A 71,801-nucleotide genomic window follows, 5' to 3' on the forward strand; every position below is an offset into this window, starting at 1 on the left:
ATCAAAGTATTTCTTAAAAGAATTTTGAAGGTAAGTAAGAGATTTCCAAGGTTTCAAAGTAATTTTCAAAGCTTATTTTTTTAAAGCAATTTTGCAAAAACATTTTGAAGTAAAAAAATATTTTTAAAACATTTGCACAATAGTTTTCAAAGTGATTTTGAACATATTTTCAAAAATAGTTTACAAAGTATTTCCAAGTATTTTTCAAAAATATTTTTCAAGTATAAATTTTGGTAAATATTTTAAAAAGTAATTTTTGAAAAATTTGTAAAACATTTTTCAAGTAAAAAATATTTTTAAATGTGATCACGTTTTATAAAAAAGTGCTTTTCAAAAGCATTTTTCAAAAAATTTATAAGTATTTTGTAAAACAATTTTCAAAGAAATTAAGTAAATTAGTTTTGGAAACATTTTCAAAACAAAATTTGACAAAGTTAAAAATTATGAAAAAGCATTTTTCAAGGGGTTTTCAAAACAATTTTAAAGCATGCTTCCCATAAGTAACATTTATCTACGTTGTCCACCAATGACATCTCGACATCCTCTTCAATGAGCTCTAGTGGTCTCTTTAAAATTTGTCAAACCAACTTGTTTTCCGCAAGTAAACAAGGATCCAAATTGGTGTAGTGGAATGACTACAAAATTTGATGCACTTCTTCGTAATAGAACATAGAGCCTAGTTTTGCACACTTCCTCTATGAATATTGTGGGCTCTAAATGGGTATTTCGTCTTAAGCATCAAGCTAATGGTTCTCTTGAATGACATAAAGCTCGACTTGTAGCCAAGAATTTAGCCAACAACCAGGTTTTGACTTCAATGTCAGTTTTAGCCCAGACATCAAAATTACATCTGTCAGACTTTTATTATCGTTAAACACCTTGTTCTAATTGGTCTGTATGACAATTAGTTTCAAATAGATTTATTTATGGTCATCTTGAGGAAACTGTATTTAAGGAGCAACCACCTGGTTCATTCATCTACAATTTTCATCTAATGTTTGCCAACTCAAGAAATCCTTATATGGTATTTGACAAGCTCCTCGTGCATGGTTTCATCGATTATCTAATTGGTTACAAGCTCAAGAATTTTCTGGATTAAAGATCGACTCATCTCTATTCCACAAATATAATGATGGATTTATGATAATTTTTCTTATTTATGTGAATGATATCCTAATAACTGACAATGAGCACAAGGGTATTACAACTTTATTAAGTCTTTTCAATCAAGAATTTTCTACTCGAAATTTGGGTAATGCTCATTTTTTTGTATTGAACTTATTCTATGTGAGGAAGGCTATCTTCTCTCTCAGAGCAAATGCATTACTGGGCTTCTCCAAAGAGCCAAAATGGATGAAGCACGTCAAGTTTTTACACTAATTGATATAAATAACTCTACGACTGCATCCTCTCTTATTCTGTCTAATCCATAGATTTATTGAAGAATTGTCGAAGCCTTGCAATATGTCACTATCACACAACTTGAAATTACCTTTGCAGTAAATCGTGCTTGTCAAGTTATGCATGCTCCAATTGAGCAAACTTGGGATAATATAAAATGAATACTTCGCTATATCAAATGTATTATTTTATATGATCTTCTTTTATATAGTCAATTAATTATCTCGAGATTTACATGCATATAGTGATGCAGATTAAGCAAGCTCTCTTAAAGACAGACGATCTATAAATGGATATGCAAATTTTTTGGATGAAATCTCATCTCATGGAATTTGAAAAGCAACCTACGGTATCTTGTTTAAGTACTGATGTTGAATATAAAGCTATTGCTAATACAACATCTAAAATTATTTGGCTTCAATCATTTTTTTCTGAACTTCATCTTACATCAAATATTGTACCAAAAATTTGGTATGATAATATTGGAGCAACATATCTTACAACTAATCCAATCTTTTATGCTCGTACGAAACATGTGAAATTGATTTTTATTTTGTTCGTGAACGTGTGACAACTCAATAGTTATCCATCTCTTATATTTCTGCAGAAGATTAAATCGTTGATATCTTTAATAAGTCATTATCCAGATAACGTTTCAATAAACTAATAAGTAAACTCAACATCAAATATCTCCTATTAAATTTATGGGGTAAAAGAGAATCATTCAATATACCAAGATTGATCAAATTAAATCATCAAATCAAATTAGAATTGGGATTAGGATTATTAAAATAATTTTATTATAATTATTAGAATAATTCTATTATTTATTAATGGATGAATTGAGCAAGTACTTTTATACTATTAAACAAATATTAATAAATAATAAAATCTTACGTTATTATTAAGTGTCATGGAAGGAATATAATAAGAGAACAAATATGAGCAAGTACTTTTTATACTATTATACTGTTCTTAAACAAATATTAATAAATAATAAAATCTTACGTTATTATTAAGTGTCATGGAAGGAATATAATAAGAGAACAAATATGATTAGGATTAGCGCTAGCTAGATATAAAAATTTTCATTCTTATATCTGTATAATTAAATGTTTATTTATAGAGAATCATATATGCTCTAAAATTCTAACTAGTTAAATCTTAGAAATTGAGTGCTTCGAGTGATCTCTGCAGGTCATACACAATTATAACCCATAAATAAAATTGAACTGCTAGCTAGGTATGCTCGACATACTAAGCTGGAAATTAAAGGATCATTATCTCTCTCTATATATTTTTTGAATTATAAAAATCATAAAACTCCTGAAAAAAACCCAATATATTCAAAAAGTGATCAACATATAATATTATTTCTGTTGGTAAAAAATAAAATAAGAAAAAAACTTCGTGGAAGAAGGCAAATGAGATATAGGTGAGCTACTCAAATGTTTCTTTTCTTATTTTTATTTCTTGATCAACCTGTTAGAAACATTACATACTTATAGGCTTAAACGATAAACATTATCCTCAAATACATTGAATCTAGACCATTCAACATTCTTTTACTAATTCTTATCTTATCAACTTTCCACCTCATGCATCCATATCGCTACCATATCATTTCTATCCATAATTAAGATTACTTTTAAACACTCTCTCTCTTAAATTTAATTTTATGATTCCAAGTAGATTTCGTATTTTGATGAATTCTTCAAACTTTAGTGGTTTAGTAAAGATGTCAGCAACTTGATCTTTAGTTTTCACATAGACTAGTTCCACATCTTTGTTCTTCACATGTTCACGAATAGAATGAAAGCGAACATCAATATGCTTACTTCTTTGATGATATACAGGATTATTCCCCAATACAATTGCTGATTTGTTATCAATACAAACTTGAGTTGCTTCATTTTGTTCAAATTTTATCTCCTTTAGCAAACTTCTTAGCCATATAGCATCACTAACAATAGGTTATTTTTTTTACATCCAAGAAAATGTCTTATCTCCAACGAAGAATGCAAAGTCGGAAGTGCTTCTCCGGTCACTACAGTCTCCACCCCAATCACTATCCGAATATCCAATAAGTTGAGAATTGTTAGAGTGAGAATAAAATAATCCGTGATTCAGAATACCTCGGACATAACGAAGGATTCGCTTGGCCGTCTTCCAATGAATCTCTTTAGGCTCCTCCATGAACCTACTCACAAGACTAACTCCATATAATATATCCGATCGAATTCAAGTTAGGTACCGCAAGCTTCCCACCTAGCTTTTGAAACGTGTGAGATCAACCGTCTTTCCTTCGTCACTCTTGGATAGTTTTGTTCCGCAGTCCACCGGTGTGTTAATTGGATTACAATCATCCATTCTAAATCTCTTGAGGACCTCCTTTGCATATTGCTCTTGAGTCATAAATATGTCATCAACTCCTTGTTTCACTTCCAAGTTGAGAAAGTAGGACATAAGTCTCATATCGATCATATCAAATGCTTTTGCCATAACTTCCTTAAAATGTTTTATCATTTGAGGTGAACTTCCTGTCAAGATTAGATCATCTACATATAATGATACCAATAAGATGTTATCATTATCTGCTCTTACATAAAGAGCATGCTCATAAGGGCATTGCATAAAGTCATTTTCTTTGAAGTATGCATCAATTCTTGAATTTCATGCTCTCGGTGCTTGCTTCAAGCTATAGAGAGCTTTCTTCAACTTCAACACTTTTTTTTCTTGCCCCTATTGATGTAGCGAGCCGGTTGTTCAACATAGACTTCTTCTTCTAAGTATCCATTAAGAAATGTTGATTTGACATCAAGCTAAAATATTTGCCACTTTAGTTGAGCGGCTAAAGAGATTATCAACCTTATAGTCTCCATTTGGACATCAGGAGCAAACACTTCTTCGTAGTCAATGTCGGCCTTTTGTTTGTAGCCTTTTGCCACAAGTCATGCTTTGTACTTTTCTATTTCTCCTTGAGCATTTTTCTTTACTTTATAAACCCACTTCACACCAATGGGTTTATGGCCATCGAGCAAAGTAGTAAGATGCCAAGTTTCATTCTTCTCAATTGCCTTCATCTCTTCATCCATGGTTTTCTTCCATTTGCTATCTTTAATAGCTTCTTCAAAAGATACAATCTATTCATTAGCATAAAGACAAATGAGATTAAGTGGAGTTGTCACCTCATATAATTCTTGAAGACTCCTTGTCTTTTGTGGTGGAGGATTTTTCTTCATCCAAGGATGATGAAGAAGTAGGCGATGGTGGTGGAGTTGGTTCTTTCCCCTTCACTTGTTCTTCTTCTTGAATCATCACCATATTAGTGCTCCAATTCTAAGCACCGTCTTCTTGAAATTCAACATCTCTACTTATGATAACCATTTTGTTCACTGGATTATAGAGTCGGTAAGCCTTCGATCTTGCATCGTAGCCAATGAAAATGCAAGGTAAGCTTTTGTCATCAAGCTTTATTCTTCTTTGATCCGGAATGTGTGCATAGGCAATACACCCGAAAATCTTCAAATGAGATACACATGGCTTGTATCCGGTCCATGCTTCTTGAGGTGTAATTCCTTCTAGATTCCTTGTAGGAGATCTATTTAGCAAATACATTACACAGTTTACGGCTTTGACCCAAAATTCTTTAGGCACTTCTTTCATTTTTAGCATACTTCGAACTATGTCAAGAATAGTTCGGTTCTTCCTTTCAGCAACTCCATTTTGTTGAGGGGAGTAAGGTGTGATTAAAGGCCTTCAGATGCCATGATTTTTGCAGAATTTTTCAAATTCTTTTGAGGTGAATTCACCACCATGATCTGATCGGATTGCCTTGATAGTATAGCCGGATTGATTTTCTACCAATCCTTTGAATTCCTTGAACTTCTCAAAAGCATCGTCTTTATTCATCAAAAGATAGAGCCAAGTTTTTCTGCTGAAATGATCAATAAAGGTTAGAAAATATCGACGACCTCCAAAGGAGGTCGGAGTGATTGGCCCACATATGTTTGTATGAATGAGTTCAAGTGGCTTCTTAGACCATCCACATCAGCTTCCCTATCCAAAATGCATAATTTAGGGTAAAAAAGTTACTTTATTAAATTTGGATATCCACTTTTTAATACATCATATATCAGCTTCCCTATTTCTTCTCTCTCCTCTATATGTTTAGGGAATGGAATCCATTCCCTAAATTTAAAGAAGTACTATTCATAAATGCATAATTTAGAGAATCGATAGGGTAGCTGATGCAAAGAATTTTTAGTTATCTTATCCAAAATTTAAGGTAAAATATTTGAATAGGGTATCTGATGTGGATGCTCTTAGCTTGGTTGTGCGATTCATTAAGAAAACTTGCTCTAGGGTGTTTGCCAAGAATACACCCTTAACAAATATCATCTTGAGCATTAATATGAGGAAGATCATTTACCATTCCTTTGCTTGAGAGAAGCTTTAGAGCTCTGAAGTTCACAGGCCCGTACCTTACATGGCAACTATTCTTTATGTATGGACTTAAACATTTTGCAGTAATATGGTTAATATCAAGAGAAAACATCCTATTTTTAGACATAGGAATATGAGCAATAAGTTTGCTTTGCTTTCTCAAACGAAGACTACCATCTTTGAGTTGCATATTAAAACCTTTCTCAAGCAATTGTCCAAGACTAATAATATTTGTTTTTATGTTGGGCACATAATAAACATTGGTGATGTATGTGTGAGCTCCATCTTTAAGTTTGATGAGAATCTTACCAACTCCTCTTACTTGGATTTTGGCAGAATCTCCAAACGAGACTTGTCCATTCACCGTTTCATCCAACTCGGCAAACATATCTTTACGCCCGCACATATGATTGCTTGCCCCGGAGTCTAAATACCGCAAATTCTTGGTTGTGGAACTCCATCGTTTCTTGCTAGTAAAACTACATCATTGTCATTGCCTTTTTTTGATGCATAATTAGCATTCCCTTGCACATTGTTAGAGCGGCATTCCGTTGCATAATGTCCAAATCTGTTGCAAGTATAACATCTTACATTTCTTTTGTCATACCTTTGATCTCTACCTTGATTGTTGTCTTTATTTCTTCCTCGGCCTCGAGCAGAGCCCCTGCCACGACCTCTACCTCGGCCATGTCCACGGGAAGTCACCACTGCCACCGCCATTTTCTTGCGAACCTTCGGTCTTTGACTCTTCTTTCTGGTCAATAATTGTGAGCTTGGTTTGTAGAGCCTGCTCCATAGGCTCTCTCCATCTTCTTTTGCATTCTTGCTTCATGAGCTTGTAGAGAGCTTAATAGTTCTTGCACCTTCATAATTCTTTCACATCTTTTGATTCTTCTATGGCCGTAACTACATAGTCATACATTGGCTCGAACGAGTGTAGAATTTTCTCTACGACGCGACTATCTTCAATGTCCATTTTTTTCAATTGTTTGACAATAACCAATACCCTTGTAAATTAGTCTGATAATACACTTTCGGACTCTTTCATCTCCAACGATTCAAATTCCCCTCTCAGGATTTGAAGGCGAATACTTTTTGCTCTTTCATCACCTTTGTATGCTACTTATAGGATCTCCCATGCCTTTTTGGAAGTTATAGCTTCGGCTACTTTATCAAAAGTAGCTTCATCAAGAGCTTTATAGATTAAGAAAAGAGCTTTCTTATATTTTCTCTTTTGTTCCATCATTGTCGTCCTTTGTGCCTCTGTTTGGTCGACTCCTTCTTGAGACGCTTTATAACCTCTTTCAACAATATCTCACAAGCCTTCGCTCTCCAGTAAAGCACTCATTTGGATATTCTAATTATCATACTTCAAATCAACAAGACGAGAGATAGGAAGCATCGACATGACTCTAATACCACTTTATTGTAAAAAATAAAATAAGAATAAAACTTCTTGGCCAGAAGGCAAATGAGATAGAGAGCGGATCCTTTGGTCCGCAAATTGTGGACCAAGGATGGTCCCTTGTATGGGATTGGATGATTTAGATGGACTCTTCCTATTTACAGGTGGGATCCATCCAAATCACCCAATCCCATACAAGGGACCATCCTCTAATCCACAATTTATGGACTAGAGAATCCTGCCTGAATAAGATATAGATGAGCTACTCTAATGTTTCTTTTATTATTTTTATTTCTTGTTCAACCTCTTAGAAACATTACATATTTATAGGCTTAAACGGTAAGCATTATCCTCAAATAGATTGAATCTAGACCATTCAACATTCTTTCACTAATTCTTATCTTATCAACTCTCCACCTCATCCATATCCCTACCATATCATTTCTATCCATAATTAAATTTACTTTTCAACCATTTCAGCATCGAATTCCTTTCACTTTAATAAATTTTGATAATATTCCTCTGTGGAATCCCATGCAAATTGCGTGGTCGTATCTTCCCTTTAATTATTAACCTGCTTTACATTTTATTCCCTTCTCTTCTCTGGAAACCACAAATTTGTCCCTCACCACTTTTCTCAGATTCTACAAACTTTTAAACAATCAGCTTGTTCTTATCCGATTATAATTAGTAATTATTTTTTTTTAATTAATAAGGGAGAATGTATAGCAGCTCTTTTTGAAGGCTTATAAATCCAACGGCCATCGATAAGGTAACGATCAGAGCTCAAAGCAGCGTCAATGGCGATCAAGCACTACGCCACCGCGGCGAGGAATCGGTCGGTCGAGGGCGACATGACGGTGGAGGAGTTCAAGGAGTGGTTGAAGCGGTTCGACGTAGACAACGACGGCCGCATCAGCCGGGAGGAGCTTCGGCGGGCCATCAGCAGCATCAAGATCCGCTTCAGCGGCTGGAAGAGCGGCCGGGGCATCCGGTACGCCGACGCCGACGGCGATGGCTACATCGACGCCGACGAGGTCGACAAGCTGGTGGAGTTCGCTCGGGCGTCGTTGGGTATCAGAATCGTTTCCTAATACTAATTAATTAATTAACTAGTTATCAAATAAATAAATAAAATTAACGGATCATATAGTTTATATGATCATTAAGCAAGAATAAATATATGTGTGTGATAATTATGTGTTTATATTAAGTGGCCACTGCAGCTTATAATTAACTTATTTGGAATTAATATAAATATAATTAAGAAAAGGCCTTGCTAGTATATAATTTGTATTTTTTTTTACTTGTTTTAAAGGCAAAAGAAAACAGAGAAAGAGAGGATGGAAATATCGTAAATTATTATTTCATTCTTATTTTTATGTATCCAAACTCCAAAGAATAATTATAATTTGCTATCTTGATTGCAACATATGTAAAAAATTGTAAATTATAATCGAATAATTTGCTATTATAATAGATTGAAGTTTAGTTTAGTTAATTTGGAAATTTAATTTTTAAAAATAATCATTTCAATTTATTCGATTCATTTTTTATTTTTAAATTCAACTTTCGATTAAATTGATTATATCAAATCGGCTAGTAGCATCTAAATCGATTTAAAAAAATCTTTAAATTATTCCAATCTCAATTTACTACTCCCATTTCGTCCAAAAGCAATAAAAAAAAAAAGGTTCTATTTCACTCGATTGCTAAACCTATTGCCAACTACTTGACAGCTAGCCAAATTGAATATTATACGTTCTCAAGATTATTTAGTAAAATAACACAAAAGGTAAACTAAATTGAGCTTAAAATTAATCAAACTACCAAAATAATTTTAAAACTGGGTTGGCTTGAATTTGGTTCGGTTTAGACATTATCAAAATAAGATGATCAATTTTGATTCTAAAATTTTAATAAGTAAATAATAAAAACTTTTTTATTATGATTTTTTTTTCTTAATTCTGCTTTCCACTTCCCAAATAAACAAGCTTACAATCCCCTTGTTTTACTCTGACAAATTTATTTTATTTTTTCCTTTTAAAATTCTGTTTTAAAATGTCAATTTGCAATCTTTTGTCATTTCATTTTGATTACTATAATATTAATTTATAATGATGTGATAAATAAGTCACATAAATATCATCTTTGTTATGATATTAGATAATAAATAATATTATCACAAAAAAAGTAAATAACAAAATTAAGCTTTGAAACTTTAGATATTTTTGACCATTTAAAAAATTTAAAAGTCCATTCAAGGAAGCATAATTTTGGTGGGCATGATAAACTTCTTTTATTTTTACATTAAGAAAAAAAAATAAAAGATGGAATTGACAAAACCGATCTTTATTTTTAAACCAAGAAAAATACATATTTTGAATATTAACAAACGGAACAATTTTTTGGTGATTTTAAAAATAAGTTGTATTTTTTCATTAATAAAGATTGGAGGAAATATATATATATATATATATATATATATATATATATATATATATTTCTGATTAAATTGAAAACTTACTACCAAACTTTTTATCTAAATCTCTATGAAAATTTCAATAACTTTTTAAAGATCATTTTTACTGAAGTAATTTGTAGGATTTTAGGATCGAAAACAATGGAAAATAAGCATAATTCGAGGAATATAATTAGAACTTAATCATAAATTTCTTTTCAGGGACAAAATTAATTTCATTCAATTTCTTTTTCTATTTTTTAATTCCTGTTTGACTTCCACGCATCATCTTCCTCGTCGCCGCCGTCCTGCCACCTCATCAACATCCGCCACCACGTCACGTCTCGCCGGCTCTTTGCTTCACCGCGACGGCGATGGAGTTCTTGCAGTGAGCGATCACGGCCTGGATTGCGCTCTGCAGCTCCTCCATCGTACTACTGTCCGACGTGAAGGTCGACGAGATGGTCACGGCGATTACTAACGGATCATCCAGGTATAATACGACAGTTAAAGTTATGGTGGAGTGACGGTCTAAGATGAGATGGTGGTCAGGGGGCTACCCATAATAAGGCTTGGTTCTTCAACTAGCACTAAGGTCCTCAATACAGGACGCTCCGGTAACAAGTCGGTCGGACCTAAGGGACTTACTCGCCTATAGTAAGGCGCCTAATATATACTCAACCAGTTATGATCCGTCCAAGTTTAAGAGAGTGTCAACTGACCACAAGGCCGACCGAATATAATATTCAAGCAAGACCTGAGGACCTAACATCCCACGCTAGGTGCATAATATACAATGGGCTAATTTGGCAACCGGTTAAATATAAAAACCTTCACTATTCATTCTCCCATCCTCTTGTATATAGACGGCCACATAAACAACTGCTTATCTTCACCAAGAAAATATGCAAGGCAAATCTTAGAAGAAATCTAACTAGATTTCTAGAACTCAAATATCACTTTAGGGATAGACCTCCTAGTTCAAGGACGATCGACTGAAATTATTGGTCGGGCTTCTTGGGAGTTTAGTTCTCTATTTTTCAAAATAAGTATCCCTGCATATGGTTGGTTCATTTTAAAAACAATCCGAGCCTAGGGGACTTGGCTTCTCATTATTTAATAATCGGATTTCTAGCATTTCACAATCTATATCCAAGCGATCTTAAGGGTTGTTCGTCCTACCATACTCAGCTATATCCGAGCGGTCTTAAGGGTCATTTGTTCTACTATACTCAGTATTTTGCTCTTATATATGCATCCGGTCTGCTGAATATCCGATCGGGATATCTTAGGGGACCACATTATCAAAGAATTATAATAGTTTGTCAGAGAATAACAATCGCTTGTTAGAGAATATTCCTATTATTACATGGCCATTTAATATAACTTTCCTCGAAGGTGACTCTACATTTTTTATTAGCTGACACTTTATGACAGCATATTTCTTCAACTGCCTCATTAATGGAGCCAGTTATAAAAGGGGGGCACACGGGTAACGGAAGATTCCTCGGACGGTGACTATACACCTCCTAAAATACATATTCCCTTACTCGACAACTTTTGACATCTGACATTCTCTGTCACCTCATGATTACGGAGGTCATGTCACGTGGTATATAAAGGGGGGTTCTTTACGATGGCAAGGTATGCTTTAAGATGCTTTTTGAGACACTTACGCTTTGATATGCCTTGACACGCATTGCTACATAACTACTATTCAATTTCCCGCTTGGGCATCATACTAACTTGAGCGTTGGAGGTCCTTTTGTCAAGAACCCCTTCCCTTATTTTTGACATTGACGTTTGTCTGCTCTCTCGACTGTGCACGGGAAGAATTTTCATTCCCGTTCGTAGCCCCTGCTCTCATCTAAAGTCTTCACTTAGTCAACCTCACAACCATCTGCCTAGCGCATCATCTCTCCAGCTTTCAGGCAGGATCATATTTGGCGTCGTCTGTGAGAATCTTCACTTGAATTTAAAACTCAGAGATGGAAAAAGTTGGACGACTCACTACAATTACCTTGACACAAGAGAAACTAGAAATATAATCAACGCCCCAGCACAGAAACTGAAGCAGCAACAACAACAAGTAGTAATTGGTCGTACTTTTATGCATGACCCTACTACATCAACAACATGCCTCATAGTACTGAGCGAGGGGCTTGGATGGGAGGTCCAATAGAGCGCTAACCAATTGTTGGAACACTCCAGAGCTAGAAGGGGGGGAGGGGGGATAGCTCGTTTCGCTTTGTCGATTATGATTTGCAGCGGAAAACATGAAGCGAACTCTTCCAATGCTAACACAAAGGATTTACTTGGTATCCACCTCAATATGAGGTAATTATTCTAAGGATCCACATATGAGCACACTCTCTACTATAAAAAATACTCCTTCTTAGAACAATCCAAAGGTGGAGAATCCTTGTACAACTCAAGAACAAGAATACAACTCTAAACAAGAAGTAAATGTAAAAATACAAATGGAAAGCCTTCTCGTTTAATCTCTTGTTAAAATTATCAAACTTTAATTAAAACTTTTTAAAATTTATTAAAAATTATTTTAAACTTTTTAAAACTTATTAAAAATTATTTTAAAACTCATTAAAATTATTTTAAAACTTAATTTAAACTTAATTAAAATTATTTTCAACTTAATTAAAATTATTTTTAAACTTAATTAAAAGTTATTTTAAAATTATTTTAAACTTACTTAAAAACTTAATTGATTTTTTTTAAAAATCTTAATTAAAACTTAATTAAAATTATTTTAAAACTTAATTAAAATTATTTTTAAACTTAATTAAAATTATTTTAATTAAAACGTAATTAAAATTATTTTTAAATTAATTAAAATTATTTTAATTAAAACTTAATTAAAATTTAAAAACTTAATTAAAATAAAAACTTAATTATTTTTAAAAACTTAATTAAAATTATTTTAAAACTTAATTAAAATTATTTTTAAACTTAATTGAAATTATTTTAATTAAAACTTAATTAAAATTTAAAAACTTAATTAAAATAAAAACTTAATTATTTTTAAAAAACTTTATTAAAAACTTAATGAAATTATTTTAAAACTTAATTAAATTTCTTAAAAACTTAATTAAATTTCTTTTAAAACTTTATTAAAACTTGATTAATCTTTTTAAAAATAAAACTTTGTTAAAACTTAATTAAAACTAAAATTAAATTAACGCTGAATTAAACTCAAACTTAATTTTTGAAATTATAATTAAAACTTAAAATCGTAAAGGAAAACTAAATCAACTCTAAATTCATAACTAAATCAATTAATTAAACTTGAAATCATAAATTAATTAATTAATTTTCTTTAACAATTAATCTTGAAATTTCTAAACTAAAACATAAATTAATAAATAAATTTAATAATAATAATAATAATAATAAACTTAAAATAATTAAAACTTAACTTAATTTTAAATAACTTTAATTTATACAATAAATTATAAAAATAAATCAATAAATTTTTAATCTCAAACCTAATTTATTTTAATTTAATTAAAACAATAATTAATTTGAAGTTAATTAAATTAACTTTACAAATCTAATTAACACAAAATTCAAGATAATCGAAATTTAATTCTCAACTTAATCAATTAATTTATAAATTCTCTAATTTAATACGTAAATTAATTCACGATTAAATAATCTTAATCTAATCTAATTAAAAATCAACATTAATTAATTTTAATCAATTAATTATTAAGTTGCTTTAATTAATCTAAAATTGATTAACAACTTAAACTAATCACCGTATTTTATTAATTTAAATTTAATCCTAAATTAATTAATCTTAATCAATTCAAAACTAACCTTAATTAAGTTTAACTTAAATAATTAACTAAATTACTCCAAAACGTTGTCTAACATATATTTTTCATATCTTGCTTGGACTTTAGATTATTTAATTAAGGAGGAGCATCAACATCATTTCAAAACTAATCTTTTCTAGAATTTTTCAAAATTCATATTTTCAAAACTTATTTCTTTTAGACTTATGGATTTTAAAATATATTTCAAAATTCTCTTTCCAAAATATTTCAAAAATTATATACTTATTTTCCTAAAAAAAAGTATAAATGTTCTTGATTAAAAATATTGTTTGCTTCAAAGTTTCTTCTTCAAAATTTGACTTAGATTTAAAAAAAAAAATCTAAAGACTAATTTAAAAACTTAGTTCACTATTTTCTCTTAAAAAAATTTCTAACTTCCAAAGTTTTTCTTAGATAATTTTTCAAAAATACATTTTATAATTCAAAGCTTAGATATTTTATGGATTTTTTTACTATTATTTTCAATCGAATAACTTCTAACTTATACTTAGAGAACCTTGATTTCAAAAATTTTCAAATGAGTTTTCTAACTCAAACTTAGTTTTTCTCTTAAACTACTTCAAACATGTTGTTTGGTATTACCCCTATTTTTGATGTGTGTCAAAGGGGGAGAGATAGTAAATTTAGGGGGAGTTATTGAACTCAGGGGAGAGTTAAATGTTTGTTTATTTAACTCTGCATATTTTAAACTTAACTGTGAACCTTGGTTGCCAAATATCAAAAATGGGGAGATTGTTGGTGCAAGGTGCACCAGAATCAAACCTGAGTTTTGATGTTGTCAAAGGTTCAAGTTCAGTCTTGTTATGATCTGATGATTTGGCTAAGTGTGCAGGCTATTTACTCAATCAGGAAAGTCCTAGTCACGACCAGACAGTAAAGTCCAAGCAGGTTTGGAGGACCCGATGTTTGACAGGTAGGTTGAGGTAAGCAACTGGAATGGAGCGACAGTGAAGTTGTGCTTCTGAAAGGAACAACCTAAGGTCGCTGATCCAACTGAAGAAACCGGGAAGGTTTCCAAGTTGAGATCATGACAGTTCTAACTGTTATACTCGTGCATATTACTACTCATGTATTATAAGTGTGCTAACTTTGTTTTGCAGGAATATTATTGTTATATCGAACTAACTTTGTATTGTAGAATCATATGACCCATTGAATTTCAAATGGTCATAACTTTTGACTTAGAACTCAGAACTCAGAATCAGGCTCTGTCAGCGGCCACGCGACCAGCACTCAGAAAGCTTCATTTGACCAATTTTATCAATCGACCGAATAGGTAAAAATGACAAAACAGATCAAGCTCGCAAATATGGTATCACAGCATGATCGGTCGACAGAAAATGAGGTTCGGTCGACCGAACAGTAAAAGCATTAATGGAGCATTAAGTGCGAATCTCGGCGAGAAGGAAAGTCCATCGTTCGGTCGACCGAACAAGGTTATCGGTCGACCGAACCATTAAAGATCAGTTAATGCTCGAAGATCAGATCTCAGCGAATCTCAACACAGAAGGAATGGAGCGGGTTCGGTCGACCGAACCCAGGGATCGGTCGAACGAACGTCGAAGGTTCTTATAAAAGAGAGCTCGAGGTCCAGGGCTGAATAATACTGTTCGGGTTCGAAGTTAATCACTATGCTAGCTGCTATTGTTCGTGCTACTGCTCTATAACTCTTCTACACGCAAGCAAGTGCCGACCGAGCTTCAACTTTGACATACTGTCGGTATACTTTACTTTTGTATTGCACTTAAACTCATATAAGATAGTAGGCTTGTTACTATCTTATATGATTATATTTTGTACGCATTACTTCTTTCCGAGGTTTTCAGGAAGAAGAATCTTAGTGGATTGCTCATCGGTGCAGTCAAGGACTGCGAGCCTTCGAGTAGGAGTCAAGCTAGGCTCCAAACGAAGTAAACGAACTTGTCTTTTTATATTTTTCGTTGCTTACTCGAATTGTTTTGAAATACGAAAAGAAAAGTTTTTAAAAGAGCGCGATATTCACCCCCTCCCCCTCTATCGCACTTTATCGATCTATCAACTTCCACCACCTAGCTTCACTCAGTAGGGTCCGGCTTCACTCACCGAGACTTCCACCACCTAGCTTCACTCACTAGGGCCCGACTTCACTCATCGGGACTTCCACCACCTACCTTCACTCACTAGGGTCCGACTTCACTCACCGGAACTTCCACTACCTAGCTTCACTCACTAGGGTCTGACTTCACTCACCAAGACTTCTACTTTGTCTAACCTTTAGTTAGGACTTACCTTTTCTAGTCATCTAGCCCTGACTAGGCTTCTCTCTTCCAAACATCAAGTCCTGTTTGGGTCAACCCTTGGTCAAATTAACCAAACTTAGGTATATTGTAAAACATCGAAACCCTAGAGGTCGATTGCACCAACAATCTCCTATTTTTTGATATTTGACAATTTTCTTAATTTAGGCTTGGATTTTTAAGGATTAATTCTCAAGATTTGAGAAATTCAAAAAAATTTAGGAATGTTTTCACTTTTCTACCTTAAGAAAACTCTTTTCCCTTAACTTTTCTAACTTAAGATTTTTCTAACTTAAGATATTTCTCTACCCCTCTTACACACATCAAAAGGATATGAACTTAAGATTAGTTTCTATTTGGTTTGGCACCAACAATGTGAGAAAAAAAATATGATTAGGATTAGATATTAAAATTTTCATTTTAATTTATATCATTTTTAACTATGTTATTTATTGAGAATCCTCCAAAATTAATATTAGAATTAATTGAGTGTTTCCAGTCATCTTTCCAGGTCATACACAATTATAACCCACAAATAAAATTGAGCTCGGTATGCTCGACATCCTGAATAGGATCGTTATCTCAAGGGTATCAAGATATATATAATTTTCAGATCATTTTTTGAATTATATATAAAATGAATAAAGTTGCTTAATTAAAAAGATCCAATATATTCAACATAATATTTCAGCATCGAATTCCTTTCACTTTAATAAAATTTGATACTCTTGCTGTGGAATCCCATACAAATTGCGTGGTCATATATCTTCTATCTTCCCTTTAATTATTAAAGTGCTTTACATATTTTATTCCCTTCTTTCTCTGGAAACCACAAATTTGTCCCTCGCCACTTTTTCTCAGATTCTACAAACTGTTCAACAATCAGCTTGTTCTTATCCGATTATAATTAGTAATTATTTTTTTTTAATTAATAAGGGAGAATGTATAGCAGCTCTTTTTGAAGGCTTATAAATCCAACGGCCATCGATAACGATCACAGCTCAGAGCAGCGTCAATGGCGATCAAGTACTACGCCACCACGGCGAAGAATCGGTCGGTCGAGGGCGACATGACGGTGGAGGAGTTTAAGGAGTGGCTGAGGCTGTTCGACGTCGACAACGACGGCCGCATCAGCCGGGAGGAGCTCCGGCGGGCCATCAGCAGCATCAACGTCCGCTTCAGCGGCTGGAAGAGCGGCCGAGGCATCCGGTACGCCGATGGTGATGGTGACGGCTACATCGACGCCGACGAGGTCGACAAGCTGGCGGAGTTCGCTCGGACGTCGTTGGGTATCAGAATCGTTTCCTAATACTAATTAATTAACTAGTTATCAAATAAATAAATAAATAAAATTATCGGATCATATAGTTTATATGATCACTAAGCAAAAATAATTTTATGTGTGTGATAATTATGTGTCTATATTAAGTGGCCACTGCAGTTTATAATTAACTTATTTGAATTAATATAAATATAATTAACAAAAGCCCTTGCTAGTATATAATTTGTATTTTTTTAACTTGTTTTAAAGGCAAAAAAAAAAATGAATGGAGTTATCCATTTTGAGTATAATTATTATTTCATTTTCATTTTTATGCACCCAATGAAAAACTATTTGCCATGCATCTTGATTACAACATGTATAAACTTGATTAGAGCGTTCGGTTCAAATGATTTAAATAAAAATAAAATTTGAAAGATCAAACCACTTGCTAAGTATTGCTGATCAAAATTTTGATTAAACTTAAATAAGAGATCGAATTTGAATATTTAGTTTGGTTAATTCAGAAATTTAATTTTTTTTTAAAAAAAATATTCCAATTAATTCAATTCAATTTTGATTTTTTAAATTCAATTGTTGGATTAAATCGATTATACCAAATCTGTTGGTCGCAGTGGACTAATTGTATTATAATAATACGTAAATCGATTTTTAAAAACAACTCCTAAAACTTATCTATTCGAATCTCAATTTCCGACTCCAATTCCAAAATCAATAAAAAAAAAATTGATTGATTCGATAACTAATTAATCCATTTTTGATCCGCTTAATTTGTTCTATTTTTGCGTCAAAGTTTTTTCAATTTGGTTCGCCTACATAAAAATTACATATATTAGATTTAGATTTAATGGATTCGGTCAATTCAGTTTTACTCAATTGCTGAACCTATTGTCAACTACTTATAAAATAACGGGCAGTGCAATCGACCCCTGGTCTTAGTTTGCCTAATTGATCAAGTTCAAAGTTGACTTAAGTAGGGATTTTATTATTTCATCAATATATTGATTGCTCAGTTCACTTATGACTTTAGAAACTAAATGGAAGTAAGTCGATTCAATTGTTAGACTCAACTAATGATATTGTTGGTTCAATCTTCTTTAGGCCACAATTAACTAAGCTCGGGTTGGTTTGAGTTTTGATGTTTAGACAATATGTGTGAATTAAAAATCAAGTAAGTCAAGGTTGACTAAAGACTTGACTAACAAATTCCTAATTGGAATTTAGACAAATGAGAAGTCTTAACTAGATGTTAGGTAAATAGAAATTCTAGTGGGACTAAGCAATTCTAGTTGGGAACTAGGTTAACTCCAAGGTGAGTTAGCTGGGAGCTAAACACTTGGCACAAGAGAAGTCTTAGTGGAACTAGGCAAACATAGTTGGGAACTAGGTTAAGTCAAATTTGGGTTAGCTGGAAGTTAAACACTTGGCACAAGTGAAGTTCTAGTGGAACTAGGCAAACCTAGTTGGGAACTAGGATAAGTCTAAGCTGGGTTAGCTGGGAGTTAAACACTTGGCACAAGTGAAGTCCTAGTGGGACTAGGCAAACCTAGTTGGAACTAAGTTAAGTCCAAGGTGAGTTAGCTGGGAGTTAAACATAGTTTGTGTTTCTTATTTGTATTCTTGTGCTTGAGCTTGTACAAAGCTTCTCCGCCTCTAGGAAGGAGGTTTTCATAGTGCATCTATGAATGAGGAGAGAGGACCTTTGAATTAGTCACCCCAAAGAGGTGGATACTAAGTAAAACGAAAGTGTTAGCCTTGCTTTGAGTTTTCCGTTGCAACATCTACAAGAAGAAGCGAAAGAAGTTTTCACTCCCTCCCCTCTCTAGCTCTCAAGTATCCTAATAGACATCAATCAACTAACGAGTTACATCAATCATTTGATGGCAATCAAAACCAAACAAAAGCAAGTCGATTTGGTTGTTGGACTCAACAAATGACATCAATCCATTAATAAGTTTCATGGTCAAATAAGTTAAGAAAGAGTTATTCTGTAGGTTTCAACAATTAGATTTGGCATATCAATTGACTAATGGGTAAAATCAGTTGACTGATAAGTGGAAATCAATCTTGACTTGAAAGTTATAAAAGAATATTAATTCTTGACGAGATTTTGGGTGTTGGTTCTTAGGGATTTTGAAGGAAAGTGTTACTGTATTTTCGGACCAACAAGAAGAATTTCTAAACAACAAAAGGGTAAGCAAAGTAAGATTTTATTTGTAAAGTCATTTTCAATTTCGTTTGTATTTATTTTTTTGTTATATTATTGTAAAAATAACTTGTAAGAAGCTTCTTCGTCTTCGAAAAATATCCGAAAAGAAAAAATTCTAGTGGAGGGAGATCATTAGAAGTAGGTTTTAGATTAATCACCTATGAAATAGATAATAAATAAAATCTCAAAGTTGTACATGTGAAATCAAGTTTAAATTAAGATTTTTTATGTACATTCAAATGATGAGCACGATAAAATTGAGAAAAATAATTAGAGCTATTCACCCTTCTTCCATATCATACATGTCCTAACAATAACAACTAGCCAAATTATCTGATACGTTCTTGAAGATTATTTAGTAAAATAACCCAAAAGTAAACTAAATTGAGCTTAAAATTAATCAAACTACCAAATAATGATAAGGCTGGTTTGGGTTTGAACTTGATTCGGTGTAGACGTTATCAAACTGTTAATTTAAGTTTAATTAATTATTTAAAACTTTTATATATTTTTTTATCTATTGTCAAGTGTTTTCATTTGCTTATAACCGATGTTATACTAGTTTCTTTATTTATTTATGGTAGATATCTGCATTTAATAATAATAAATATTATATATGTGCCTTACTTATAATATATATTTATTTTAAAAAATAACTGAAATTCAAATATTTGTATCTTCTTTAAAAAAAATAGAATGCAAATATTTTCAATAAATGTATTATTTATTTTATTTTTAATTAATAGTATTATATGATTTATATAAAATTATTTTAAAATCTATAAAATGATTTAGACATTTTACTCACATGGACAAAATGGGCCCTTCAATTCATCTAAATTTTTTCTTTGTTTTTTCTAAAAAAAATATAATAAAAACAAACAAAAAACAAAGCAATCATTAATTAGTCCACACAAACACGTAAACAATTAATTCTCGCATAATTCCGAAGAAACACATCAAGTGCATTAATTGCTTTCGTGCATCCCAAATGACACTTACAAATACAATCCCCTTGTTTTATTCAGATATTTTTATGTTATTTTATTTCCCCTTTTAAATTATGTTTTAAAATGTCAATTTTCAAATTTTTGTCGTTTCATTTTGATTACTAAAATATTAGTTTATAATGATGCAATAAATAAGTCACATAAATGTCATTATTTTATAATATTAGATAATAAATAATATGTCCACCGTGGCAAATTTACTATAACGGCATCCAAAAGATATTTAAAAGAGATTTTTTTTTTAAATATCCCCTCAAATCAAATATCCTCATTGTGAGCATTATCGGGCATAATTCTTTACCCGATGATTGCGATTTTTTTTATCAAAAATAAATAAATAAAGAAGTTGTTGTAGTTTGTAGCTACTACAACAGTTGTTGTATTTTTTTTAATTAAGTAAATATATTAAGTAAAAATTATTCAGTAAATAAATATTAATTAAAAATATTTATGAAATTAGTATAATTAATATTAATTAAATATAAAATTATATATAAATTAATAAAATAATAGTGGGATCTATTGTGGAATTTAAGATATTTGAGAGTGAGATATTTAATAAGTGGATTAATATTTAGTTGAGGAGATATTTGATTGTAGAATTTGAGAGATTTAAGGAATGAGATATTTAATGAATGATATTAACATGAGAAAAATATTTAATCTATTGTGGATGCTATGATATGATAATCATAAAATTTCTACAAGTGCATTACTTTAGGGATGAACTAGGAAGACTGTGAATATAATCATGTTGCTACTATAATAGATAATAAATAATATTATCATTAAAAAAAGTAAAATAATAAAATTAAAGTTTGAAACTTATATTTTTGACCATTTTAAAAATTAAAAAGGACATTTAAAGAAGCGTATTTATTTGGCAAGATAAACTTCTTTTTAACATTAAGAAAAAAAATAAAAGATGGAATTGACAAAAACCAATCTTTATTTTAAAATCATGAAAGTAAACTATTTATGTTCTTTTAGTAAATAAAAAAAAAAAATCATATTTTGAGTATTGACAATAGGAGCAATTTTTTTTGGTGATTTTAAAAATAAGTGATATTTTTTCATAAATAAAAATTTGAGGAAAAAAACATATTTTTTCTGATTATATAGAAAATTTACCATCAAACTTTTTATCTAAATTTCGATGAAAATTTTGTTGGTCCCTTTGGAGGTCGGCAAAAGGGGAGGGGTGAATTGCCCTACAAAAATAAAACTGACCTTTCTCGGATATTCAACTAATTAACAAACACTTATAATAATAAAAGGAAGAGACTAAATTAAAAGATCAGACACAAGAGGGTTTACTTGGTTTGCAATCAGAGGATTGCTAATCCAAGACAAAGATGACGCACTATCTGATTCTCCTCTGGGCGGAGTAGCCTCTTACAGCGTTGACAGTACACAAGAATAGAAAGCACAGAAGGAAATGAATTATAAGTTCGTTAATTTAACTGTGCAGATCAGTGCTATATTTATAGCACTGGTTGGGGCGCCTCGAAGGGGTTCCGGGTGCCCTGGGGGGATAAAATTTTATCCCCCAACGATCAGATCGTGTTTGACGCGATCCTGGTCAAAATCCAGGTCCGGGCGCTCAGAAGGGTTCCGGGCGCCCCGGACTGCTCCGGGCGCCCCAGACTGCTCCGGGCGCCTCGGAGCCCAAAGTCAACAGATGTTGACTTTTTCATCTCCGGTTCAGCTTGTCTCGATCCGGGTCTCGTTCGCTCCGGCTCCGCTAGCTTGGGTGATCTCGGCCATCCTGAATAGGGCTCACCTGAACCCAAGTTCCGGCCTTCTCCTCGAGCAGCCTTCCTTCCCGGGTTCTTGTCCCTCGAACGCCGCGCACGTTCTTCTCGTCCATCGGTGTACTCTTCCGCGGTCACCTCGTCCCTCGGACGCACCGAGCCCGTCGGCTCTCTCCCTGTGCCGTACTTCTCACTAGCCGCATCTTCCGCTCGACTTCCTATGTTCCTAAGTTGCTGCACACTTAGACACAAGGGTTAGACAATGCAGGACCTAACTTAGCTTGTTTGATTATATCAAAACACCTTGGGGTTCCAACAATAGCGGCATGAAGGCCGAACACACTCTCGGCTCGCAGGCTGGAATATAAGCATAGTACGATACCTGAACCCTTGGACGACGACTGCTTGGAGGGTGACGATGCTGCCCGGAGATGTCGGCGGCTGCGGCAGTGGCTACCAGAGATGCCGGTGCGGGACGCTGGAGGCGTTGGCTACCGCTAAGGGCGCCTAAGGGCGGCGGGCGCCGCTAAGGGCGGCTGAGGACGGCGGTTGCCGCTAAGGGCGATTGAGGGCGGCAGTTGCCGCTAAGGGCGACGCCGAGGGTTGCTGGACGCGGCGGCGAGGGACGCTGGACGCGGCGGCGAGGGCCGCTTGATGCGACGTCAGCGTATGCGACGACGATGGAGGTCCAGGGCGAGAGGCCCCTGCCGTGCGAGAGAAGGAGAGAGGAGGGAGGCGGCTCGCCGGTGGCAAGGAAGAAGCGGCGGTGGTTGTGCCTCCTTTGCATCGTGGTGGCGGCGAAGAAGCAAAGATACGAAGCGGCCGCCCGGTAGCAGCGCCGCGATGAGGAGAAGAGAGGAGGAGCGTCGGCGACGAGGGAGAGGGAGGGAAGTTGGCCGGTGTCGGCGTCAGCTTCCTCCGCGAGAGGGCTGGCGGCACAAAAATCTTGAACTCCCCCCTCTTCTCTGCATTGTGGTGAACAGTGCTTATAAGCATTATTAACCCTAAAGCCCTCATCCTTCCAAATAACAAAAATGGCCCCCTCTTTCTTCTTAATTCCTCCCAAGCCCCTAAAGTTATATCCACATTAGATATTAATCTGAGAAAAATATTTAATGCATTGTGGATGCTCTGATATGGTAATGATGAAATTTCTACAAGTGCATTACTTTAGGGATGAACTAGGAAGACTGTAAATATAATCATGTTGTTACTATAATAAATAATAAATAATAAATAATATTATCATTAAGAAAAGTAAAATAATAAAAGTAAAGTTTGAAACTTATATTTTTGACCATTTTAAAAATTAAAAAGGACATTTAAAGAAGCATATTTATTTGGCAAGATAAACTTCTTTTTAACATTAAGAAAAAAAATAAAAGATGGAATTGACAAAAACCAATCTTTATTTTAAAATCATGAAAGTAAACTATTTATGTTCTTTTAGTAAATAAAAAAAAATCATATTTTTAGTATTGACATTAGGAGCAATTTTTTGGGGTGATTTTAAAAATAAGTGATATTTTTCAGAAATAAAAATTTGAGGAAAAAAACATATTTTTTCTGATTATATAGAAAATTTACCATCAAACTTTTTATCTAACTTTCGATGAAATTTTAATAACTTTTTAAAGATCATTCTCAGTGAAGTAATCTGTAGAATTTTAGGAAGAAAACAATGGAAAACAAGCAAAATTAATTGGTTGACTTCCACGCGTCATCTTCGTAGTTGCCGCCGTCCTGCCACCTCATCAACATCCGCCTCCACGTCACGTCTCGCCGGCTCTCTGCTTCGCCGCGACGGCGATGGAGTTCTTGCAGTGGGCGATCGCCGCCTGGATTGCGCTTTGCAGCTCCTCCATCGTGCTGCTGTCCGACGTGGAGGTCGACGAGACGGTCATCGAGGAGGCCGAGAGGAGGCCGCTGTTGGATGGCGACGTCCTCATCGACGCTGGGGCCGACATCTGTCCTTTCTTCCGCCGCCTCCACTCCCCCTGCGCCGCCGCCTCCGCCTTACTGTTCCGGTTGGAGTGCCCCGAGAAGGAGCACGGCCGCCGTCGCAGGTCGTCGTCCTCGTGGCGCCTCCGCTCCCTCTCCCTCTCCCCTGTTCTGGAGAAGAACAGGAGCTCCACCAGGTTCGCGTACTTCCGCAGAAGCCGAATCACGTCGATCCCCTTCCTCTTTCTGTTCGTCGTCGTCGTCGCAGCCGCCTCCGCGCCCTCCTTCTCGTTGCGCCTCCTCAACTTCCCGAGGCCGAAGAAGGCAGCCAAAGCCGACGACGGCTTCGTCGCTCTGCTCTCCTCCTTGGCGCCGGCCTTGCCGGGGTCGAAGTAGTTGAGATTGCGATCGCTGTCGGTATGCCCGAGGGGGAACCTAAAGTTTTCCAAGGAGATATCAGAATCCCGCGGGGGGCTGCCGGGGTGGGAGAGGAGGTGGAGGGGCAGGAGGTGGCCGTGGAGGAATATATCGTCGGCGGGGGCCAAGTCGAAGGCCCCGGAGGAGGCAGAGGGCGACTTGGCGGCGCTGCCTCTGAGCGTGGCCGGCGAGCTGAGAGTCTGGAAGGAGATGGTGAAGGAGAAATCGTGCGAGGGGGAAGTGATCGCCGACGGCGGCAGCGGATGTGGCGGTCGTGGTGGAGAAGTAACCTTATCCTCTATCTCCATGGCCCAGAATCAATCATACACACGATATACCAGATGAGGTCGGAGGAGATATATCAACCCAATTTGAGTTTGGCCATGTATTTTTCATTAATTATTTCACAAGAAAATTATATATATACCCTCAGAGAAGAAAAGAGAACGTATACAAGACAATAACATCAAAAAGTCTAGTCTAGTTCCTGATTTGACTCAAAGCATATATATATATATATATATATATAGAATTAATGTTGAAGATGTACTTTGTCCTCGTGCATGCACCTACGTGATCTCTTCGTCAGTATGCCCCTCTCTTTATGCATGCACGTGTGCTGCTTAGTGCTTAATTACTAACGGCGGGTGGAGGAAGCTAAATCGGCCGTCACTAGGTGATTACTCGATTAATTCGATTCATAAATTAATTAAAAATTAATTTAATATTGATTAACTGAATCAAATAAAAATTTTATTAAAATTGAATTAATCAAATAAATTATTTTAATTAACATCGAATTAACTAAATTTATTTAAAAAATAATAAAAATAATTTATATAAAATTAATATTAAATTAATCGAATTAATTGAATGTTGATCCTTAACTGCAGCAGCAGCAGCAGCAGCATGGAGACGTGCCCTGCATCCTGCTTTTTTTTAAAATTTGGTTCTCCCTACGGTAGCTAGCTAGTTAGCCAGCTGGTCCTGCGAGCAAAAGTATGAGTCGAGAAGCATCCAAACAGATCGGCCCCATGCGCATCCATTCCCATTCGATCTTTCTCACATGGAAAACAAAACAAGAGAGATGCCCAATCAAGTTGGAGTTGGGTTAGCTAGCTAGATGCATCCATCACACTATAAATAAATACCTTGGGGCCGGGAGTGCAAAAGCTACCATGGTGTGTCCCACATTTGTCTTCGTGATCAGGAGAGAAGAGAGAATGAATTGCAAAAGCTACCATGGCCGTGAAGCAATGAAAGAGAGAAGTAGAAGCTTTCCTTAGCTTGTAAATTTTTAACGTGCCATTGTAGGTATCAAGGTAAAAGAATGACTTGTGAATTCTTGTATTATGCCGAGTCTTAATAGTTCGACCTATCTATTCGAACGATAGTAAGTAGAACCGAGAGTTTCAAACTCAAGATCCTAACATCTCCTAATAACGACCTTACTGGCTAATTAAGCTAGCTCACACACTCCATTGAGAGTTTCTGGGTTGATAGGTGATCCTGTCTGGAAGCTGAGAAGACGAATTTGTCGGTGTGACGTGTCTGGAAGGTTGACCGCATCCCCATGACCCGGTCGATGAGCTGTCCGCTGTGTTGACCAGATCGTCAGAAGCCCTCCTCCGGTCAACTGTACCTGTATCCAGCGACCGGGTTCCCCCGGTCTCTGGTACCTCGGTACTCGAGGCGAACCCCACAGACATATAAGTAACCACATAATAACCCGATAATAATAAAATAAGTATGAAACGAGTGCAATGACGTACCCTGGCCCAGGGGGGCGCCCTCGGATGGATGGATGATCTGGTCGTGGTGCTGATCGAGCCATCGTGCGGCAGCATGTGCTATGATGCGGCAGGGGTCCAAGGAGACGGCTCATAGGCCGGCAATGGTAACAACACCTCAGCGGGAATATCACAACGGCTCATAGGGCGGCGTATAGCGCGCAAGCCAGATAGTGCAGATGACTCACAAACATGGTAATGGTGTGACGAATGAAATACCACGGCCCGATAGCCGGATCCACATCAGGCTGCCGGAGGTGACGGCGCTGGACGCCGGAGGCGCTGTCCGCCGGAGGCACTGTGGCGCTGCTGGAAGAAATGTTGCTGTCCACTGGGGGCCTCGGCAGTGGCATCCGTAGCCGCCGGAGGCGGCGTGAGGCAGCGGTGATGGCCGCCGGGGGCGGTAGCACCCGCCGGAGGTAGTAGCGCCTGCCGGAGGCAGCGGCAGTGGCTGGGAGAGAAGGTGACAGCGGCTAGGAAAGGAGGCGAAGGCCGCAGGAGGCGGCGTCGTGCCCGTCCGGTGGCGGCACCACGAGGAGGAGAAGAGGAGGTGCTTGCGGCCGGAGGGAGAGGAGAAGGAAGGCTACGCCCGGAGCGGCTGCGTGCGTGAAGCGGCGGCGCAGCTCGTGAGGAAGCTACCAGTGGCGGGCTATGCACGCGATGCTCGAGGATGGCGGCGAAAGATGGGAGATGAAGCCCCCTTCCTCCCTGGCGGCGCCCCTCCCCTTTTACGAACCGGCTCCCCCCTCCCTCTTAACCCTCAACATCCCCCCCTTTTACCCAAATGCCCTTTGACTTCCCCTTAATTCCTCCCATGCCACATTCATATCCGGATCACAAGCCTCCCCTTCAAGTCTAGTCGAAGGAGGCGTGAGTCCGACTGACTGGACAGTCTATTGCAAAGAATTGAACCGCTCTCGATGTCAAAGATAAATCGCTGAACCAATAATATAATGTCGCTCGAGCGGTCACTTTAATAGTGGTGTCGCAGGAGATGGTAACGGTACCGAGCGGACCAAGTCTGTAATCGAACCAATGCCGAGTGCGCAGCCGCGAAGATACCGACCGGACGATCGAAGTGCTATCGATCGGATGGATAGATGCTAGACGAACGCTGTCGTGCGATCGATCGAAATGATGCCGATCGGATGGATAGATGCTAGACACGCTGTCGTGCGAGCGACCGAAATGATGCCGATCGGATGGATAGATGCGGGGCGGACGATACCGCGTGTGCGACCGGAATGATGTCGATCGGTCGGATAAATGCCGGGCGGACGATACCGCGCGTGCGACCGAAATAATGTCGATCGGAAGAATAGATACCTGGCCGCGACGACTGCTCGACCCCGAACGGGGGAGATAGATGATCATGAATCTGGTCCATGACCAGCGAAAGCCGCTCAACCCCGAATGGGGGAGATAGAATATCTGATAACTAGTCCATGCAGCGGTCTTCAAGCCGGGGTTTTATAGTCGCCGGTTCGACTCTCGATATTTAACGTCGGAGCTCGACGGTCTTCAAGCCGGGGTTTTTATAGTTGCCGGTTCGACTCTCGATATTTAACGTCGGAGCTCGACGGTCCTGAGGGCTAATTCAAACCCGGCCGATCGGCTCGGGGTCTTCGCCATCGAGCCCGTGGCAGCCACGGGCTCGTATATAAACCTCCCGGCCGATCGGCTCGGGGGCCTTCGGCTTCGAGCCCCTGGCTCGGATATAAACCTCCCGGCCGATCGGCTCGGGGGCCTTCGGCTTCGAGCCCCTGGCTCGGATATAAACCTCCCGGCCGATCGGCTCGGGGGCCTTCGGCTTCGAGCCCCTGGCTCGGATATAAACCTCCCGGCCGATCGGCTCGGGGGCCGAGCCCCTGGCTCGGATATAAACCTCCCGGCCGATCGGCTCGGGGGCCTTCGGCTTCGAGCCCCTGGCTCGGATATAAACCTCCCGGCCGATCGGCTCGGGGGCCTTCGGCTTCGAGCCCCTGGCTCGGATATAAACCTCCCGGTCGATCGGCTCGGGGGCCTTGGGCTTCGAGCCCCTGGCTCGGATATAAACCTCCCGGCCGATCGGAGAACAGATAACGGAAAGACTGACCTAGGTCATGAGGATAGCAGAACTATCCGGCGTCGTCCATCTTCACGTTCCAGATCAGGCGCGTTCCCACAGACGGCGCCATTTTGATCCTGGAAGGTTGACCGCATCCCCATGACCCGGTCGATGAGCTGTCCGCTGTGTTGACCAGATCGTCAGAAGCCCTCCTCCGGTCAACTGTACCTGTATCCAGCGACCGGGTTCCCCCGGTCTCTGGTACCTCGGTGCTCGAGGCGAACCCCACAGACATATAAGTAACCACATAATAACCCGATAATAATAAAATAAGTATGAAACGAGTGCAATGACGTACCCTGGCCCAGGGGGCGCCCTCGGATGGATGGATGATCTGGTCGTGGTGCTGATCGAGCCATCGTGCGGCAGCATGTGCTATGATGCGGCAGGGGTCCAAGGAGACGGCTCATAGGCCGGCAATGGTAACAACACCTCAGCGGGAATATCACAACGGCTCATAGGGCGGCGTATAGCGCGCAAGCCAGATAGTGCAGATGACTCACAAACATGGTAATGGTGTGACGAATGAAATACCACGGCCCGATAGCCGGATCCACATCAGGCTGCCGGAGGTGACGGCGCTGGACGCCGGAGGCGCTGTCCGCCGGAGGCACTGTGGCGCTGCTGGAAGAAATGTTGCTGTCCACTGGGGGCCTCGGCAGTGGCATCCGTAGCCGCCGGAGGCGGCGTGAGGCAGCGGTGATGGCCGCCGGGGGCGGTAGCACCCGCCGGAGGTAGTAGCGCCTGCCGGAGGCAGCGGCAGTGGCTGGGAGAGAAGGTGACAGCGGCTAGGAAAGGAGGCGAAGGCCGCAGGAGGCGGCGCCGGCCGTTGGAGGCGGCGCCGGCCGCTGGAGGCGGCGATAGCCGCGAGAGGTGGCGTCGTGCCCGTCCGGTGGCGGCACCACGAGGAGGAGAAGAGGAGGTGCTTGCGGCCGGAGGGAGAGGAGAAGGAAGGCTACGCCCGGAGCGGCTGCGTGCGTGAAGCGGCGGCGCAGCTCGTGAGGAAGCTACCAGTGGCGGGCTATGCACGCGATGCTCGAGGATGGCGGCGAAAGATGGGAGATGAAGCCCCCTTCCTCCCTGGCGGCGCCCCTCCCCTTTTACGAACCGGCTCCCCCCTCCCTCTTAACCCTCAACATCCCCCCCTTTTACCCAAATGCCCTTTGACTTCCCCTTAATTCCTCCCATGTCACATTCATATCCGGATCAATAGGAATTAGGCTGATACCTTTTGGACAACAATAGAGACCTATTATATCTAATGGGCTCTATTGAGACGTGTTGTTATACGGCCCATTTAAGAATAAATAATCTCACATAAAGTCTGTTTACTTTCTTACAAAAAGGAAAGAAAAACATTGTTTACTTGAAAAAGAAGGAAGAAAGGAGCCAATAGATATATATGGAAGGAAAACCAAAGGCACATTCACATGGCTTTTGGGCCACATGGTACTAACGGGACCTTTTGATGGTGATCATTAGGGCTGTAAATAAACTGGGCCGAGCCGAGCTTTAAATGGCTCTGTAAAATATTTACTCTTAACTGTGTGTGTTATTTTGCTCATGTGAGAAGTTTTAGTGGATTTTTAACTTTTTATTTTCCTCTATATTTGTTCTATATAGTTTTGTGAAAAATGCATGTTATTTTAAGCTTTCTCATTTTCTAATTTTTACTGACCTGTTTTGCTCATGCCTAGTTCAAGGTCAATTCTCCAAACAGTGCACTACAAAAATAATCATCTTTAGCGACCGAATATTCGGTCGCTAAAGAGTCGCTAATACAATTTAACGACCGATCAACGACGGAAAACAAAAGTCGGCATTTTTTCCGTCGCAAGATGTTTTAGCGACTGAATTATTCATTCGGTAGTTAATATAGCTATCGAAATTTAATCAGTCGCTAATTTTAGCGACCGAAAATATATAGTCAGTCGTAAAATAAGCAACGGAATTTTTCCTCTAACAGGACTTTAACGACCGATATTTATATTTCGTCTACTTTATTTTTGAGCACGTTGACATGTTTATCATCAATGTTTGGATATCGTCTACTTTATTGCTTTTGTTTTGTATCAACTGGATTTGGTTTGTATTAACTGGATTTGATTTGCATGTATAATATGTAACTTTTTGTGGTTTGTATTAACTGGATTTTATTTGGTTGACACTTTATGTTTTGACATTTCATTGTGCATATATGTTTGTAATATTGGTTGATGTTAAAGTTTATGATAATGTTTGTGTTGTCATGGTTGATTGTGAAGTTGGATATTGGTTAGTATGATATTGTGTTGTCATGGTTGATTGTGAAGTTTATTTGATGTCCGTGTATGATATTGGTTGTATTGTTTGTATAGTATTTTGTTGTAAATAGGATACAACAAATAGGAGCAGCTGTATTTTTCCAGGATTAGCGACCGAAAATATAAATTCAGTCAAAATAAGCAATGAAATTTTTTTCCTAACAGGACTTTAACGACCGATATTTATATTTCGGTCGTTATTTAACGACCGATATTTATATTTCGGTCGGTAAGTAACGACCGATATTTATATATCGATCGTTATTTAATGATAAATAGCGACAGAATTTATATTGCGGTCGTTATTTAACGACCGATATTTATATTTCGGTCATTAAATAACGACCGAAATATAAATATCGGTCGTTAAAGTCCTGTTAGGAAAAAAATTTCATTGCTTATTTTGACTGAATTTATATTTTCGGTCGCTAATCCTGGAAAAATATAGCTGCTCCTATTTGTTGTATCCTATTTACAACAAAATACTATACAAACCATACAACCAATATCATACACGGACATCAAATAAACTTCACAATCAACCATGACAACACAATATCATACTAACCAATATCCAACTTCACAATCAACCATGACAACACAATATCATACTAACCAAACATTATCATAAACTTTAACATCAACCAATATTACAAACATATATGCACAATGAAATGTCAAAACATAAAGTGTCAACCAAATAAAATCCAGTTAATACAAACCACAAAAAGTTACATATTATACATGCAAATCAAATCCAGTTAATACAAACCAAATCCAGTTGATACAAAACAAAAGCAATAAAGTAGACGATATCCAAACATTGATGATAAACATGTCAACGTGCTCAAAAATAAAATAACAACTTTCTTTATCCAATCCTGCATCAAATAAAATAACAATATATTATGAATTAAAACAAAAATAGGAAGAGATGTTTAACAAAAATATGGATCATGGAATACATGTTGCATATATACAGAGCTTAACTCTTACTTGCAATATATATGCACTTGATACGAGTCAAGTTAACTCTAAATCTAAAACTCTTTAAGAATTTTTTTAATAACATGATCTAAAATTTGAATAGAAGCTTACCCGTAGTGAAGAGGAAAGAGAAGTTCAGATGGACGATACGTCGCTTTGCATCTCATTTTGGTGCTGGAGTGATGGTACATCTACAAAAAATCACAAATTAAAATTTATATTGGAATCAAGGTAAATGGCATGTTAAAAAAACACTAGTGCTACGATCCTTACTAGATCAGGCCCAGCACACCTCATAATTTCTATTTATCAGGATGATTTGGGTCTTGAGTTTCCTGTGAATCAAAACGATGCGGTGTTGGAAAAGCAGAAGGACTCATTACTGAATAGCGATCAAAGAATTCTCGCATTTGTCGCTCAACGGCTGCCTTAACCCTATCATCCATTGATCGCTCAGATTGCTTTACTGCCGCCTTGAATCGATCATTCATCAATCTCTCAGATTGCTCTACTGCAGACTTGACCCATTTTGGATGACGCTTAGTAAAGTTGACAAACTCGTCAACTCCAGCATAAAATTCATCGATAATAAACCCATTTTCTAACCTATTGTACATCCAACCTTTATTCATATGCATTGTAACCTAAAAAATTTGCAATATTTTTTAAACGTGTAAAGATAAAGATGTATAACAATTCTATCAATAAAACATAATGGAATTCTATTAATAGTAATCAATGTTAGTATTAAATGAAATATACCTAAAAATACAATATCACTGAAAAGAAAATAATAAAAAAAATTGTGCCATAAATTTAGACAATGCACATACCTGAAATAAGATCTCAGACAATGCAGTATACTTGAAATAATAAAAGAGAGGAAGTTGGTTAAGCAAAAAGCAATTTCTATTCTAAAATGATGTCACAGCAAGTACAGGACTCATCCTTTTATATAGACAATTACTTAGCATTTGCTCTATAGAATTGCAATCATGGTATTGTCAAGGGTGTCAAATACTTGTATTTTACTTGCCACGATATCTTCAAACTGTGGGAAGATTTGAGATTATAGAGAGCAATTTCATGAATAAACAAAGCAGATGTAAGGGTTTATTCTCCAATGCAAGAGAGATTCTCCTTAACCAAGAGCAAAGTATGTTAGTGGCCTACTGACCACAGTAAGTTAAAATTGTTAAGGGAAAAAATACACTAATGACTAGAAGTAATTAATAGTTAGATCATTATATACTAGACGTAGGGAAAAACTCCTCAATTAATTCATCTATGAATAATGAAGGCTCTCTTGAGTAATTGACAAACAAATATAGCGAAGGATATCAGTAAAAAAAATGTACCCAAGTCATACGAGAGTTGCAACGGGCAAAGCAATGCTCTTTACCAATGTTGGTAGTGTAGGGCCAACACCTTCTACTCAAATGAGTTTTACTACAGTTTTACACTATATATATTGTCTAAGTCAAAATGTGTTCTCATCATAGGATCACAAACAAGAGAAACTCAGAATTTGTGCATTCTGATTATTGTGTTTTCATAACTTTTCATAGTAGCATATAGAGGAGGGTGAGCAATGTACACCGTCTCTTATGTCGAAAACATGAAGGCAGACCTTAACTAATATTTAGGGCCAAGGAAAGACCGGCCAAGAAAAGGCCGAGGTCAGGCCAGTGAAGGAATGTACATGTCAAGAAAAGGCCGAACTTAGGCTAACCGAGTTCATGCCAGCCAAGGAAAGGCCGGCCAAGGAGAGGCCGGCCAAGAAAAAGCCGAACTCGCTGACCGAGTTCACGCCGGCCAAGGAAAGGCCGGCCAAGAAAAGGTCGAGCTCAGGCCAGGCAAGAAAATGCCGAGCTCAGGCCGGCCTGGCTTAGGCCGACCAAGGAAAGGTCGGGCGGCGTTTATGGTGAGGAGGCGACACCGAGGAGGAGTGAAGGAATAGATGTTTACCCGCGCCGGAGAAAAGCTAACGCCGGAGGAGATCGCCGGCTAGAGAGTGATGACGTGTGAGAGAATGGCAGAAGGAGATCGGGCGGAGACGGGAGAAGGGGATCACGTGGAGATGGGAAGAGGAGTTCGGGATTTAGGGCTTGTGTGCGATTTTTGGGGAGATAATAGCGACTAAATAATTTATTCGGTCTCTATTTAGCGACCGCATATTTTATTCAGTCTCAATTTTGTGACCAAATTTAAAGTTTAGTAGTTAAAAATGCACAAAATTAAAGTTATATCCACACTTAAATTACAAAATTTATTTATTAATTTATTTTATGAATAACATTATTAGCGAAAATCACTTAATAATTTAACAAGTAAAATAATTTATTTGCATCGTTAAATTAGAGATCAATATTAAATTTAATTTCAATTTATACAATTTATTAACCAATTAGCCATAAATAATCTTATTAAACAACAAATTAAGTTAAACTTTAAATGATAAATATAATGATAGCTAATTATTCAACGCATTTGAATACCGTTATTTGTAAATTAGCTACAGCAATTAATTTCGATCTCCTAATTTAACGAAACAATTGAAATTCATTCGTGAAAGGAGATCGAAAAAGGCGTAACAATTGAATACTAACTTTTTCGCTAAAGCGGTCGCTATTATAGCATTTTCTTGTAGTGGTGGAATTAACCTGGCGGCGGCGGCGGCGGCGGCGGCGCCGGCAGCCAAAGAAGACGAAAAAGGCCAAAGAAGAATGTGGTGAAGGATAGAGTTGAACAGGCAGGAATCTGCCAAACTTCATCCACTCAAATTCATTCTTCATGTTTACGATGATGAATATACTGGGGCAAAACCAAGTAGACTAATCACTTTGAAGTTCGAGTACTTGGTAAAATTAAATGTTGTTTGTGTGTCGGGTTTGAGGATACAGATGAAAAATCATACAGCAATATCTTCTGTAACTTATTTCCAGATGATGCTGACTTGGATCTTCCTCACTAGGTATATCATTTTCTTTTCCTACCATGTTTAATATCATATTCTAATAATTTTTATATGTGAGTATGTTCGTTTCATGTTTTAATATAGGCACTCTGGTATTCTACATTAACTTGCATGAAACTTATGTTGTGATATAATGCAGAGCTTGCATTATATCACCACCAGAATCGTGTTCAGACCATTTTGCAGAGAATTCATTCAAGGAAGAAGGCTCAGATGGCTCTTGTGTGAGTCAATGATCCATGAACTTTTGGAATTCCTGAATGTTTATCAAATTATGAATAATCTGAGACAGTAACTACTATGTATGACTTACTAGTTGATCCTATTTTAGTTGACAAGCATCTTTCCAATGAACTTTGTGCAGTGCAGAAAGCATTTATCATGAAAGTATTTCAAAATAATCGATTGCTTATGACTGCACATGGTATTCACTTAAGAGTTTTGTTTCTCCTGAATATTGATTGTTATCTGAAGCTGCATTGATTTGTTATTTCATCAACTAGAAGACACGTGGTTGTTAGCACATGTTTTTTTAGGTTTGGATTTAATTTGGTTTACAGGGAGCATCTCGATTCCTTGGCAAAGCTCAAGTGGCCTTTGCTAATTTATGATAATGTTCCATGGGCCTTGCATACTCCTGTGTGTACCTTGCAAAAATGGTTTCCGGCTGGGCTCATTCCTGACTCATCTTTCTTAGCTTCTATAGCAGGACAAGCTACAAACAATGTTGATCTTGACATGGACCGGAGATCAGTTACGTCATGGGAGGTAGAAAATTCAAGAGAAGATGGGAGATCAGTTACCCCTCGTAAGATTTGTTCAAGTAGAACTCAAGGTTTCTCTTGAATCTATCCATCCCTAATGTTAGTCAGGAGATGTTCAACAATACTTAATCCAATATTGATCCATTGGCAATGGTTGTTTGCTTTGATAATGCTATCAGCAGGTTCTCAATGCTTGTCGACTAGTTTCTTTTTCCAATCCAATGTCAATGAACTTAACTTTTGGTTCTTAGTTTAGTTGATTGAACCGATTGGTCTGGTCGACGGTTCTCCCTTCCATGTATCGTCTCATCTCTTCTTTCCCTCGACAAGTTTAAATTTGGAGTAACTTGAAATTTGAGAGTAAATTAGGAAAATAATTATACTCTAGAAGGTGATTTGGCAAGAACTAATAGTGAAGGAGTGTTTAGTAAGGAGATAAATATAAATAGGGATGATTTTATAAAAAAAATAAATGGATGGGCCTGATTGAATAAGGATTTAGCATTGTCCAATGCCGAACCAAACCTGGCGGACCCGAGTGGCTTTGCCAATCAACCGTCTAAACTTGGAAAATTCGATTCTTAACCAATCAGTGACGCCCACGTCTCTTCCCGGCATATGCTATTCTAATGGAAGAACGAGTATATTTGGGTAGGTTATGTATGAGTGCAATAAAATTGAAAGGTTATAGTCCTTTCTGAAATGAGTCAACAAAGACCGAAGCAGGAAGGAACAAGACTAGCAGGAGGAGACCCCAACCACTCCAGCCACGGGCGCCGGGCGCCGCCTCCTCCTCCTTCGAACGGCGTAGAAGTGCATGGATAAGGAGAGAGGATCTCCCTTGACGGGCGTGCCGCCCCGCGGCCAACATCGGAGGAGGTGGGCGAGCCTTATCCCTCTGCTGGTAGCCCTCGCAGTCATCGGCGAGATCGCCTTTTCGGGACGCATCGACGTTACTGAGAAGGCTTCCAGTATGATAGATCAGTGGTCGACCTCTTTGTCGTCGTCTTCGTCTTCGCCTTTGATCCCGGAAGGGTTAGTGGATCCGGAAGAGGTCAATAAGTGCGAGGAGTGGTTGGAGAGGCAGGACGCTGTGCCCTACTCCCGAGATTTCCAGAAAGATCCAGTTCTTGTCTCCGGGATGCAGAAGGTGAGAGTTTGCTGATCGTGTTCTCGTTTGGAGGAATTTTTTGGATAATTTTGACTAAGAGTTTGGGTAATTGCTGTTTCGATTATAACTAAATCTAGATGGATAAATCATAAGGCGAAATCAAAAGTAATATTTTGTTATCGGTTTCCCAACGCTACCAGTTGAGCGTTTGACTTCTCTTCCTCCTCATGTGCTAATCTTAACATTTATATCTAGCAATTGATCATGATATATAGCGTCAAATTGAGATGCTCCATTATATTAAATGTGTTAAATGTTCTATTTCTGATTCAGGATTGGAGATCTTGCTCAATTGATTGTCATTTTGGTTTTTCAAATGAGAAGGTACCTGATGCTTCATTCGGGTTACCACAAAATCCAGCTGTTGCTGCTGTTCTAAGATCCATGGAATCATCACACTATTATCCAGAAAATAGTGTTGACGCAGCACGACGGTGGGTAAGCACAGTTTGTTCGTTTCATCTTGAAAGATTTAGTTTTTGGATTTTATTTTCATTTTAGTATCATCTGTGTAATATGACTAGTTCACAACTTCACAGTAGTTTTCATTTTCTTTTCTGTTTGTATGGTCAGCATAATCTAGCAATTTCTTGTGATGATGGCATTCCCTTGTCTTTTGACACTACGACTTGTTAGTTACTTCCTTTGAGCTCACTGACTTTAGCTTTTTTCTAACTCTTAATGCTATGTAATAATGAAAAGTTTTTTCTTGTCATCATAAAACAATTATCAAAAATATAAGATTTACCTACCATTTTGTGGAATCTATGGGAATACAACCAATTATATCATCATGCTACTTCTATACATTTGTGGAATCTTTGGGTAAAAATGTTCAAAAACATGATGCATTCATGAACCAGTACCTCAATGGAGTTTGTTGCAATTAGTTGATCATACACATACATTTTGGTCAGGTTCACATCAATAAAACTGAATAACAACCAGTTGTCAAGACTTGCAACAAATTATATATAAGTGGTCACTTAACTAGACTTGATGTATGAGAGGAGGCTAACTGTTTCTATCTTGCTAGTGTTCGTAACTAAAATAATACCTCCAATTAAGTGAAGTCAGTCCCTATGTTGCTCTCAATGTCGGACCCGTGGCGGCCGGCAAGAGGGGGGTGAATAGCGTTGCAAAGAAACACGAACCTTCCTCGAATTTTATAGCTTTATTAAACTAACACTTGCATAAAATAAGTTAAGAAATAAACTAAGAGTAGAGGCACGAAGGGGTTTACTTGGTTACAACCGGGGAGGTTGTTAATCTAACGAAATTGAAGCTCACTATCAAAGTCTCCTTCAGGCGGAGAAGCCTCTTACAGTGTTGATGGCTCACAAACAAATAGTAGAACAAACTAAAAGCATTTACAAGTGTTGTCTGAACCATTTGGACCAAGGCTGTATTTATAGCCCTGGTTGGGGCGCCTGAGGGATAAACTTTTATCCCCGTCACAACGGAACGCACCACGTCGCGTTTCGGATAAAATTATGCTCCGGGCGAGCAGGACCGAAAAATCAGCCTTTTGTTGATTTTTCGGTCTCGGTCTTCCGCTTTATTTCCGCTTGCATTGGTCCAGATCTTCCGCTTTAGCTCCACTCGTTTGGGTGATCTCGGCCATCCGGAATAGGGCTCGCCCGAACCCAACTTCCGGTCTTCGAACAATCTTCCACTCCGACTTCTCGTCCCTCGGAAACGCCGCGTGCCTCCTTTCATCCGCCCGTGTACTCTTCCACAATACCTCGTCCCTCAGACGCACCGAGCCCATCGGCTCTCTTCCGTGTCGTCCTTCTCGCTAGCTGCGTCTTTCGCTCGACTTCCTCTCTTAAGTTCCTGCACACTTAGACACAGGGATTAAATATCAACAGGATTTAACTTAACTTGGTTGATCACATCAAAACTACCTTGGGGTACTTACACTCGGTCTAGCCATTTCAGCTTGCTTATCCACATGTGAAGGAGGGTTCTAACAATAAAAAACCATAGTTTTGGCCCTTCCATTTCCATAGATTTTGAGATTTTTTTTGGATAAATGGTCATCCTATCCAAGTTAGCATTGTAAACACTTGTTTTTCTTTGAATTTATAGTATGTATCTGAGCAATCTAGTCTTACATCATTTGAGAAATATTCAAATTTGAAGAATTCTGCTCATGTTTTTAGACTGTTATCTGATTAAGGAAACTAATATTACTGCGTGAGTTTAAATTAACATGTTGAAGTTTTTTTTTTTAATTTACAATTAGCATAATAGAAGCCACTCTTCTTTTAATGGTGAAAGAAACATATAAATTCAGGTTGTTGGTTTTTTTGTCTCAAACTGCTCATGGGTCTCCCGATTTGCTACTCTTACTTTAGCATACTGTTTTGTTATTTTTACTACCAAATTGATTATATCAATCTATCTTTTTTTTTAAAAGGAGATTCAAGAATACTTACTTTTTAACTTTTTGCTATCCTAAACTATGATATATGGGCATGCTTCATTCTTTACCATGCAATCCTTTTCCTTTCCTTTTATAATTGACCTTCTACTTTGGCATTAACCTTTCTGTCTTGGATAGGAGAGGGTATAAAGTTGTAATGACAACCAGCCTTTCTTCCGATGTACCTGTTGGTTATTTCTCATGGGCTGAATATGAAATAATGGCACCTGTGCGTCCAAAAACAGAAGAAGCACTTGCAGCCGCTTTCATTTCCAACTGTGGGGCTCGCAATTTCCGTTTGCAGGCTCTTGAAATGCTGGAAGAGTTGGGCATTAAGATTGATTCATATGGTAGTTGTCACCGGAACCGTGATGGTGATGGTGAATACAATGCTCTACATCTTGTTGTTTTTGTTATATACTTGTGTTTGGTCCTCGATGAACAAATGATTAGCTGGGTCATGAGTGCTTATTGTGGAAGCAAATAGCTGGATCATATACAGATCATCTTTCTCATTATGATCGGTTTATGTTACTACATTCTTCTTATGGGTCATTCAATGTTTTCTCCATAGTTTATAACTAGACTACTTTACTGTTTCGTGTGTTTTCTTATCTGGATGCAGTGAACAAAGTTGAGACTTTAAAGCGCTACAAATTTAGCTTGGCTTTTGAAAATTCTAACGAGGAAGATTATGTCACAGAAAAACTTTTTCAGTCACTTGTTGCAGGTGTGCTTTTCAAACTAATATTTGCAATACTGACAATTCAGTTGCTTTTCATTGCGGCAATGCATTATTTGTTTTATATTTCCTTACACCGCATCTTGAAGATCTAGTAGCTTGCTAATATTATCCAAAAAATATAAATAATGTAGATCTATAGATTCTACCAATCTCAATTTGTTATCTGTTCTTAATCCTCATTCGTGTCTTTGAGTTTCTCTATTGTTTGTGTAAAAGCATTTTGTTCCCTTCCTTTACTCTGCAGGGACTGTTCCTGTCGTCATTGGTGCTCCAAATATCCAAGAGTTTGCTCCTTGTCCTGATTGTATTTTGCATATTAAAGAGACCAAGGATGTTGCTTCAGTTGCAAAAACCATGAGATCCCTTGCATCAGACCGTGTTGCTTACAACCATACACTAAGGTAGATACTTGAATTTTGATCATGCTGCAAAAATTCTTCCTCGGTTTTGGACTTTTATGATCCAGATCACTACTATGCAACTTAAATTTTCTCATAGTTCATCTTTCGACAACTCACTGTAATAATGAATGAAATGATTGCTCTATCTCTTGATGTTACTTGAAAATTGTGAGAAAAAATGAACTACCTATCTTGTACCAGTACTCATCCATCATTAAACATTTAGCTATATGACAAAAGGAAATTAGCATCGTCTTTTGTGCTTCTTCCCTGAAACTCCTATGCTTGTTGCCTTTTCTAAGCATTCTTTTACTTACGAGTTTTGTATCTTTTATCCTCTTGAACATCAGAAGAAATAGATGATCGAATGGTTTGACAAGGCCATAAAGAGGAATCTAACTGAAGCACAATTATCAGACTTTGTCTTCTCAAATCGATATCTTCACAAGTTAGTTCCATTTTTTATGTAGGTGGAAATATGAGGGTCCATCTGATTCATTCAAAGCCCTTGTGGACATGGCCTCTGTACATTCCTCTTGTCGCCTTTGCATACATCTGGCAACAAAGATCCGCGAAAAAGAGGAAACAAGTTCCTCGTTTCAGAATCGTCCCTGCCATTGCACCAGCAAAGCAGCAACAGTCTACCACTTGTTTGTCAGAGAACGAGGTCGATTCAAAATGGAGAGCATCTACATGAGGCACATATCCATTGTCGAATCTAAAGCTTCATTCTTATCGCATTACACCTACTGCATGATTTTTTAACAGCTACATGATCCATGTCAGATCCGGAAGGCTAACGTTAGAAGCACTCGAATCTGCAGTTCTTGCCAAGTTCCGATTGCTGAATCATGTGCCCATTTGGAAGAACGAAAGGCCAGAAGTTTTACGAGGAGGAAACGACTTACGGATCTATCGAATATACCCGGTCGGCATCACCCAGCGAGAAGCATTGTATTCATTCCGATTCAACAACGATGCTGAGCTCGAGAAACACATCAAGAGCAAACCGTGTGCGAAACTCGAAGTTATTTTCGTGTAACCGAGGCCTGCTACTGCTTCCTATACAACAAGATGATGTGCTGATGAGCTAACAACAACGCATCTGATTAGTTTCAGAATCTGATGGAATGTTATTGCTAGCTGGTATATCTATGTTTCGGTATATTTCTAATTTTTATTTAGAAATTACGTTGTGATCTGAAGAAACAATAGTGTAATTTGTGATGAGAAGCAATCAAGCGACCGATGTTGAGTAAAATCATCTTTTCTTTTGGTGTAATTTTTTTTTTCAGATGAACAATATGTTTTTCTTTACTGAAACTAATTAATCAAATAATTTGATGTCATTTACTTCATCTTCGCATTGCCTCACATTGCTCAAGATCGCGTTCCTGCCATTCTCGGAAGCACTGCGCCGGTGCTGGGGCACGAGGAAGCACGGTTCTGGTGACGCCACTCGACGGCACGTGTCGGCTGACTGCATGTGTCGCAGCAAGACCCATGGCTTGAGCCCGTCGAGACCCTGCGCCACATACCCGAAGGTCAACCAGACCGACATCACAAGGACGTCGCTGAGGCGCCAGCGCCTTCACGTTGTGGCCCCGCTTCTCCATCGCCTGTGCCTCCTCGTGGCTCGGTTGGAACACTTGGACGACCTCCCCTATCGCTGTCGCCTGCTGGCGGTACACCTCCCTGATCCGCTTCGAGTATCCCGACCTTAAGTTCATCACCACCATGGCTTTCACCTTCGTGTCGACGGAACTTGCGACGTCACCAATGACTGCCGAAAGCACGTTGGTGCTGAGCGAACAGTTCATGACCTGGTTCAGCATCTGGTCGAAAGGAACAGGGAAGTTGTTGAAGACCCTGATTTGGATGCCCACTCTCTCGTCGGTGTTGGAGTGTATACTAAAAGCCTAGCTTTTGTAAACATTTAATTTTGAAATAAAAGAATCACATTGGTCAATATCTACATTTATTTGTTAAATGTAATTGTTCAATTAATTTATATAAGTAGATAACATGGTGTGTGGTGTCACACTCAGAAGATCATGTTGTCGATTTTTTATAAATTATAAACAGTTGCTCATGACTAAGATGGAAAGGAACAAACCATCGGAATAGTCGTAGTGTAATTAAGTATTAGTTTATCTTGATTAATAAATTACACTGGTACACTCTAAGTTTAATGAGTAGGACCATTTAGATAAGTTATTTTTGTACTGACTTAATAAAAGAACTAGATCTTAGTTATTATGGAAGTGTGTGCTCTTAATCCTAATATAATAACAAGCACATATATTTAATATTTATTTCTTTGACTTATCAAAGGGTGAGGTTTAGCTCGATAAATCAATATGTCCGATAAGTTGGGAAATAATATTACTTATAGTGTGTGTTGTTGATTATAGAAGGAATATGTGTCCTAGTTATTTAGGTTGAGAATGTCCCCAAGATGAGCTCATAAGGATTGTCATGTTAAACCCTGCAGGTGAACTTAGTCCGACATGACAATAAAGTTGAGTGGTACTACTCTTGGAGCGAGATATTAATTAAGTGAGTTGTCAGTAACTTACTTAATTAGTGGGCATTCGTAATCTTAAACACAGGGAGACTAACACACTCATGATAAGAAGGAGCCCATAATGTAATTTGGGATTGATGCGGTAGTGCGATAATAACTCTATAGTGGAATAAGTTATTATCGATGAACTTGAGTTGTGTGTTCGGGGCGAACACGGGATACTCAAGCTCATCGGAAGGCCAAAACCAATTTCTCCTCTAGGTCCCTGTCGTAGCCTCATTATAGCCTCAAGTCCATCCAAATGTAAGGCTCTTCTTGATGTCTAAGAAGTGGGCCGGTCCAATGCTTGATGACCAAGCAAGGGTCGGCCACATCCTCTTTATAGGGGCCGACCCTATTGTTTGGTGACCAAGCTTGTAGGGGCCGGCTAAGATTAATTCAAATATGAGGGTTGTTTTGAATTTTTAAAATCTTCTCTTTGTAGAAAACTATAAGTTTTAAAAGAGAGATTTTAATTTTAAAAACTTTCCTTATTTGAATTTTGCCACATGTTTTAATAGAGGTTTTAAAAGTTTTAAAACTTTCCTTTTTTAACCATCCTCATGGTTTAAGAAAAAAAAGGAAGATAAGTTTTAAAATTAAAATTTTCTATCATCATGTTAAAAAAGAAAATTTTATAAGAGAAGTTTTAAATTTTAAAACATGGTTTTAATTTTTAGAACTTTCCTTTTTAACTCCTACTTTAGGAAAGAGAGCTTGTAAAATTTTATAAGAATTTTTCTTGTAAAATTTTATAAAAAATATATTTCCTTTTTCCCTTGATGAGGTGGGCGGCCACCTTGCTTGGTGCCCAAGCAAGGGGCCGGCCATATTAAAAATAATAAAATCATCACAAAATCAAAATTGGTGATTGATTCAATCAAGAGGAAAGAAAAGGAAAAATAAAAAGGAAAGAGGAAAAACTAGGGGTGATTTTATTTTTTGTAAAAAGTTTTTCCTTATTTGCCTTGGGCAAGTAATATAAAAGAAGGGGTGAGGGGGGCTTCATGAGACACAACTCTTATTCGCTTGCTTGGAGATCTTGGTGTGTTCGACCCCTTCTCCTTCTCCTTTCCCTTTGCTCTTTTCTCCTTGGTGGTGGTGGTGGCCGGATTTTAGAAGAAGAGGAAGAAGCCTTTGGGTGGTGTTCATCTTGGAGGATCGTCGCTCACACGACGTCCAATGCGAGGTGAGGAATACGGCAGAAGATCTCGAGGTCATTAGCTTACAAAGAGAAGGTATAACTAGTAGTTTTCTTCCGCATCATACTAGTTATTTTCTTTGTAAGAATTCTAAATACAAGAGGCAATTAGATCTAGTTTATCGAATTTATTTTTCGATTTTATGTTTTCTTCTTTTTCGAATTTGTGATTCGATTGTTCTTTATGGTTAACCTAGAGTTATTTAAGGAAATTAAATATTAGCTTTCCTTAAAAGGCTTTGACTAGATGGTGGTGGTTACTCCCATATCCAAGAAGTCCATGTGCCTCGCTATGCAGTCCTGGAAGTCAATTTTGAAAATTAATATTTAATGGAATTAATAACATAGGTGGATTTGAATCAATAGTGTTAAGTTCCGCTTGCGATTCAAATCTAAATCATTAAGAACGGATAAGTTAAATTTGGAATCAATGATGTTAAGTTCCGTCTGCGATTCCTAATTTAACTTCTAAATAGCACAATAGGTTATTTAAGGAAAGGTTCGACACTTGTACAAAAAATTTTGTATAATGGAACCGGTACGTTTTCCTAGGACTAACCAACAGTCAGCTCGTGCCCACTCGAGATTTACGCAAAAGGAAATGCCCCAATGCTTACAGCTCTCCCGAGCAGATCAACACACCATTCTCCCAAGAGGTACTGGAGATAGATTGCCGAAATACTACCACCCCTTGGCAATAGGGGAATATGTTGGGGTAACTTATCCAGAGGATCACCTACTAAAGTTCGAAAACATCGCCCTCCTTCACCAATATACGGATGGCATGAAATGTCGAGTGTTTTTCACTATACTCTCTGGCTTGGCACAAAGGTGGTCCAAGCAACTTCTAGCTGAATCCATCTATAGTTTTAAGATTTCCACAAGGTCTTCCTCTATCATTTCGCCAGCAATCGTCGTTACCACAAGACCCCCTTGAACCTCTTTTCACTCAAATAGGGGTCCAAGGAAACGCCCCGGGCTTACATCAAGAAATTCAATTAGGTGACCATAGATATTCCCTCGGCCACCCTAGAAATTTTGGTGAGTGCATTTTCCCAAGAGCTCACCAACAATGATTTCTTTCAATCTCATCAGGAGGCCTCCAAGAGATTTTGATCATCTACTGAGCCAAACGACTAAATATATTAATGTGGAGGAAGCACGGTCTGTTGGGAAGAAAGAAGTCTCCACGCCCGCTCAAGCATCTGTTCCCAAGTGCCGAGCACCATCTCCACCTCTTCCTTATATGGGGCCCCGAGCGGGTCCTCCCCCACATCACCCAGAGCTCCGGCCTCAAGTTATACAACATGTGGAGGCCAAGCAGGTGGAATGCCCTGATGCCTTAGATGGACTCCACCCAGATTTTGTACCTACCACCACTTGGCGACCCACGACATTGTTGGCGCTCGGAATTCCGTTCTGTGTAAATCCCCTGTATAAAAATTTGTACAAGGACAGAACTATTCCTAGGAAACCATTTGCTTGATCAGACATGTGTTTGATCAATCAAGCAAGTTCTTGATTGATCAAAACACACTTTGATCGAAGCACAAGATCGTAGCCTCTTGTGTTGCTATTTCAGGATCCATGCAAAGAAAACAAAACTAGTTGCGTTGCGGAATAAATAACTAGTTGTACCTTTCTTCGTAAACAATGACATCTTGATCTTCTGTTGTATTCCTCTCCTCTTCTTGGACGTCGTGTGGGCGACGATCTACCAAGACAAACCACCCGAACCTTCTTTTGTTTCCAAGCCGCCTACCACCAAAAGATGCAAAGAAAAGGGGCACCTCCTTCTTCTTCTTTTCCTTCAAACCGCCGGCCACCTAGGGTGGTTCTTCTCTTCTTCTTCTTCTCCTCCAAGCTCCGGCCACCAAGGGAGATATGCGCCGGCCCTAGAGGGAGGAAAGGGAGGAAGAGATGAGAAGGTGGGGCGCCGGCCCTAGGAGGAAGAGAGGAGGTGAGCGCCGACCCTAGGGGAAAAGAAAAGAGAGAAAAGAAGAGATGAGGTGCCGGCCACAAGCAAAGAAAACAACTCAAGAGAGATTAGGTTATGGTGACATGACTTCTTCCCTTTTTATAACCTTTGACATCAGATAAAAGAGGAGAAATATTAATAGAATTTTTGTTTAGAAAAAAATCTCTAGGAAAGAATTAACATAATTCTTTTTAGAAAAATTTCTTAGGAAAGAATTAATATAATTCTTTTTAGAAAATTTCTAAGAAAAAAATCAACATAATTCTTTTTAGAAAAATCTCTAATTCTGTTAAGAAAAATTCTCCCTTTTTTTTCTTTTCTTTTATCTTACTTTTCTTTTCTTTTTCTTTTGTTTTGGTCCGCCCCTTGCTTGGGCACCAAGCAAGGCTTGGCCGCCCCCTTTCTTAGGTAGGAAACAAAATCAAATGAGTGAATACAAGACTATGTAGAGGCTACAACAGGGACCGAGAGAATAAATTGGTTTTGACCTCCTGATGGACTTGAGCTTCCTGTGTTCGACCCGAACACCCAACTCAAGTTCATCAATAATAACTCATACCACTAAAGAGTTATTATTGAACTACCGCACCAATCTCATATTACAATATGGGCTCCTTCTTATCATGAATGTGTTAATCTCCCTGTATTTAAGATATCGTATGTCCGTTAATTAAATGAGTTACTGACAACTCAATTAATTAACATCTAGCTCCAAGAGTAGTACCACTCAACCTTATTATCATGTCGGACTAAGTCCACTTGCACGGTTTACATGATAATCCTTATGAGCTCCTCAAGGGGACATCATCAACCTAAATAAATAGGACACAGTTTCCTTTTATAATCAACAACACGCCATATAAATGGTACTATCTCCCAACTCATCAGGCATATTAATTTAACGAATAAATCTCACCTATTGATAAGTCAAAGAAATAAATACTAAGTATACGTGCTTGTTATTATATTAGGATTAAGAGAACACACATCCATAATAACAGAGGTTCTGTTTTTTTATGCAGTCAGTATAAATCGAACAACCTCAAATGGTCCTGCTCAATACACACATAGTGTACTAGTATAATTTTATAGTCAAGATAGACTAATACCAAATTACACTACAACCGTTCCAATGATTTATCCCTATCTATCTCGGTCGTGAGCTACTATTTATAATTTATAAGGAACTGATAATATGATCTTCTGTGTGGCACCACACACCATGTTATCTACAATATAAATTAAATGGACAACTGCATTAACATATAAATATAAAATGTAACATTTGATCAAAGTGTTTCTCATTTCAAAATATAAATGTCTATACAAAAAGCTAGACTTTTAGTATACATTCTAACAAACATCCAAGATTATTATCATTATAATCGAGGGAATCACCAGGCTGCCAACCAAGGATACCGCTGGCGTTTCCTGTCTCCCAACCACTGACAATATTAACGGTTGAATAGTTCATCGAGGAGAGATTATCAAAACGTCGATTAGCGGTAAACGACGCCTCAGCAACAGGGAGACCGAGCTCAGGCCCCCGCTCGAGTCCAGCAGGCGCAACCCTCGATGCGACAAGAAGAAAATCGCAACAACCCCGCTTGGGGAGATATTGGCATGATTGTCGAAGGCCCAACCGATGGAAATTCTAACCGGGCGAGGAAGTTGCATGCCTGTCGACTGGAGATTCACGCAGTCAATTGTAGTAAGGAGCAGACGCAAGGGCCCGAGATTAGCTTCAAGCCCTAGGATTTAGATAGGGGTCGAAGTGTCCCATGATGACTCTTTAATAATTAAGGTTATTATAGCCAATTATATCATTCATCGCACCTTTGTTGGCACATGCAGCATGGTCAACATCATCTTCAAGCAAACATTCGAGCAACTACAGATAGAGTTGAACGAGCTCTAGCCCATGATGACACCACTCTATGGTTTCACGGGCAACAAAGTTCAGTCGCTCGACCAAAGAAAGCTGACTTTATCCTTATGGGAGGAGCCCCTAATGAGGATGCGCCTATCAACTTTTATAGTCGTAGACATGCCCTCGGCATACAATGTTATTCTGGCCCAATCGGCCTTAAATGAATTACGGGTAGTTGTTTTAACCTTATACCAAAAAATAAATTTCGTATAGATGACCAGGTGCTACGTTAATATCATCAAGACAGAGGCCAACACCTCCCCGGAAGATCTAGAGGATGGAGATTAACGTCATCCGGGAGACGCCACCCACACTAGTGTATGAAGAAAATGAGGAGGTCCAAATTCGACTAGGTCGGCCGGAGGCCACTACCCAGATAGTTGTCGACCTATCTCCAGAACTTAAAGAAGAGCTTGTGGCTTGTATAACACGTAATAATGATATTTTCGCTTGGGAGCCTAAAAAGATCATCAACATCTCACCCACAGTCATGGAGCATGTACTCCATATTTTTCTTGATGCCCAACTGGTCAAGAAGAGGAAGCAAGACTTCAGAGTCGACTAGAATAAAATCATTTGGGCGGAGATGGGCAAGCTACTGGAGGCCGGTTATATTCGAGAGGTGTAGTTCCCGACCTGGCTAGCAAACGTCATCCTTGTTGGTGCAACCTTAGGTCAAGGTTGACCTGGTTGACCAGACTCGAGTTGACTTGACTCGAGTTGTGTTTTGATGTTTGACGAGTTATGTTTGACAATGTTTGACGTGAGCAGAAAAGTTGTATCTTGATGATTGACAAAGATACAAGCTTGGGAGATTGTGGGTGCAACCCGTGGTCAAGGTTGACCTGGTTGACCCGAGGTAAGTTGACCTGACTCGGAAAAGTCCAAGCAGGGAGCTTGGCACGGGAAAAGTCCAAGCAGGGAGCTTGGCATGGGAGAAGTCCAAGTATGGAAGCTTGGCACATGGGAAGTCGGAGAGGGCTCGGTAGCTCGTTCTCCGGACTGTGGTCAGAGAGGGCTCGGGAGCTCGTTCTCTGGACCGGATGGAAGTCGGAAAGGGCTCGGTAGCTCGTTCTCCGGACTATGGTCAGAGAGGGCTCGGGAGCTCGTTCTCTGGACCGGATGGAAGTCGGAGAGGGCTCGGTAGCTCGTTCTCCGAACTGTGGTCAGAGAGGTCTCGGTAGCTCGTTCTCTGGACCGGATGTGGAAAGTCCTGGTGAGTGAAGCCAGGCAGTTGGAAAGTCCTGGTGAGTGAAGCCGGGCAGATTGGAAATCCTGGTGAATGAAGCCAGGTGAAAACCCTAGTGAGTGAAGCTAGGTGAAAGTCCTGGTGAGTGAAGCCGGGCAAGGGAAAATCCAGATGGATCAAGGGTGATCGGACATCTGGTGTTGAGAAGGTCAAGTAGGTCAAGGGAGTGACCGGATACTTGACACGAAGAGAAAAGTCCAAGTGGGTCAAAGGGATTGACCGGACACTTGGTGGGGAGTCTTAGCAGGTCAAGGGAGTGACCGATGCTAGCATGATGTACCAACAGGTCAAGGTTGACCGGATGTTGGTTTGAAGGTTTGGGAGACTTGGGAAAACCAAGCTCGGATCGATCCGGGACCGATCCATGATACTACCGATCGGTCTAGTGACCGATCAAGAATCGATCAGAAGCCGTACATGATCGAGGCGCAAGAGGCGATCGAAGAGAGAAGATGATCGGTCCAAGGACCAATCAGGACTCCCTGACCGATCGACATAGCCTGATCGGTCCAGCTTAGCTGATCGGTCCCCAAGACCAATCAGAGAGGACCGATCAGTTGGAGCCTGATCGGTCCAGGACTAGCCGTTGTAAGTGACAACGGCTAGATCTCGGTCTTCCGTGTCTTCTTCTGCCTTCACAGGTTTGCAGGTTCAGCTATATAAAGAGTCGAGCGACTCTACAGGATTTTTTTCTTGCTTCTGCAAGTTCTTACTGGTTTCTTCTCTAGAGCTTTGCTGAGCTCTCGTCTAAGCTTCGCGTGAGCTTCCTTTCGGCTGGGTTCCTGCTGTTGTAGGCGTCGCTTGAAGCTGCTGCTTCATCCAGTCGAAGAGAAGGCAAGTAAGCGAAGGTGTTTCATACATTTGTATTGTATTTTGCTTCTTGCTCTTCTTTGTATTTCCATATTGCTGTTGCAAGCTATTGTGGCGAGGTTTCTCCACTCACAAGGAGTATTTATTAGCCGGTTCTCCGGGGACTCATCCACCGACGGATTGATAGGGCTCGTCCACCTTACGGATACGCCGAGGAGTAGGAGTTTCATCTCCGAACCTCGTTACATCGTCGAGTTCGAGTTTGAGGTTTGATATTTCCTTTTTGCGTTTCTATTTAGTTATTTCCGCTGCGCTAACCCTAATCGTAGGAAGAAACGAGCAATTTGGGGCGGCTATTCACACCCCCCCTCTCTAGCCGCGATCATCGATCCTAACAAGTGGTATCAGAGCGAGGTCGCTCTTCGTCGGATCAACACCCGGGAGAGCACGAGCTAGAGATTGGATCGTTTTGGAGAAGACGTCACGATCCCGCCCTTCTACGATCGCGACGACTTCGCGTTTTGGAAGGTAAGAATGAAATATTTTCTTATGACTAATCTTGAGAATTGGAGTTGTGTCCAAGTAGGTTTCGCTCCTCCAATGGATGAAGAAGGAAAACCTATCGAGAAGAAAAAGTGGACGAAGGATCAAATCCACCGATCCGGAATCAATGACGAGGTAACGAAAATTCTGGAATTTTCATTACCTAATGAGGTCTTGTGTGAGATAGGTGGTTACAACGATGCCAAGGAGTTGTGGAACAACTTGGCGAAGTTCCATGAGGAGAGCTCCAATTCAAGCCATGAGGAGGAGTCAAGTGAGCCAAGTAGCTCACATCATGGAAGTGTCGAATTAGAAGTTGAGGGACACTCAACATCTAAGGATGAAGTGGAGGAGAGTTCTTCTTCAAGTTCAGAGCAAGAAGAAGAAGAAGCGTCTACCTCCGGAAGGGATGAAGAAGAGAGCTTTCATCCATCCTCAAACCTAGGTAACTCAAGCATTTTAATTTCTAGCAAATTACACATAATGTGCTTTGAGTGTAGGGAATTTGGACATTACAAGAGTAAATGTCCAAAGAGGGTTAGGAAGACTCCACCGGCGCCAAAGATCAAGGAAGTCGGAGTCCCGATACGCAAGAGCAAGGAGCACGTGGTGTGCTTCCAATGCAAGCGAAGGGGACATTATCGGAGCCAATGTCCGAGGGGGAGGCAATCTCACAAGGACAAGAGACCGAGCACATCGATAGGGGGAGCTAAGGCAAACCCTAAGGTAATCTCTAAGGCACATTATTGCAATACTAGTAAGATGCATGCTAATAGTTTGATTGCAATTGACAATAATGATAAGCATGATAATTATAAAAATCGATACACATGCTTAGGTGCCAAACATGTGAGCCTAGATAAGGATAACACTAGGAAAGCCAAGCCTAGGACTAACTCATCTAAGGCTAAGGAGAACCTAGGTAGAAATCTCAAATCATCTAGACATATGCCTAGGAATACCTCAAAGAAAAATGAAAAATTAAGAATTGAGGTATTAGAGAAGGAGAATCAAGTCTTGAGGTCAAGACTTGATACTTTGGAAAAGGCTCTTAAGAACTTGGAGAAGTCATCTCTAGGGTTTAAGGGTCAAAAACCAATGTCCAAGGACAAGAAAGGTTTGGGTCACAAACCTAAGTCCCAAGTGGTCAAGCCCACTTATCACAATGTTCCATTAGATTATGGAACAAAATCTAGGGTAAGGAAGACCATCACCAAGGTCACAAGGGGAGTCACCCCTAGAGTTGATATTGATGAGTCCCAAATGACCAAGGCTTCAAAGCCTAGGAGGGTCATTAGAAGGGTTGCTAGGGAAGTCATCCCTAGTGAATACTTAGTGAACCCAATGAGCTCCAATAGGTATTGGGTTCCTAGGAGCGTGATTCCATCACGCTAGATGAGTTAGGGTGTGACAACCTTACTTGACTAGGTAGTTAACCTAATCATGGCAAAAGGTGGCACTTTAGGAATTTTCAAGGTGTAATCAAGCCTTGAAAATGAAATGGAAAATTATTCCTAAGATAATTAGGATGTGCCAACCACATTTGAGGAATTTTCTAGAGTCAATCTAATTGACACATAGTTATCTAAAAATCTTTTGTATTTGATTTTAGGTCTATTACACTTAGGAATATAGAACCTATGGCAAAATGATCAAGATTATCAAAAATGGCAACTAAGGCTAGAATTAGGTATTTTCTATACCTTGACATGTTATTTGCCATATATTGTTTGCCATATGCCATGTCATGACATCATATTTAATCTATGATCATTTGAAATGTCATGATAATGCTTAGGTTAGTTAAATGTCATGCTTTATTTAAGTTTAATACTTTATGCCATGACATCATGACATTGGCACATGTTTTCATTTATGATACAATTATATGCCATGTCATCATCTTGTGCATTAATGATCAATTAACTTGATTTAAGGATAAGAAACACAATTTGATATGGAGATCAAATTGTTGTTTAGAAAAATACAAGAGAACTTAGAATAAGCTAACCTAAATCCATATCTCACATCAAAATTGACTTGGATGTGTTTTTGATACACCTTAGATGTGTGTGAGATATTAGGATGATGAGTTAGGATCAAGGTGCATAGTTCTTGTGCCTAGATGAGCCTAATTCGAAATTGAGGATCATAGGGAAAGCTTATGTACAAGTCATGTACATTTAGCCCAAAGATTGTGGTCCTAAATTAAATGGTTTAAAATCATTTCAAAATTGATTTGAAAAACCTTGATGAAGCTTTTCTAGTGATAGCATTCATCATTGAACAAAGTGATACAAAGATAAGTTAACTTTGAGCTATTTCAAAGACTTTTGAACTTTGTATCAAGATTGAAAAATGAAAGTTATTTTCATAGAAAACTATTTTTCCATGATAGTATATGTTATGAGGAATGTATCTTCAAAATTTCATAATTTTTAGAATTTTCTGTAATTTTCTAGAGGTTTCTGAATTTCGGGAGAAGAAAAATTCGATCCAGGAAAGAGTGGATCGGTCACTAGGACCGATCCAGGGGATGCTGGATCGGTCACTGGACCGATCCAGTGAAGGCTGATCGGTCTGGTGACCGATCAGGGCGTGCCAAGTTGCTGAATTTCGACTGTTTGTCTGAAATTGCAGCTATGGAAGTGGTGTTTTGGATTTCTAAAGGGTTGAAACTCTCCAAGACATTGTTGGTGCAATGGTTAAGGGGGAGTTGACCTTTAGGGGGAGTTTTACCTATTAGTCAAGGGGGAGTTGACTTTTAGGGGGAGTTTTTACTCCAAAAGACTTAAGTGATATGGGATTATCACTAAGTTAATTGTTGACTCTAGTGTCAAGGGGGAAATTAAGGGTTTCAATGAAAGGTATGGGACTTTCATTAGGAAGAAACTCTTGACCTTGATTCACTCTTTTTAATGTGTGTCAAAAAGGGGGAGAGTGTAGGTTTGAGGAGAATGGAGAATGTCTAGAGAATGTTCAGGGAAGAACATTGGAAAACCTAAGTTAGGTTATCGGGTTAACCTAACTTGATTATGGGTTTGATTATGGGTTTTGTCAAACATCAAAAAGGGGGAGATTGTTGGTGCAACCTTAGGTCAAGGTTGACCTGGTTGACCAGACTCGAGTTGACTTGACTCGAGTTGTGTTTTGATGTTTGACGAGTTATGTTTGACAATGTTTGACGTGAGCAGAAAAGTTGTATCTTGATGATTGACAAGGATACAAGCTTGGGAGATTGTGGGTGCAACCCGTGGTCAAGGTTGACCTGGTTGACCCGAGGTAAGTTGACCTGACTCGGAAAAGTCCAAGCAGGGAGCTTGGCACAGGAAAAGTCCAAGCAGGGAGCTTGGCATGGGAGAAGTCCAAGTATGGAAGCTTGGCACATGGGAAGTCGGAGAGGGCTCGGTAGCTCATTTTCCGGACTGTGGTCAGAGAGGGCTCGGGAGCTCGTTCTCTGGACCGGATGGAAGTCGGAAAGGGCTCGGTAGCTCGTTCTCCGGACTATGGTCAGAAAGGGCTCGGGAGCTCGTTCTCTGGACCGGATGGAAGTCAGAGAGGGCTCGGTAGCTCGTTCTCCGAACTGTGGTCAGAGAGGGCTCGGTAGCTCGTTCTCTGGACCGGATGTGGAAAGTCCTGGTGAGTGAAGCCAGGCAGACGGAAAAGTCCTGGTGAGTGAAGCCAGGCAGTTGGAAAGTCCTGGTGAGTGAAGCCGGGCAGATTGGAAATCCTGGTGAATGAAGCCAGGTGAAAACCCTAGTGAGTGAAGCTAGGTGAAAGTCCTGGTGAGTGAAGCCGGGCAAGGGAAAATCCAGATGGATCAAGGGTGATCGGACATCTGGTGTTGAGAAGGTCAAGTAGGTCAAGGGAGTGACCGGATACTTGACACGAAGAGAAAAGTCCAAGTGGGTCAAAGGGATTGACCGGACACTTGGTGGGGAGTCTTAGCAGGTCAAGGGAGTGACCGGATGCTAAGCATGATGTACCAACAGGTTAAGGTTGACCGGATGTTGGTTTGGAAGGTTTGGGAGACTTGGGAAAAACCAAGCTCTGGATCGATCTGGGGATCGATCTAGTGATACGGCTGATCGGTCTGGTGACTGATCAGTAATCAAACAGAATGCTTCTGTGGATTATCTGATCGGTCTGAAGACCGATCAGGAAGCAAATAGAAGAGAAGAAGGAGAAAGGCTGATCGATCTAAGGGACCGATCAGACTCCTCCTGGACCGATCAGGACATAGCCTGATCGGTCCCCAAGACCGATCAGGGACAGTGTGGACCGATCAGGTTGGAGCCTGATCGGTCCAGGACTAGCCGTTGTAAGTGACACCGGCTAGATCTCGGTCTTCTGTGTCTTCTTCTGCCTTCACAGGTTTGCAGGTTCAGCTATATAAAGAGTCGAGCGACTCTACAGGATTTTTTCTTGCTTCTGCAAGTTCTTACTGGTTTCTTCTCTAGAGCTTTGCTGAGCTCTCGTCTAAGCTTCGCGTGAGCTTCCTTTCGGCTGGGTTCCTGCTGTTGTAGGCGTCGCTTGAAGCTGCTGCTTCATCCAGTCGAAGAGAAGGCAAGTAAGCGAAGGTGTTTCATACATTTGTATTGTATTTTGCTTCTTGCTCTTCTTTATATTTCCATATTACTGTTGCAAGCTATTGTGGCGAGGTTTCCCCACCCACAAGGAGTATTTATTAGCCGGTTCTCCGGGGACTCATCCACCGATGAATTGATAGGGCTCGTCCACCTTACGGACACGCCGAGGAGTAGGAGTTTCATCTCCGAACCTCGTTACATCGTCGAGTTCGAGTTTGAGGTTTGATCTTTCCTTTTTGCGTTTCTATTTAGTTATTTCCGCTGCGCTAACCCTAATCGTAGGAAGAAACGAGCAATTTGGGGCGGCTATTCACACCCCCCCTCTCTAGCCGCGATCATCGATCCTAACAATCCTGATATCTAAGCCAGGAAATAAATGGAGGATTTGTATCGACTTTAGAGGCCTCAACAAGGTATGCCTTAAGGATTACTATACCTTGTCGCAGATTGATCAAGTGGTAGACTCAACTTCTGGTTGCGAGTTAATTTTCATACTGGATACATACCAGGGCTACCATCAAGTCTCGTTCACCAAGAATGACCAGAAAAATGTTAGCTTCATAACCGCTGAAGGAACTTATTGTTATAATATCATACCGTTCAGACTAAAGAATACAGGAGCAACTTACCAATGACTCATGAATAAAGTATTCCTAAAGTAGATCAGGTGGAATATGGAGGTTTATGTTGACGATATTCTTATTAAGTCCCTCCAAGAGGTGGATTTATGCACAGATGTTGAGGAAAGTTGCCAAAACCCTGAGGTATTATAGATTGAAGCTTAACCTTAGCAAATGTCTATTTAGAGCAAAGAGCGGGCATTTCCTCGGTTACATTACGACCGAGCGAGGAATTGAAACTAACCCGAGCGAAGTGCGGGCTCTCCAAGACATGACTCACTCATGCAATCTCAAAGAATCATAAAGACTAATCGGGCGAATCACAGCATTATCCCACTTCATCTCATGATCAGTCGATCGGAGCTTGCCTTTCTTCAAAATACTTTGTTAGACAATTAAATTCCAATGGGATGCTGACTACGACCGTACAATCTCATCATTTCTTTTTTTGTATTACTTGGACACAACTATATACTATATTAAAAAATTGCACTATGCAGTTACAATAAATGTTCTACATGCAGTAACTATCAACATCTCTTACTCATCCAAGTTAAGACACAAAGACTAAATAAGAACATCCAATTCATATTTCTAAAGAAAAATAGTTTGTATGACAGTAAGCATATTGAGAGATTAATATCAAAAAAGTTGTACATTTTATAAATCTGAGATATCCATATCTTGCATTTACTTAAATTAAATCATTTCTAATCTCTCATAATGACTATTATGTCAAGAGCATATTCAATATCTCCTATCATTATAGTTATTTATAATCACATTTTAAGTACTAAACAAAAAATATAATTGGTCAACTAGTGAATAAATATCAAAGATGTAAATTTGTTTTACTTTTACTTTTTAGCTAAAATCTATTCATTTTAATCAATCACTTTCTTAGTCATGTTCTATAAATCAATTCAACTATAGTTATCAGGATATATACTAAAATAGTAGTCGCTGATTAGAACTTCAAGTAGACAACTAACAAGTCACTGAGGGTAAAACTGAGATTTTTCTTATAATCTCAAGATCTATAGAGAAGCAGAGATCCATTCTCCTACTAATTTTTATCACTATTGCACATGTGATATAAATCACATGCTATGATGTTATTCTATTTACTAATAAAGAGCACATGTTTTCTATAAATCTAACATCGTACAAATTTTGATCTAGATGTAGTTTAATCCTGAATTCAACTCATGAATTCTTTCTAGCTTCCAGCAGGTTTAGTAAAGTGGGCACATTTATTCTAATCAATATGAATTTACAAATGATCTCATCTCAATACTACTATCAAGGCGACTCCTAGCTTATAGGTATGTTTCCATTCATATCTTCATTAGTTGTCTTATAAGTAATGGTCATATTGTTGGATCGAGATACACATAGGGCGCGCGCGCGCGCGGGGGGGGGGGGGTGATTTTTAAAAATCTTTTCGTTTTGGTTTTGAAATCAAAGTACGCATCGGAAAGAAAATATAAAAGAAAAAGTAAGTAAAATACACGATTCGATTTTTACTTGGTTCGGAGCCTTCGACGATTCTTGCTCCAAAACCCAGGTCTCACGACCTATCGATGGGTAAGTAACTAAAAATCTCTTCCAGAACAATCGGAAGAGGGGATCAAATATACAAGAATCGAAAGAGTGTAACAAGCTACACTTTTCGTTTATAGAAATTAAGTATATGAATTAAATTGTGTTACTGAACACTTTTGTAGATGGTGGACTCGAGCTCGGTGTTTGGACAGCTTCTCAGCAGCAGTCGGGGGTAATAGAGTCATAGCAGGGCAGCAACAGGAAGCTGAAACAGTCGGAAAGTCGATCGGACACGTAGAATCTCGTATGAAGTTTTTTTAAAAGGCTTGGTCGAGACACCCATTTAAAGGGTGTGGAGGGCACCACCCAAAGCCTTGAAGGTGCCTCCAATGTGTCAAATCTAATCCCAAACTCGTTACTCCTTATCTATGATGAAGTCTAAATTTTATCCCTTTGAAGATGTCTTCCATAGCATCAAAGGCGCTTTCCATGAACAATGCAAAGGCGGACTTCTAATACTTGAAGGCACCTTAGGTACTATTCACTCAAGGTCTTTTTGCTCCTTTTGCCTTGCAAGTTAGGTTAGTCTAACATAATAATAATCTATCTTGAAAAATAAAGTTAGTACAATAATAATATTAAAATTTATGACTTAGACCTTGTCTTCTAGGCCAAGATCTAGTCAGGATCTCAATTTAGGTTTTTGAAATAGACCTAAATTGGATTAACGTCTACTGTCCGCTCAATCAGGACGCATCCTCACTTAGTCACTCTCCTCAAGTTACTTACCTTTACTTACCGTATGTCAAGTTACCTCCTTGACGTCAATCTGACCCACCAGGTCTTTCTATTGAAATCACACATCCATACTTCGCTACTCGGGAATTGCACATCCTGATCTCCTATCGGAATCATACATTCGGACTTTACCACTCTAGAATCGAACATCCCGACTAGACTTCCTACTTGATGTCAGGTCCTCTTGACCCGTCAAGTTAGTCAACCATGTACACTCAATAACAAAGTTAGATTATGATAACACCTAACTTAACTCACTTATTATTCATTAAAATCTGAGCTAGACTGTTAGTACAAATTGCACCGATAATCTCTCTCTTTTGATGCAATGACAATATGGGTTAGAGTTAAGAAAAGATATGAAAAAAATAGTAATAATAACTGATTCAAGCGAAACACTTAAGAAAGATCAATTGCTATTTTATTCTCTTGATCATTTTAGGATTAAGGTTTTCAAGTTGAATTTATTTTCTTACTTGGCCCTTATCATCCCCCTTTGATATTCATCAAAAAATAATGTAGATAAGTAGACCAAATTGTAAATAGACAATCAAGTAATAATTAGTGCAGAGTGATAAAAAACTTATAGGTGTATCAGAGGAAGGAGTTAGTAAAATTTTTAAAAATATTTTAATAGAAAATTTTGACTTCAAAAGATTTTTAGCATTTTGAAAATTAATTTTACAATATAAATCATTTGTAAACCTAAATTTGCAAACTAGTTTTCAAGATAGATTTAAAAAATAATTGAAATTACTTTTTAAATTATTATTTCAAAATAAATTTGAAAAATAGTTTCAAAGAATTTCTCCAAAAATAATTTTGAAAATATTTACAATCTAATAAACAAAAATATTTAAAGGTTTTTTAAAGAAATTTTTCAAAGTGAAAAATAACCTTTGAATAAAACTTTTCAAATATTTTTCAAAGTATTTTTCGGAAATATCTTTCAAAATATTTTTTAAATATTACAAGAAATTTAGAATTCAACCACACCCAATAGACAATGATTTTTTGAAAAATTGTTATTTTTTTTATTTAACAATGATTTTATTAAAAATCGTTGTTGTTGGTCTATTTTTTTTTTTAAAAAAAGATAACAGTTTAAAAAAAACTGTTGTCTTATGTACGTTAGAAATAATTATTTTTAAAAGTTATTGTTGAGCTTATTTTTTTGGGTCTACAACAATAATTAATAGTTGTCCATTGTTTATATGATAATAGATAACGATTTTATTAAACTATTGGGCATGTTTTATAATTAAAATAATAGGTTTGTCAACTGTTGTCATTGAGCATGTTTTTTTAATTGGAAGGCAAAATTATTGATTTTTTTGGAGGGTTAAAGACAACCGTTTGGAACAACCATTGTCTTTGTGCAATGGTTTTTTAAGGCTACGATACACGTTTAAAATACAACTAAGTTTGTTATGTTTCTCACAACTCCCAAGTATCTTACAAAAAAAAAAAACAATTTTATTAACAGTTATCTATGTTCATATTTTTTTTATTTAAAATAACAGTATTTTAAACCACTATCCTTTTAGATTGTTTTAACTTTTATAGGTCGTTGTGTTTTTTAATTTTTTTTTTATATTGTAAAAACAATCATTTTAATAAACCGTTGTTTTTAATGAAAATATGGAAGAAGACCAACATTCTTCATCCTGTCTCCCATTGGAAATCATATTCTATTAAATATGATAAACATTCAAGAATTTTGAACCAAGTTTTAAAAAAAAATAAAAAAATCAAAGGGCAAATGTTTAATTAAAGAAAAATGATATACTTAATAAAAAATCTCAATGAATTATTTAAAAATAAATACATAAAATGATGAAACTCAAAAAATAAATAAATAAATAAATAAATGAAATGATGAATTATGAATTTATATGTTCCTTGAATATTTCATTGAGATTTTTATTTAAACATATAACTCCTAATTAAATACATACACAGGGGAGTATCATGTTATATTTCGTGAAATCTTTTCATTCCTCGCCCTCTTCGCATTGTAGCGTTGGTCTTTTTTTGCCCTATTATATCTGCTTGCCGAGGGAATTGAGCAAAATGCTTCCCCCTCTCCCCTCCTCTTCCCCTGACATTTCTATCGTCGTTTTTTCCTTATTTTTTTTTTTTTCAATTTTATTTAATTTATTTTTTTTATTTTTTTATCAATACTTATATATTTTTTAATTTTATTTAATTTTTATTTAGTTTTACTTTTTAATTAATTTTATTTATTATTTTTAAATTTTATTTAAATTTTATTTAGTTTTATTTTTTAAATTAACTTTATTTATTATTTTTATTAATATTTATATATTTTTTAATTTTATTTAATTTTTATTTAGTTTTATTTTTAATTAATTTTATTTATTATTTTTTATCAATTTTTTTATTTTTTTATTTTATATAATTTTTAACATAATCTCTTCCTTCCTTTAAATTTAAAAAAAATTAATTCGATACTTAAATTACCCCATCTAACTCAGAACATTTTTCTCTCTTTAAATCATCTTTCCCTCCAACTCTTTAAATTATTTTCCTAATTCAACACTCAAATTATTCCCATCCAACTCTTGACACATGTTAAAACCTTCTCTCCCTTTAAATCATCCTTTCCTTCAACCCTTCACACATGACACATGACACATGTCAGAATCTCTCACTCTCCTTAAATTACTCATCCTCCAACTATTGACACTTGTCAAAACATCTCTTTTCTTTAAATTACCCCTCTTCAACCCTTGATATATATCAGAGCTCCTCTCCTTTTATATTACCCCCTTCCAACCCTTAATATATATCAAAATTTATCATCTCTTTAAATTACCCTCCTCCCAACTCCTAACACACATTAAAATTTCAAATCTTTTTAAATGATCTTCCTTCCAATACATATGAAGTATTTTTAAATTATCTCACTTTCTAACTGTTGGTAGGACCGGTACAGGAGGCTGTCAGGGGTGCGAATAGCACCTCTAGTTTTGAAAAATAAGTATTTCTGTATCTCCTTGACACGTCAGTCGGATCGATCCATCTCCATTTCCGGACTCTAGGGTTTTCTTCTCCACGGCAATTATGGCAGCAGGTCCATCCGACTCCGATTGGGCGCCCGTCGGGGGAGAACGTAACGAACCGGCTACTCTGGACGAGCTCTACAACATCAACGTGGTTCCGTCCGAGCTCTTTTTCAAGTTCCGTAAGCAAATTGAGAGCTTCCGCGTCGGTCTCAACCTCGAGGTGTTCTTCTTTCTTTGTTTTTTCCTTTTGTTCGGTGAGTTTATGATAAGATTACACCTTTATTATGCTTCATGATTCACTTGTCGCACTGATTGAATTTTTTTTTAGAAAAAAAAAAAAGAAAACTTCTTTCTTCTGTTTTTGAGCCCTTGTTCTGTTGAAGTAAAACCTGCAATTCTATCTTTTGAATGCTAAAATTGATAGCTTCTCTGAAAACTGTTTCAGAAACTGAATATTAGGTTCTCCAGGTTTGAATCCTGAACTCGTGAAATAGTTCCTTTGTTTATTTTCTTATACACTCTCTTTAGCTTTCAAATTGTCATATAACCAACTCAAATTCTATAACATGGAACTTTCATTTTCTACTCTGGCTAGTGAACTTTCAACTTTGTAATTATTAGGCTTGAGAGTTCAACATACACATATTCAACATTCTCGTGAGAAGTTATCCTTGCTTAACAGTTAGTATTGTTTCTATTTTATGCGGTTGCAGCAACTAAGTTTGTGACTGCTATTTTGGAGAGTTCATTCTGCAGCACTTTGCCTGAACTAAGTTTTCTTGCAGCTAGCTGATAGATTGTCTTTTCTTGTCTCAGTTTTTCAACTTTCCTACCAATGAATATCAGGCAAAGCTAGTTTTAAAACCTACAACATCAGATAGGAGGTGGAAGTTCATTTATGAGCCCCTGCATGGAGATATTCGTCTTCTCTCAAAGAAGATACCTCTTACTAAATTTTTGACTCTCCAGGTTTGTTGTCTTTGACTGAACAACATTCTGCTCAAACTTTTTTTCTGAACGTGCATAAGTATACTTTTGCTGCACTAATTTTCTCATTTAGTTTTGCTTAGTTATGTGAGTTGCATTGCAATATAACTTATTGTTCTCATAAAGCCCATGATTCATGTATTGTCCCATGCATCCCATAATTTACGCTGTCCTGAAGGATTGGGCCATGTGTCAAATGATCCAATAATTCCTTGTTGCAAACTTATATAAGGGCTTCAAGTGTAACTAACTTGCATGTTCTAGGTAGATAAAATTTACTTTTACAGATGTCTCATTTTCTAGGTATATAAGTTAAAGGAAAGACCCGTATAAGTCTACATGGAAGTTGTGATGTCCATTAATTTATGCAATTGCTTGCCTAACATCAACATGAATCTTTTTATCTCTCTCTCTCTCTCTCTTCTCAGCTGATTTTGAATTGTAGGAAGGCAGGGATACATTGCCAATCACAAAATTGTGTAGTTGTATTCTGTTTGTCCTTTTCAGTTCTCACGATATTAGTGCTGCTTTGTGTATAGGACTTTTATGTTATAAATTTTTCCCAACATAGCTCACTGTTCTTTTATTCTTCATTTGATGTAAGATTAAATAGAAATTAATGATATTTATAAAAAAAAGGATACTATCTAGGCATACGACAAAGAGAGAATTTTTGTTTTTCAATACAATCATATGCCAAAGAAACTTAACCAGCCAACAACAATAAGTAATGCTTAAATTCAGTAAGTTTATTCCCTGACATAATTTTTTATGACAATTTTACCAGTTATACTTGTAAGATGCATTACTTGGATATGCGCCGTTTGTCTCGAAAATTTTATGTTATTGCGATGCATTATCAACAGATTGTGCACCAAAGAAGTACATAATTAAGACGAGATACTTAATCCACGATGACTTGTTGTTCCTTAACACAGGTAGGAATTGGTCATAGTTTCCACTTGAATGCAACTGGGTGGAAATGGAAGCTATCTACATGCTTGGGTGGAGATGGCATTTCCCAGATCCGGAACAAGACATCGATTGGTGTTTGCCCAGGAGTCGATTTGAGGATTGGTTGGAGGGCAGAATATGTACTTCCTGAGATTCATGGGTAAGTACTCGATGCTTCTATTCATATTAAGTTACAGTTTTCGAATGATAGTATACGTTTTGGATATTGAGTCGATTGCATACAAGTTTACATTAGTCGATACTTGACAGGGCGGTTGGCACTGGGGAACCAATGTTCAATATGAATTATGGTCGCTTGAATGCATCAATCGATAGATTCGAGGCAATAATCACTCATTGAAGTCATCTTTCCTTCTATATTCTCTGATTTAGTTAAAACGCTAAAAGAAGAAAAACAAAAAACATTTTTTATGTATGCTACATGCTCTCTTCTTCTAGAGTATATGTTTGCAATTCTTGTACAGTGTTCCTCAACGCTTAGAAAGTAAGAAAGTGTTGAAACGTGGATTGCTCTCTTTGCTTGATATCCTTTTTCTTGGCTTTAACGCGGTTTCTTGTCATTGTTAAAATTTCGATAGTATTGTCAGTTCAGGTATATCACTTTGATATAACACTTGAAGATATTGAAGATTCCCATTGGATGATATTTGATTGCATGTGGATATTGTGGCCATGGAATTCTTGTTTGACCATGATAAGCATACTAAACCTCCGGGTATTCTCATTTATATTTTATTTTATTTTATTTTATTTTATCGTTACTAATGAAGTCTCCATATTTCTTTATTAATGTGCATATGTGAGGGAGAAATAAATTCATAGGAGAAGAAAATTAATGGAAAACTTATTGGCATTAGCACTAGCACTGGCAGTAGCACATCACATAAGTAGAAAATCCACACTAACATCACCACATAATGCAAACATGAACTGAACATAGGATTCACTAGGGAGGTTAAACACTTGAATTCATTATCTTAGCCAGATCCTCCTAGCAGTTTCTTAAGCTTCTTCACCTCTGCGTCGTCCAGGAAAGTGACGGCTTCCACAATTTCGGACGGCAGGTTGTTGCTGAACAGCGATAACGCTGTGATCTGGATCCCGGGGTCGGGGCTGCTCAAGCTGACAAAGGCCACCACCGGGCTATTGCCTGAGTTTATCTGGAAATGCAGCAGTCCTTGGGGGAAAATCATGGTGTCTCCAGCATGGAGCTTGGCGACATAGACGTCGTTGCTGGAGGAGATTAATCCGGCTGTAATGTTGCCCTCTATGACGACAAGAAGCTCAGAGCCGCGGGGGTGGGTGTGGAGGGGGATGACGCCACCGACGGCGAGGTCGAGACGAGCAGCAGAGATGCTGAGACCATTAACGGCCGGGAACTGGCTTACAAAGGCAGGGGTGACAGCCGCCTTGATGAGGTTGGAAGTGTTGCCGGGGGTGGCCAGGCCGGAGAAGACAAAGTCACAGTAGCCAATTTCGGAGACTGGTTTGCAGGGGTAGCCGGCGGGGGTGTCTTCTTTCGAGAGATCCGCAACACAGAAGTCTTGGACGAGACCGGTGGCTAGAGAGAGGAAGAGGAGAGAGAGGAGAAGTGGGAGCACCAGAAATCTATCAAGAACCATTTTGCTCTATTCTTTTAAGATTTTTTGAGCAGAGATGGATTGCAGTCATTATATATATAGAGCCAAGGATGTGAGATTTGGAGGTTTCCCGTGCATGGAATTGTATTCATAATGGAGAGGGTTTGGACTGGCTCGAGCTTATTACGAGATCTACATCTCGAGGGATGCATTTGATCAAACCACAGTGAAAAAGAAGATTGTAACGGAGCATCTAAACTGAACCCTTCGACGATCGTAAAACACTCATGACACTTCATTAGGCATCTTTTCCTTTTGTAGCATTTCAAGGTTTTTCAATAGTCGCCTTGGAGTCACTGGAAGGCATCGTATCCGTATGTCGTCCGGCCTTACTTATACTATCGGAAGTCTAGAACTCAGACTCTCTCAGTCAAATATTGTGGCAAAAAGTGTATACGTTCGTTCCCAGCGTCTCTCTCAGTCGAACATGAAACTAGAAATAGAGGTAACAATCGGCAACTACTTACCGGAGGGAAAATGGCAGTGCAATCAACATCTGGTCCATTCTCTTCATCACATGCGAAGAAGAGAACAAGAGAGAAGGCATATTACAGCTCTGCAGGTCAATTGTACGATTGACATTCAGCTTCTAATTCAAGCATGCATTCCCCTTCTCATATCCCACCCACGCACGGCACGATCACACACATGCATACAGGCAGGAGAAGTTAGAAATAAAATAAAATATAATTCACTTGAAATATCCCGGCTGTCGATACTTAAGTCTCTTGTCTTTAATAAAGATAAATATATTTTATTATTGTAATAGTTAAAATAGTGAGGGTTTTTTTTAACGCTTTATTGAATTAAGGAGGCAAATTGAGATTGGGTCAAATTACAAGGTCAAGCTAGTAAAATCCCCAAACATTTAACGCGCGAACATAAATTAGGTCAACGGGTTGCTGAACGTTAGGGCACGATTTGCATTCAAGTCGGTCGTCTCGTACAACGGCAGCTCGCCTCCTCCTCTATAGGCCGTCGTCAAATTCTCCAGCTCGAACAGATCCGAACTCGATTCGCTTCCTTCCCAGTCTCTTCCGTTCTCCTCCTCCTCCGCTGCCGTCGCGGCCGCCCTAAGTAACTCCTCCATTCTCGCCTCCGCTTTGCTAGAGCCGTCCTGTGGGTGTTTGTCGCCGCGCGGCCGCGACTCCTGCTCCGGGTGGAAACGCACCGTCTTTTTCTCCTTTGGGGTCGCCGACGAGTTCCTTGCCGGATCCTCACCGACCCCGGCTGCAGAGGTGGCGGGGGGAACGACCTTGGACTTCTTGGGGCTCCTCGCGGTGGCGAGGAGCGAGGCGAGAAAGCTCGCCAGCCGCGCCCCCGGCGAAGTCGGGGCGGAGGACGACGACGTCCTCCCCTTACTAAGGCCTCGGAGCCCTCTGTGGACGGATCCGCACCGCGAGTTCTTCTTTCTATTATTCTTCTCCGTCGCTGGTGAGTCCGGCCGCGGAATGTTGGAAACCGAAGGATCGACCACGAAATTGACGGTGTGGCGGCCATGGTCGATGCCTGCATTGCTGCGCGCTCGAGAAACCGCCGCGCCGGCGTCCCGGCCATGCCACGTCAGCTGTGCTGCGCTTTTGCGAGGTAACGAGCCATCTGCTTTGCCATTTCCCCTGCTTTTACTGTGATCTGTGTTGTCGTTGCCGTCGATGGATCGGTAGATGACGTCCAGTAGGGAGGAGGAGAAGGATGGGCTCCTCGATCGTGTGCGATGGAGGTGGTGATGCGATGGTGCTCTCTCCCATCTCTCCATTAACCCTCCTTCTCTGTCTTTGTGAGTGCACACCAGGTGTTCGGGAGAATGCCAACCCCAGCTTTTGATAGAGATAAAGAGAGGGAACTCTCTACACAAATATATAACGTCTAACGAGGGAAATTGAAGGGGAATTAGTTGGTGAGATGTCCTGGGACGTGGCTTGCCTTTCTTATGCAACCCAACCAATGTGTTTCTAATCCAAATGAACCGATTTGCCAATCAAACTACACGAAGTTTGGTTCAACCAGAATGTCTTCGTTCATCGAATCTAAGGCTAGCAATATTGGCCATGACTGGATAACATGACACCCTTTGACTTGACCGCAAGCATCATGGTTGTTTAATTGGATATGATTGGCCTCTTATTTTTTGCTCCAATATTGATGCTATCTCATCCATCACCTTAGTGTTTGTTTAAGGCGACTTTGTCGTTCATGCCAAAAGAAACCATTCACACTCTCAAGTTGTCAAAATCTAAGGTCAATCTAATTTCTTATGCCTCTTTTCCTTCACATTTTTCACTATTGTAGGTTTGTAGTGATGAGGAATCAATCCATTTAGTTAAGCTGATGAGGCAGGAAGCATTAGGTGGAGGGAGGGGCCATGAATCCACACCACTTTGATTGCTTCCCCATGTCACGTCCTCATCCATTGATTAAAAATTTAGGCCCTTCCTCCACTAATCATTGTTTAATGTTGGGTTTAGAAAGCGAGCTATGATCTTTCTTCACATGGATATGTTCTCCCCAATTCCAAATTAATTTGCAGTTGCCATTACATGCATGTACTGCATAACAAATATTTGTATCACTTGTAATGACAATTTAGTATTAGAGGATTGTCAAAGTTTGAATTCATGTACTGTAGAAGTTTAGCCTTGTCCCTTCTACCCTGAATACAGATTGCTCACATCCAACGTGGTTGGAGTAGAGAAGTTAAAAAAAAAAAAAGAATTGTTTGTATCAAAAGAAAAAAGTATATAGTTAATTTAGATTTGCCAAAGGACAAGCTACCTACTTTCTCATCACTATAAGTTAGATTCCCTAATTATCTTGTATTATTGCTTATTGGCACCTACATGTTCTCCTAACATATTCTACCTGCAGATTTGATTAATTAGATCACAAAACAACTAATCATTGCCTGAGACTAATTCATCTTACAGTGGGGCTCTCATGGTTTTTTGTCATGAATTTGGATTATTTGTGTACCACTGAGACTAGTAAGAATAAGTTGTTATGGGCAGGACAAGGACAAGCACAAGCATAAGGACAATGCATTGCTTGTAGTATGATCGTGTTAGAATCAGATAATGACTAATTAGGTATGTTTGATATGGCTTGATGTAGCACTTAATGAGGTATGTTTGATATGGCTTGGATGTAGCACTTTGGTTGAAGGAAATTTGATATGGAAAACAAAGCTTGAGCTTAGTGCTCTTAGTTCGGCTAATTCACTGATCAATTTAGTATTTTATTGAGCTAAATATGAGCTTAAAATTCAAGCATATGGAGCTCGACTAATTAAGATAATCCTTTCAAGTGTTGCCCAGTCTAAACTTGATAATTCTCTACAACCTTTAAAAATTTCCTTGGGATCCTTTCTGTTTACCCTAAATTATGAGTTGTTTGCAACTTTTGCATATCGTAGTTCCATCTCCAACAGCCATCAACCAGCAATCATCGTTATTGTCATTATTTTCAGGTAGATTCAACTAAAAAACTCTTATTATGACTAAATTTTATATAGAGAAATGAGCCACTAGGGAATTCATACAGAACGGAGTGGCAAGTTCAATGGAAAAACTTTTTGATCCTAAAAAAAATGTAGTTTTCATTATTCTTTATATAACGTTTGTGAAAAAAAAAACATTCACTAATCACTAGTAATTTTTGTTATTGACTTTGTAAAGGATCAAATATGCTCAATGTAAAATATAAATTTTGCTGCGTAGAATTGAAAAAAATGATGACAAAATTTTATTTCATTTTGTCGAATTGAAAAAAAACAAACAGAAGATTTCAACTCGGTGTTGAATCTGTACAGTTGGTAAGAATGACTTTCTCCATCTCATCCTTCACACTTAGGCCTCTAGTCCATCAAATGCGCCAAACTCCGTAAGGTGGTCCATCAAATGTGTCAAGCTCCTTGAGGTTTCTCCACGTTATTCGATCCTTTATGTCTATTAGTTTGCCTCATGTCAAAAGATATTATACTCATCGTTTTTATAGTCTGGCTTTAGATTATATGCAATTAGGTAAATTATGGAGTCAATTTATAATTAATCGTTAACTAGTTAGGGATGGAAGGAGAGTTTTTCTCAAGGCCTCCAGGGCATGCGTTGAATTGATTTTAAGACTCTTAACCGAGGGACGCACTTGCTCCATGTGTATTAAATACACATATCGACGATAAATATAAAATCAAATTTAAATATTTTATTAAATACATAAAAAATAACTTAGCCAGCCCATCACTTGGAGAATTTTTTTTACGTTTATAGCTTGTTTACTTGTGGTGAAGGGAGAGGAGAAAAGAGGAAGGAAAGCACAAGGGACAAATCTCTCGGAGTCAATTTTGCTTTGTCTTCATCGAGCAAGAAGACGAAAAAACATGAGAAAAAATTGTGACTTTTTATCAAATGGCATATGTTGAATATGATATTTATCAAAAGATATATTGTAATTTTATTTATACCAAATGACGTAAAATACAAAATGAAAATTTCTGTTTACCCCTCCCGCCAACCTCCTTTTGTCAATTATTATTTTCTAAGCATCCAAGTCATATTTTTAATTGAAAATCATTTTGTGCTTTAGATGCATATCCTCTCTCCTCTCTCTCCCTCCATCCCTCTTCCTGGTCTTATAAACACGAAGCGATCATGAACCTCCTCCGCTTGTTATACCTTCTTGTGTTGTTTGGCGGCATTGCAAAAGACTAGTTAGGGTTTAGGGATATTATCGCAAGAGTTTCAAGAGTTCATAGGACAAAGCGGTTAAGAACCACAGAGTTGAAAAAATTTGTAACAAGAGGAAAATTAGTAGAAGACAGTTAAAGATTTAACAATATATGTATAAATTTACTATTATAAAATAGGGTTATCATGTAAAATTACAATTTGGTAGCAAAGGGTAATGACAAAAATCGTGTTTATGGTTTCATTCGATGTCTGGGGAATAAATATTCAACATCTGTAATATAATGTACTCCAATACTTAATCGGTTTACAAGGTGCTCCACTGTGATGTTAGATTTCAGCTAGACCTTACTCATGCATGTTAGGTTGATATGGTAGGTATCAGGACGTTGGACTTGATATATAATCATATCAAGCCCACTGTATTCGTTAATAAAAAATTTGGTTTGATACCATATCTACCTTCTCCTCACTTAACCCTTCGTAGTGATTAAGAGTTTGCATAAATCCAATTACCCTAGGTCCATAAATATGTTTAGACCAAAACTCACTTAAGGACCTAAACTTGTTTGATTACACCCAATGAACGTGTTGTTACTTTCTGGTGTTGTAAGGAGGTGAGTTGTGTTATCCATTGCTTATTTAGGGCTTTAAGTGGTGGTCCAACGTTACCAAAAATTTATGCTTCAATGAAGGCCTAATATGGGATGATATCATGCCCACGTTGGGCCTGATATCCCATATCAGGCCCAACCTGGGCTTGATGTGGGATCATATCAGGTCTTACGTGATGTTTGCTTAAAACTTTACTTTTACAACATATATACTATTTCCTCGCTCAACCCTTTCTAGTGTTTGAAATTATGGAAAATTACAAACCCTAGGTCTATATCAGTCGGATTGTGTCACAACTACTAATAAATTATGAAAATCTAGTATGTACACTATATATATCGTTACTTGGACTTTGCTAAATTAGTATGTACAACAGTACTTGATTATGTAGTTATAACTTTGCTAAATTAGTTTGTAATTTTTGTATCATGGATGATCATATTACTGAAAAATTCTCTATGAGATATGGAATATGTTTGATGCAAATTCTTACATGGGACATTGAGCTAATATAGGAGAATTATCTAGAATATATATTCCATCGTCTTTTGAGTATAGTGGTGTGTAGAACACAAATAGAAATATAAGCAGCAATTTGACATTTGATCTAAATGAAGAAGCAAGTATTCTAGCAAATGAGGTTATGAATCCTTGTACAACACTTGATGATTACTTTCAGCCTACTTGGAGTGAGGAGGAAGGGCATTATACCCGAATTGGAGAGGAATTACAATGCAATACAGATATACAAGAATTCTTAGCTGATGATATACAGATTGAGCAATATGAAATTCACCCAGAGCAACACAGTGACTTAGAGGAGGAGTTCCCAATAGCTGATGATATATTCTAAATTCTCGGTTGCTCTAAAGGTCAATTGAAGAGACAACAGATGAACATGAATTTTGTGTTGGACAGATTTTTTTCATCTCGACGAGAGTTCAAGAATGCACTTGTGAAATATATGATGGTTAAACATATGAGATATAACTCAGTTGACACCCAGAAAAATAAAGTAAAAGTCGTCTGCTTCAATCAACCATGTACATGGAGAGTAGTTGCCCAGGGGATGTTGAGTTTATTGTTACTGTTAGATTATATAATTTATTAGAATTATTTGTTTATAGCCTTGAGGGCAATTTAGTCTTTTACCTTTTCAGTTTAGAGTTTGTTTAGATTTTTTCTTTAGATTTTTTCTTGTAATTAACTATATAAGGCCTTGTACTCTTTATCTTTTAATTCATAAAAATAAAGATGGCTACTCTTTTTCTTTGGCGTTAATTTCTACATGGTATCAGAGCCTTTATTTCTATCTTTTTGATAATTTGATTGAATCATTGTTAATTCGATCCACAATTTTCGCGGATCGTACAGTTTTGATTGGGTTCCTTTTGTTTTCGCAATACTTGGTTTTGTTTGGTGTTCGATTATTCTTGAACACAATTTGTTCTATCATCATGAGTGGCCGCATAGAAGATTCGCTTCAATCGATCAGTGTCCGATTGGATGGAAAAAATTATTCGTATTGGGGATATGTTATGAAAAAAATTTTGCAAGGAAAATCTATGTGGGGATATATTTCAGGTGTGCGAGTTCAACCTACAGACATCAATGCTGATGATTACGCAAAGTCGTTAGATATTTGGGAGACCGATAATGCGAAGATTATTACGTGGATCAATAATTCTGTTTCACACTCCATTGGTGCTCAATTGGCCAAGTACGAGACAGCCAAAGAGGTTTGGGATCATCTAGCAAGATTATACACGCAGTCTAACTTTGCCAAACAATATCAATTAGAAGCAGATATCCGCGCGCTTCGGCAACAAGATATGGGCATCCAAGATTTTTATTCTGCCATGTCAGAACTATGGGATCAGTTAGCACTCACAGAATCCTCAGAATTGCGAGCATT

General features: G+C 38.2%; 7 protein-coding genes across 7 annotated transcripts; 4 read left to right on the forward strand and 3 right to left on the reverse strand.

Moving 5' to 3' along the window:
• The first annotated feature begins 8,014 nt into the window (after window positions 1–8,014).
• Window positions 8,015–8,524, forward strand: LOC121987916 (calmodulin-like protein 5). The gene has a single exon (XM_042541619.1). The coding sequence runs from the start codon at window positions 8,053–8,055 to the stop codon at window positions 8,344–8,346; it is 294 nt and encodes a 97-aa protein (XP_042397553.1). The 5' UTR covers window positions 8,015–8,052; the 3' UTR covers window positions 8,347–8,524.
• Window positions 8,525–16,811: 8,287 nt separating this feature from the next.
• Window positions 16,812–17,332, forward strand: LOC121987917 (calmodulin-like). The gene has a single exon (XM_042541620.1). The coding sequence runs from the start codon at window positions 16,862–16,864 to the stop codon at window positions 17,153–17,155; it is 294 nt and encodes a 97-aa protein (XP_042397554.1). The 5' UTR covers window positions 16,812–16,861; the 3' UTR covers window positions 17,156–17,332.
• Window positions 17,333–23,749: 6,417 nt separating this feature from the next.
• LOC121987918 (BRI1 kinase inhibitor 1-like) lies at window positions 23,750–24,842 on the reverse strand. Its single transcript, XM_042541621.1, has one exon. The coding sequence runs from the start codon at window positions 24,765–24,767 to the stop codon at window positions 23,874–23,876; it is 894 nt and encodes a 297-aa protein (XP_042397555.1). The 5' UTR covers window positions 24,768–24,842; the 3' UTR covers window positions 23,750–23,873.
• Window positions 24,843–36,087: 11,245 nt separating this feature from the next.
• On the forward strand, window positions 36,088–41,393 carry LOC121986259 (putative fucosyltransferase-like protein). Its single transcript, XM_042540126.1, has 7 exons — window positions 36,088–36,537; window positions 36,832–36,992; window positions 39,125–39,366; window positions 39,612–39,716; window positions 39,976–40,132; window positions 40,603–40,830; window positions 40,919–41,393. The coding sequence occupies exons 1-7, from the start codon at window positions 36,205–36,207 to the stop codon at window positions 41,172–41,174; spliced, it is 1,482 nt and encodes a 493-aa protein (XP_042396060.1). The 5' UTR covers window positions 36,088–36,204; the 3' UTR covers window positions 41,175–41,393.
• Window positions 41,394–60,980: 19,587 nt separating this feature from the next.
• LOC121986260 lies at window positions 60,981–63,476 on the forward strand. The gene is made up of 4 exons (XM_042540127.1): window positions 60,981–61,210; window positions 61,807–61,959; window positions 62,916–63,091; window positions 63,202–63,476. The coding sequence occupies exons 1-4, from the start codon at window positions 61,049–61,051 to the stop codon at window positions 63,290–63,292; spliced, it is 582 nt and encodes a 193-aa protein (XP_042396061.1). The 5' UTR covers window positions 60,981–61,048; the 3' UTR covers window positions 63,293–63,476.
• A 308-nt stretch (window positions 63,477–63,784) lies between these two features.
• On the reverse strand, window positions 63,785–64,598 carry LOC121987919 (germin-like protein 8-14). The gene has a single exon (XM_042541622.1). The coding sequence runs from the start codon at window positions 64,572–64,574 to the stop codon at window positions 63,930–63,932; it is 645 nt and encodes a 214-aa protein (XP_042397556.1). The 5' UTR covers window positions 64,575–64,598; the 3' UTR covers window positions 63,785–63,929.
• An 843-nt stretch (window positions 64,599–65,441) lies between these two features.
• Window positions 65,442–66,384, reverse strand: LOC121986261 (protein BIG GRAIN 1-like). The gene has a single exon (XM_042540128.1). It carries the CDS (start codon window positions 66,346–66,348, stop codon window positions 65,479–65,481), a length of 870 nt encoding a protein of 289 aa, XP_042396062.1. The 5' UTR covers window positions 66,349–66,384; the 3' UTR covers window positions 65,442–65,478.
• Between the last annotated feature and the right edge of the window lie 5,417 nt (window positions 66,385–71,801).

The sequence above is a fragment of the Zingiber officinale genome, chromosome 5B, assembly GCF_018446385.1.
Source record: "Zingiber officinale cultivar Zhangliang chromosome 5B, Zo_v1.1, whole genome shotgun sequence".
NCBI classification, from domain to species: Eukaryota; Viridiplantae; Streptophyta; class Magnoliopsida; order Zingiberales; family Zingiberaceae; genus Zingiber; species Zingiber officinale.

Excerpts from the sequence above, each read along its gene's own strand:
- LOC121987916 (XM_042541619.1), top strand. The coding sequence starts at position 8,053 with ATGGCGATCAAGCACTACGCCACCGCGGCGAGGAATCGGTCGGTCGAG.
- LOC121987917 (XM_042541620.1), top strand. The coding sequence starts at position 16,862 with ATGGCGATCAAGTACTACGCCACCACGGCGAAGAATCGGTCGGTCGAG.
- LOC121987918 (XM_042541621.1), bottom strand. The coding sequence starts at position 24,767 with ATGGAGATAGAGGATAAGGTTACTTCTCCACCACGACCGCCACATCCG.
- LOC121986259 (XM_042540126.1), top strand. The coding sequence starts at position 36,205 with ATGGATAAGGAGAGAGGATCTCCCTTGACGGGCGTGCCGCCCCGCGGC. Across the intron at positions 39,367-39,611 it reads CCGGAACCGTGATGGTGATG|TGAACAAAGTTGAGACTTTA; the intron begins GTGAATACAATG and ends ATCTGGATGCAG. Across the intron at positions 40,133-40,602 it reads GCTTACAACCATACACTAAG|GTGGAAATATGAGGGTCCAT; the intron begins GTAGATACTTGA and ends TTTTTTATGTAG.
- LOC121986260 (XM_042540127.1), top strand. The coding sequence starts at position 61,049 with ATGGCAGCAGGTCCATCCGACTCCGATTGGGCGCCCGTCGGGGGAGAA. Across the intron at positions 61,211-61,806 it reads GCGTCGGTCTCAACCTCGAG|TTTTTCAACTTTCCTACCAA; the intron begins GTGTTCTTCTTT and ends TTCTTGTCTCAG. Across the intron at positions 63,092-63,201 it reads GTACTTCCTGAGATTCATGG|GGCGGTTGGCACTGGGGAAC; the intron begins GTAAGTACTCGA and ends GATACTTGACAG.
- LOC121987919 (XM_042541622.1), bottom strand. The coding sequence starts at position 64,574 with ATGGTTCTTGATAGATTTCTGGTGCTCCCACTTCTCCTCTCTCTCCTC.
- LOC121986261 (XM_042540128.1), bottom strand. The coding sequence starts at position 66,348 with ATGGAGAGATGGGAGAGAGCACCATCGCATCACCACCTCCATCGCACA.